The sequence below is a fragment of the Orbicella franksi genome, chromosome 15 (assembly GCF_964199315.1).
Source record: "Orbicella franksi chromosome 15, jaOrbFran1.1, whole genome shotgun sequence".
Lineage (NCBI taxonomy): Eukaryota > Metazoa > Cnidaria > Anthozoa > Scleractinia > Merulinidae > Orbicella > Orbicella franksi.
This window is the reverse complement of record NC_138159.1, coordinates 15,226,631-15,298,719: the sequence shown is the minus strand read 5'-3', so window position 1 is coordinate 15,298,719 and position 72,089 is coordinate 15,226,631. Positions and strand designations below refer to the sequence as shown.

At 37.5% G+C, this 72,089-nt stretch overlaps 4 protein-coding genes across 12 annotated transcripts in view; 1 reads left to right on the top strand and 3 right to left on the bottom strand.

Annotated features, from left to right (window-relative positions):
- Positions 1–16,796, bottom strand: part of LOC145469851 (uncharacterized) — a 29,485-nt gene extending 12,689 nt beyond the window's left edge. Inside the window, exons 1-20 of the mRNA XM_081453658.1 lie at positions 16,675–16,796; positions 16,432–16,492; positions 13,883–13,968; positions 13,139–13,255; positions 12,127–12,180; positions 11,618–11,674; positions 11,338–11,394; positions 11,057–11,113; positions 10,778–10,833; positions 10,500–10,557; positions 10,223–10,279; positions 8,755–8,853; positions 6,189–6,236; positions 4,740–4,799; positions 4,133–4,180; positions 3,647–3,694; positions 3,139–3,192; positions 2,202–2,304; positions 1,186–1,247; positions 431–523 (exon numbers count right to left, since the gene is read on the bottom strand). Coding sequence (XP_081309784.1) covers positions 431–523; positions 1,186–1,247; positions 2,202–2,304; positions 3,139–3,192; positions 3,647–3,694; positions 4,133–4,180; positions 4,740–4,799; positions 6,189–6,236; positions 8,755–8,853; positions 10,223–10,279; positions 10,500–10,557; positions 10,778–10,833; positions 11,057–11,113; positions 11,338–11,394; positions 11,618–11,674; positions 12,127–12,180; positions 13,139–13,255; positions 13,883–13,968; positions 16,432–16,492; positions 16,675–16,779 — 1,380 coding nt within the window. The 5' untranslated portion in view covers positions 16,780–16,796. The remainder of the gene's footprint in view (positions 1–430; positions 524–1,185; positions 1,248–2,201; positions 2,305–3,138; positions 3,193–3,646; positions 3,695–4,132; positions 4,181–4,739; positions 4,800–6,188; positions 6,237–8,754; positions 8,854–10,222; positions 10,280–10,499; positions 10,558–10,777; positions 10,834–11,056; positions 11,114–11,337; positions 11,395–11,617; positions 11,675–12,126; positions 12,181–13,138; positions 13,256–13,882; positions 13,969–16,431; positions 16,493–16,674) is intronic.
- The window catches only part of LOC145469856 (dnaJ homolog subfamily C member 4-like), a 49,854-nt gene extending 24,507 nt beyond the window's left edge, over positions 1–25,347 (top strand). The window contains exons 1-9 of one of the 4 annotated variants that reach the window (XM_081453665.1): positions 16,903–17,002; positions 18,819–18,906; positions 19,311–19,407; positions 19,881–19,934; positions 20,171–20,301; positions 21,537–21,590; positions 23,178–23,312; positions 24,424–24,510; positions 24,930–25,347. In XM_081453665.1, the coding sequence (XP_081309791.1) occupies positions 18,824–18,906; positions 19,311–19,407; positions 19,881–19,934; positions 20,171–20,301; positions 21,537–21,590; positions 23,178–23,312; positions 24,424–24,510; positions 24,930–25,041 (753 nt within the window). In that variant the 5' untranslated portion in view covers positions 16,903–17,002; positions 18,819–18,823 and the 3' untranslated portion in view covers positions 25,042–25,347. Of the gene's footprint in view, positions 1–16,902; positions 17,003–18,815; positions 18,907–19,310; positions 19,408–19,880; positions 19,935–20,170; positions 20,302–21,536; positions 21,591–23,177; positions 23,313–24,423; positions 24,511–24,929 lie in introns of those variants that run through there. The other 3 variants (XM_081453663.1, XM_081453664.1, XM_081453666.1) reach the window with 3 other exon arrangements.
- A 3,225-nt stretch (positions 25,348–28,572) lies between these two features.
- Positions 28,573–68,729, bottom strand: LOC145470627 (SPARC-related modular calcium-binding protein 2-like). 6 transcript variants are annotated; one of them, XM_081454435.1, is made up of 11 exons: positions 61,730–68,729; positions 59,032–59,287; positions 37,158–37,326; positions 36,555–36,827; positions 35,995–36,060; positions 35,557–35,670; positions 34,896–35,123; positions 31,525–31,746; positions 30,833–30,868; positions 30,254–30,355; positions 28,573–29,776 (listed from the first exon to the last, which is right to left on the bottom strand). In XM_081454435.1, exons 2-11 carry the CDS (start codon positions 59,107–59,109, stop codon positions 29,469–29,471), a joined length of 1,596 nt encoding a protein of 531 aa, XP_081310561.1. In that variant the 5' UTR covers positions 59,110–59,287; positions 61,730–68,729; the 3' UTR covers positions 28,573–29,468. The 6 variants fall into 6 exon arrangements, with proteins under 6 accessions (XP_081310561.1, XP_081310559.1, XP_081310557.1 ...); XM_081454433.1 differs by having other exon boundaries at positions 63,276–68,729; XM_081454431.1 differs by having other exon boundaries at positions 59,032–63,431; positions 65,018–68,729.
- Positions 37,778–43,820, bottom strand: LOC145470628 (uncharacterized). Its single transcript, XM_081454437.1, has one exon. It carries the CDS (start codon positions 41,304–41,306, stop codon positions 40,617–40,619), a length of 690 nt encoding a protein of 229 aa, XP_081310563.1. The 5' UTR covers positions 41,307–43,820; the 3' UTR covers positions 37,778–40,616.
- Positions 68,730–72,089: the final 3,360 nt, after the last annotated feature.

The following is a 72,089-nucleotide window of genomic DNA, read 5'->3' as shown; positions in this document are numbered from 1 at the left end:
CATTGACTACTGGATAACAACTGTTGATAGTGTGTGCAACAAAAAAGTGTGTGAGTGTGTGAGTACAAAAATGACAAGTCTCTTAAGTGCAAGAAGCTCATAGCTCTTGCACGAAAGACACTGGTCCATTGCAGGTTAATTTCAAGCATTCTGTCAAGTTGCCCCAAGTAGTCACCAGTACCCACTTATACACCTGGAGGGAGGAAGTCACTGTGAGAGTAAAGTGTCTTGCCCAAGGACACAACACAATGTCCCTGGCCAGAGCCCAGACCACATGATCCAGGGTCAAGCCATAGTACCTCTCACAGCACCGGGTAAGAATACAGCACCTAGTATTGCACAAAATGTGAATATCAACAATATAGCATAATTTATTGTGCTAATATCAAATTGTTTCACGCAAGACGAATGGCTACAGATGTCGATGTACCTGTATCCTAAGTAAATCTCTCCATTGGCAGGCAGATACAATGAGCCATACAATCCCATAGAACACATACAGCAGTGACATACAACCATAAAACTAAAATGGAAACAAACAAATGATAAAATATTGTATGAGGACAATCTCATTCATTCAAAGGAGATTTCCAAAATTAAAATTGTTTTTGTGAGATGCAGAATTATCACAGTTAATTTGTTTTCGGTGCAAAATTTTCTCTATCCAGTTTGTATCTGATTGCTCTATGTATCATTATCATACAAGGACAAAAAAGAAAATGCAAATCAGATTGGTTTATACAAATTTAACCCACAAGAATTTGCAGTTAATGAAATCTTGTTAGTAGTGTCAGATTACAACATATGCACTAGAGCAACTTTTCCCATTTTTTACGTAATTTCTGCCTTCAGTTTTCTCTACTCCAAGATGGACTTAGAAAGTCAATGCTCCGATGTGAAAATATGTCATGCAACATGGATTTCTACATCAAGTGAGTCATGGATGAATAGGAACTGGTGCAGGGCTCTTCAAAATATTCATGCTGTATAACATAAAACAATAGTACAAAATTAATGTGATCTCATTAAAGTTAAATAGCCTTCATGTTGTGTGGTTGTACAGTTTGCTCACTGTGCATTGATTGATGTGGTTTTTTCAGCTGTCTACATAGTGGACAGCACCCAGAATCATTCTGACTTGTCTCTCAAGCTTATGCATCTCACAGTGAGTTCTATTATTATTACCGGATAAAGGGGCCAGTCAGATGCTGAGAGGTATCCATGATGTCCTTTCATTTCAACATTCACTATAACATAACAAAGTATTATTAATAAAATATACAATAATTTTCTTTATTATGACTTGCGTTTGTAGCCGATATAACGTGCGTTCTGGGTGGCTAATATTAGGGTATTATTCTCCTGTAATGCCCACTGCTGATTATGGGCCTACAAAAACCAAGCAAAAAGCCATATAATAAACTACAGTGTACTTATTGACCTCGAACGTTTGGTCTTTATGGGAAAATCTCAAACTGCGGCCTTGCCGTATTGACCTTGCTACTGCTCGGTCAATATGGCAAGGTCTTGGTCTGAGATTTTCCTGTAACGACCTCACTCTTGGTTAATAAGTAGTTAGTGATCAGAGCACAATAATTTTTTTTAAAAAATGGACTATTTCATGCGACTCAACCGAACTTCATCAGCCACTCAGTTGAACAAAACTAAAATATTAATATTTACAGTTATTAATAACAAGAACATTAAATGAAATAACTGTAAACAGTTTAATACCATATCAGAAAATGAAAAAAATGAATGTGCTATATACAAACAGAAATGACACCTTATTGAACCTCACTAGTGCAGAACTCTATATGCTTCCATGGCATATTGGAGGAGTATGGTTGAGCCACAGTTTGTATTTTGGTGAGATGCACTCAAGCAAAAATATCCATGGCATCACCAACTGAGCTTGATATGCTGCTGAAGAATACCGATAAGTTATGAGTGGTAACCAAATTCAGCCAGAGATCTGGTGACATCTAGCCAATGACTTGATATCAGAGGAAACCAGAACTGAGACAACCTTAGGGGCAGTTTTTTTTTCCAAATTATGTTTGACGTTCCAGATATTTCCCGGGAAAAAACTTCTATCAGCTTCCAGTACATTTTGTATATTGTTGGTAAATCCCGGGCAAAAATTTGCTGACCTACTAACCACTGTTTTTTTTTTTTCATGTTGTATACATTCCACTTACAAGTCAGCTTAAAATCTTTGTCTTTTTCTTCGTCATGTGGCTCAGCCTTCACAATCAACAAGAAGACTCCATCACGCAAGGTAAGACAGACTCGATTATTGTCCTAGGTGAGAAAAAATCAACCACAATTATTAGCCACAAGTTCACCAGATTTACTACACGTGCTTCACTCTGCCTGTTAAATTAAGAACTCACAGTACTTTACTCGCTTTGGATTCAACTTTGCATTCATTTTCAGACTCTGCTAGATACAAAGTCAGGAAGTTTCCTTTGATAGTAGAATGGATTTAAATAATGACATAGCGACTGCCTAAAGTACTAGAAGCAGCTTTCCCACAGGTCTCCTTCATAATTATACGTCTGAATGAATACAAAGTAGGTCCACGTATATTTTATTTATTTATTTACTTATTCATTTATTTATTTAATATTTATTTATGTATGTATTTATGTACATATGTACATATACATTTCTTTATTTCTTTATTTCTTTATTTATCGTGCAAAACAGACACAGTCACTATAAAAAAATAACACAAGTACACTAAAAATAAGATAAATAATTAACACACACACAAAAAAAATAGAAAGCTTACACTTCTTGCGACATGCTACCTAGCGTACAGTAGAATTACAACATTACAATGCATGTAGATGTAATTCTATTAAAATGTCTACTTAGTGATTTCTCATTGGCTCAGTCTGTGTGTTCATTTGGACTGCTTGCTCTCACCAGAAAATGAAACTGAGAAGTCAAAATAATATATTTTATTTGTATCTCACACAGTTTTTATCATCTGATGAAGGTTGTTTCTTCAACCCTGAATTGGATGTCTGGTATGAGAGGGAAGTACATGCAGCCAAATATTAGTGGAAATGAGTTACATAGTTGATCTTATGTAGTTTTCTACATATAGTAGCAAGGAGTTCTGCTTACATTTATAGCCTCAGGTGTGGTCTTTTTTTGTGGTTTCTCTAATGGTTTGGATGCCTGGTATAAGAAGAAGGAACTAATTAAAATAACTTCACTAAAGAATTCAACTCAATATCCAATTTGTTCTCTGCTTTATATTTAAATTTATATAAATTTATATAAATAATATAAATTTATTTATTTACTTATTTATTTATTTATTTATTTATCATGCAAAACAGACACAGTCACTATAGAAAATAACACAAGTACACTAAAAATCAGATAAATAATTAACACCCCCCCCCCAAAAAAAAAACAAACAATAGAAAGCTTACACTTCTTGCGACATGCTACCTAGAGTACAGTACAATTACAATAATTATTACAATGCATGTAGATGTAATTCTATTAAAATGTTTACTTAGTGATTTCTCGTTGGCTCAGTCTGTGTGTTCATTTGGACTGCTTGCTCCCACCAGAAAATGAAACTGAGAAGTCAAAATAATATATTTTATTTGTATCTGCTTACTTTTTTATCATCTGATGATGGCTTTTTCTTCGACACTGAATTGGATGCCTGGTATAAGAAGAAGGAACTAATTAAAATAACTTTACTAAAGAATTCAACTCAATATCCAATTTGTTCTCTGCTTTATATTTAAATTTATATAAATTTATATAAATAATATAAATTTATTTATTTATTTATTTATTTATCATGCAAAACAGACACAGTCACTATAGAAAATAACACAAGTACACTAAAAATAGGATAAATAATTAACACGCATCCCCCTCAAAAAAAACAATAGAAAGTTTACACTTCTTGCGACATGCTACCTAGAGTACAGTACAATTACAATAATTATTACAATGCATGTAGATGTAATTCTATTAAAATGTTTACTTAGTGATTTCTCGTTGGCTCAGTCTGTGTGTTCATTTGGACTGCTTGCTCCCACCAGAAAATGAAACTGAGAAGTCAAAATAATATATTTTATTTGTATCTGCTTACTTTTTTATCATCTGATGATGGCTTTTTCTTCGACACTGAATTGGATGCCTGGTATAAGAAGAAGGAACTAATTAAAATAACTTTACAAAAGAATTCAACTCATCTCCAATTTGTTCTCTGCTTTTAATGGTGCTGAATTAATTAGCATTTAATGAGTTAGACATTTGATCTCACATAGTTTTTTTTCACAGACTGTGTAGCTTTCTACTATTAAAGGAGAGTCAGGGGCAGATCCAGGACTTTTCTTAGGAGGGGTGCACCACTAAGGAATGGCATAACTGATTGGTATGGTAAACACATTTTAAAAGCGAATATGAAGAAGAAGGCCTTATCTTGTGGGGGGGGGGGGGGAGGGAGGGGGGAGGGTGCACCCCTGCACCCTCCCCCTAGAGGGTGGTGGGTTTTAAGGAAAGTGGTACTTTTTTAAGGACAGTACGATGTTTTGAGGAAAATGGTAATTTGATAAACATATAAATATGGTATATGGCTGTTTTCATTGTTACTCCAGCTCATAAAGGAAATCTGAACGTACACAACATAACATATAAATAATACTCAGTCTGATAATTTATGTTTCTTTTTTCAAAAAGTAACCGTCTTCCTTCACCTTCCTAGTTGACGTTGCTGTGTCTTTTTCTTCTTTTTCATTGGTGGTAGTTGGGTCTGTCTTTGGAAAACCAAAACAACAGAATTTAAAAAATTCAATAAACGCTTTTATTAAACATACGTAGCACCAACTTCTGTACCATTATCCACTTGTTGTGACTGTGTTTAAAGTCCCAAAGAGTGGGTTACATGTACTTTGAAAATAAAATATATCTAGGAATTTGCATTGTCGCATCCCACGGAGGGCTTGTTCATCCACTGTTCCAAGATCAAACTGGAATTTTCAAGTGATTGTTTTTGTAGAGGGAGGAAAAGTAGAGAACCCATAGAAAAATCCTCAGGGCAAGGCTTGAACTGACCACAAATCCACTCATGACACCAGGTATAGGATTCGAACCTGGGCCACATTAGTGTGTAGTGACTGTTCTAACTACTGCACGACCCTGCTCCCCTCAGAGCATTATTCATCACCTATACATTCATCTTAATTATACATTCATCTTAATTATACACCCGCTTTTTCTACATCTGTACTGTTGAATTATTGGCTTGAGTTACATTTCTTTCAAATCTGAAAAATTTGGGATAAACTGGGATAAACATCCCTTACTAATTAACATAAGGATACTTTATAAGAGACCTTTTTTTCCATGTCACACTTTTCCAATTTTTTTTTTATTTTTTCAAACAAAAAAGTAATAATAACCCTCACTTCAGCTCAACTTCAAGTTGAGATTTCATTGTTTTGTACCAGACACTAGATTGGCTGGATTTGAAAATGTTGGAATGTATTGTTTGAGTCCTGCTAGGTGGCCCCGGTTTCAGTAAACGCACTGTAAGATGTGTGATAATGGTTACTGGTCACCTCGCCACCAGGAAGTCTCGCCACCAACAAACTTGCCACCAAGCGAAGTCTCCTTGCCACCAAATTACTAACGATCTAATAACACTGAACTGAAATTTGCTCTACTTTGTTTAGTTGCATAACTTACACAGCCCATGTAAGGTTGAAGTTGTTTGATAGTTTAGCTGAAGCAACGCTCACGTAAGCTTAAATGCAAACGCAACAGCGAAGCAACTGAGCAATAACAGCACAGTCAGTTCTCAAAGATATATACAGCACATGTAGTTGAATTCTAGAAAGGCATGGTTTCTCACTAGACAACGGAGCACATCTTGTATCACGTCACCAACAATATGTTGACACTGAAATTTGCAAACAGACAAGCTAACAAACTTACAAGTCGGTTGATATTGTACTCGCTCGACTACCTAATGTACGTCGATTAGTTTACTCTACATGTAGTTTAACTTTCTCTTGGTGTTTGGTGGCAAGGAGACTTCTCTTGGTGGTGAGTTTGTTGGTGGCAAAATTCCCTGGTGGTGAGGTGACCAGATACTGTCAGTGATAGTTATTTAGAATTCTATGCAGTGCCTTACATGTACGTACTTCATTAAGAATATCCTTTACTTCAGGATCTGTAGTACCGTTCTCATCCTTAACACAGAAACATCACATCAGTAACATGAAAAACTCTGCACCTGATTTGATTAACTACAATTTTTTATGACACCTGTAAAAATTAATGTAATTTGTGATAATCCCAAATTAGCATAAATTACTATTTTACCAGCATGGAGCAGAGGGTTGGGGGCCAGTTTGAGGTGTGCAGTGTTTAGCAGGATTAGAGTTTGAAATAATTAGTTCCTGTTAGCAGAGTGAGACATTCTACAGTCAGCCTTCACCGTGTACAGTTGTAAAGTAAGTTTTCTTTGTCATACACAGAAGTTACTTTCCGATTGTTTATATTTCTTTAATGCTGTCATTTACAGTCAAACCAAGTGAAGCGTACCCCTTAAGATTACATCGATGAATTGATTATTTGAATACTGAACTCACTAGTCGTTTCAAGAATGCAATTTTGAACTGATTATTGGAAAATTGAACTCAGTAGTCATCCCAAGAATATGGCTAACGGGTTTAATGTGCCAAAAAAAATCAATTAAATATTGATTTTTTAAATGACTAGCAAGTTCAATATTCAAATAATCAATTCATTATTGCATTCTTGAAATGACTAGCAGGTTCAATATTCAAATAATCAATTCATTAATGTAATCTTGAGGGGTACGCTTCACTTGGTTTGACTGTAATCACATCGCCATAATTTACTATATTTGTGTACACTACATTTTATTGGGATACCATAAAACACGAAGGGTGGCACCACTGCCTTGGTCAGGGGCACATGTTCCCCTATTTTTTTCACCTGCTGGTCTTTAGGGGTTTTCATGTCTGGCTTTGGTGAATTTAGTTTTTGAATCTTTGTAACATCTGTTGACATTAAATAAATGACACAGTGGCATGGTTGTCCATGGATCCAACACATCTAATTTAATCACAACCTGTGTCTGGATGAGTAGTGGATGCAAAATAGGTATGTGTGCATGTATGTAGCACATTCGAGTCAACCATCTGTACTGCTTGGTTGAGTAAAGGGGATGGGGAGGGGGGGGGGAGAGGGTTCCAGAGCCATTGAACTGCTCATTATTAAGATGGTGTCCACTAAACATTTGAGCAATAAAGGCAAAAATAAACTTAACCAAAAAACCTCATACATGTAGCATGGTAACGGTTTGAATACAGTTAAGAACAACTTATTGACATTTTGCATCAGTTTAAAGCAAAATGACACAGTAATCAGTGTTTCAGCCAGAAAATTTTACTTGAGGGCTAAAGTGGCCCCTGAAGATCTTTTTAGGGGCCAATTTTTCAGGAAAGGGGCCACTAAATTGATAGCTAGAGAAAGAAAAAATGCATCAGGGTACCAATGAAAATAACGCAGTTTATTAGGATCTATGATAAAATTTAATAGTAAGTGCTTTTTGAAGGGTTTCTACTTAATAAAGTTTCTTTTGAATCAGATACTAGTATAAAGGATCTGTGCATTACAAGAGAACAATCCTTAGGCCTACATGACGTAGTCAATGATCAAGGGTTTACAATGCATTATAGGGTGATTTCAAACACAGTCAGCCATTTGGAAGTTTTCCGATATGAGAGAATTACTATGAGAGAATCAATAAAGCAAAGCAAAAGGACAGATTGACTTCTTTTCTTATGTTGAATGTTTTAGAAGCAAAGATCTTTCAATATGATTTTTCTAGAAGGACACAATGTGTGACAAAATAACCGTTATTGATCGTCAACACAGAGAAATGTAGTCACTATTATGCCGTATTATGGCGACTAAACCAGAATTTTTGGTCACCAAGGATGAAATGCTTGTTGCATTGGTGACCGTATCGATCACAAATTCGAGCCCTGGGATGGCTTTTAAAATATTATGCCTGTGTCAAGCCTGCAGTCTTGTAAAAGGAAAGAGCCAAATTGGCCCTTTTTTCGTTTTTCTGGGGCCATCTCTGATTGTAACGCGGGATTCCCGCAATGGCGTGCTCTGGCGCAAACACTGGTAATGCTTTAAGTGTTTTTACAAGGTTTAATATTAACTTTCTTGAGAATGCTTGAGAATTTAATCACAGGGTGACTTAGGGAAAACCTCAGAACATGGTAACAGTTTGAATACAGTTGAGAACAATGTATTGAGACTTAAGCCCTCAAGCTGACCCTGTGAGAGAAAACTGAATTTGAAAACTGAATTTAAACTGAATTTGAATATTTGTACTGATGTTTTGCATCAGTTTAAAGCAAAATGACACAGTAATGCTTTAAGCATTTTTATGAGGTTTAACTTTAACTTTCTTGCGAATGCCTGAGAATTTAATTGCAGGGTGACTTAAGGAAATGAATTAAAGTTAGATGTTCAAAATAGTAATAAAAATGAACTTTACAAATGAAACAAGTACATTTTTAGTAAACAATTTTGCACTAATTGCTCAAACTTTGAGCAGAATCCCTCTTAACCTTTTGCTTGGACTCATTCCTGCTGCTGTTCTGGTTTACTTAAACTCCCCATTAGCAAGAGTCCACCATAAACTATAAAGCTACAACTTACATTGATGTCATTTTCGTCATTACTTGCTCTCCTCCTCCTTCTTTGGTCTTGTTCTGATTCATGTACTTCGTTCTCATCTCCCTTGTCACTTAACTCAGGCTAGCAAAATGGAGTAAATAATCACACAAACAAGATACAAAATAAATAAAATTACATAATTAAAGTACAGCTTGTACGAGATCTTTGCCTCTGAAATTCAGTGGAAAGTTAATAAAACGGCAATTTTCTGTTTGGTTTGGTTGAATATTGGCCAGAAATTAGCAATTATGTGCAACATGCCTATAATTATATTCTCTGATCTAGGTTTTCGTACATGTACATGCTCTGTAATTAAACAAATCTTGTAGCTCAAATATTATTAATAACTGTTGATCTGAAATTTAGCAGACATTGACTCTGCATTATTGAAAAAAAAAAAGAAAAAAAATTTGTCTTTAGATTGAATTACACTTAATTATAGCTGGGTTTTCATGTTTTTTAATATCTCTACATGTACACTCAACTAAGGTAAGGTAAAGTCTGCATGCGAGCCAAGTGGCCCATCAGGCCGGAGCTTATACCGGTTTCTGTAGCATGAAGCGACTAGGAGTATTTCTACTCCCCCCTGGAGGGGATGCTAGTCCATCGCAGGGTTACCCCCAGCATTAAGTTCGCCGGTACCCATTTATACACCTGGGTGGAGAGAGGCACGTGAGAATAAAGTGTCTTGCCCAAGAACACAACACAATGTCCCCAGCCAGGGGTCGAACCCGGACCGCTCGATCCGGAGACGAGCGCACTAACCATGAGGCCACCGTGCCTCCCAATGTACACTCAAACAGTAAATAACTGCATCATGTATTTCTGTGAAGCTCTATCCACAGCTCGCCAGTTTTGGCCAGTGGATCAATTCCAGTACATCGATAAATAAATAAATAAAAAATAATAAATAAATAAATAAATAAATAAAAAAATAAAAAATAAAAATAAATAAATAAATAAATAAATAAATGAATAATTAAATAAACATACATTTATAATAAATCAATCAATCAGTTGGAACTGGCAGTGGCACATTCCACAGAAAGGTGCTTCACTTACTGTTTCCAAATCAAATTAGAATTTGGAAGGTTAGTTTTTGTGGAGGGCTCTCTGGGAAAACCAGAGAATCTGGAGAAAAATCCTCAGAACAAAGTAACTGTTTTAATTGCCGTTTCTTTTGCAGATGTTTTTTCCTCCCCTTCTTTTATCTCAGGTTTGAATTCCTGATATACGAAGACATTTGGTGAATGTAAATAAATTTGACTACAGTGTACTTGAGAACGAGAATGAAAATAATGATGACATAAGCAACGAGAATTTACATAGTTTTTTTTTACTGTTTCCACATCAAATTGGAATTTGGAAGGTTAGCTTTTGTGGAGGGCTCTCTGGGAAAACCAGAGAATCTGGAGAAAAATCCTCAGAACAAAGTAACTGTTTTAATTACCGTTTCTTTTCCTTCTGGAGTTTTTTCCTTCCCTTCTTTTTTCTCAGGTTTGGTTTCCTGATATAAGAAGACATTTGGTGAATGTAAATAAATTTGACTACAGTGTACTTGAGAACGAGAATGAAAATAATAATGACATATGCAATGAGAATTTACATAGTTTCTTTTACTGTTTCCACATCAAATTGGAATTTGGAAGGTTAGTTATTGTGGGTTCTCCAGGAAAACCAGAGAATCTGGAGAAAAATCCTCAGAACAAAGTAACTGTTTTAATTACCGTTTCTTTTCCTTCTGGAGTTTTTTCCTTCCCTTCTTTTTTCTCAGGTTTGGTTTCCAGATATAAGAAGACATTTGGTGAATGTAAATAAATTTGACTACAGTGTACTTGAGAACGAGAATGAAAATAATAATGACATACGCAACGAGAATTTACATAGTTTCTTTTAGTGTCTCCACATCAAATTGGAATTTGGAAGGTTAGTTATTGTGGGCTCTCTGGGAAAACCAGAGAATCTGGAGAAAAATCCTCAGAACAAAGTAACTGTTTTAATGACCGTTTCTTTTCCTTCTGGAGTTTTTTCCTTCCCTTCTTTTTTCTCAGGTTTGGTTTCCTGATATAAGAAGACATTTGGTGAATGTAAATAAATTTGACTACAGTGTACTTGAGAACGAGAATGAAAATAATGATGACATGAGCAACGAGAATTTACTTAGTTTTTTTTACTGTTTCCACATCAAATTGGAATTTGGAAGGTTAGCTTTTGTGGAGGGCTCTCTGGGAAAACCAGAGAATCTGGAGAAAAATCCTCAGAACAAAGTAACTGTTTTAATTACCATTTCTTTTCCTTCTGGAGTTTTTTCCTTCCCTTCTTTTTTCTCAGGTTTGGATTCCTGATATAAGAAGACATTTGGTAAATGTAAATAAATTTGACTACAGTGTACTTGAGAACGAGAATGAAAATAATGATGACATATGCAACGAGAATATACATAGTTTTTTTTTACTGTTTCCACATCAAATTGGAATTTGGAAGGTTAGTTTTTGTGGAGGGCTCTCTGGGAAAACCAGAGAATCTGGAGAAAAATCCTCAGAACAAAGTAACTGTTTTAATTACCGTTTCTTTTCCTTCTGGAGTTTTTTCCTTCCCTTCTTTTTTCTCAGGTTTGGTTTCCTGATATAAGAAGACATTTGGTAAATGTAAATAAATTTGACTACAGTGTACTTGAGAACGAGAATGAAAATAATGATGACATAAGCAACGAGAATTTACATAGTTTGTTTTACTGTTTCCACATCAAATTGGAATTTGGAAGGATTGTTTTTGTGGAGGGCTCTCTGGGAAAACCAGAGAATCTGGAAAAAAATCCTCAGAACAAAGTAACTGTTTTAATTACCGTTTCTTTTCCTTCTGGAGTTTTTGCCTTCCCTTCTTCTTTCTCAGGTTTGGATTCCTGATATAAGAAGACATTTGGTATTAAATGTAAATAAATTTGACTACAGTGTACTTGAGAACGAGAATGAAAATATTGATGACAAAAGAACCGAGAATTTACATACATGTAGTTTATTTTACAGTGGAGTTTCCTTCATCTCTAGTTTCTTTTTTGTGCAGTGTTTACACTTGTGAGGGTTTGGAAGAACTTGCAAAAGTTGTGGAAGCAACTTCAGCTACTGCTCTTGCTGTAGCAGTATTTCTCATTCTCCCAAACCTTCACTGAAACATGGGGAAATATTTTCTACAGTTCACGTATTTCTGAAAAATGATTGATACCATTTCCCCCAAGCTCAATAGTGTTTTGCAAAATCTAAATTTACACTAGAGGAATAACAAAACTTTTATCATCATCTTCTGTGTTACACCAGGAGGTCGCTGCTCATTGATCTTTATAAAGAAACCACTTACAGTAGGTTTTTCAGTCGGGATGGGTATGAGCTCTTCAGCTATACCAGTTAAGTCCTACAAAAACAAACATTAAGCAAAAACTTACTAACAAAATAACAGCAGAGATGTCTCAAGGAATGGTTACGAGGAACAAAGAAAAAAACATCAGTCTGCCATATTGACTTTTTTTCTCATTTCCTGTCGAAGGCAAGTCAAAATTGGGCAGTTCCAGAAAATATACATACTCCTCCAACAGAAGGGATGTGTAGATATATTGTTTGGAACTACACATTCAAGCAAAACTTGTAACAATGTAATAATGCTGTGACAGAAATTGGCATGACGCCAGTTGTTTTTATTTGGTTAGGCACTAAGTAGCATTCTGATTAGCCTTACTAATGATTCAGTTCCCAAACTTAAGGAAAAAAAACACAAGGACTCTGATTTCAACACGAGTCCACTAGATTGGAAAGAGAGAAACATACCACTGTATAACGATGTGGAGAAAGAGAAAGTGACTTGGGAAGGAACTTAGTCTTGTAAACCCACCAATGGATAAACAGACAAATACTATGGACACTGACTTAGTGCGGCTGCATGGTGTAAAAATTTGGACCACAAGAGGAACTTGTTATGGCCATGGCCTATCTTCTGCTAAATATCGGGGCAAAATCTGAGGAGCCACCTACATACAGTGTAAATCTTATTGATTTGGCACTCCTGGGCCAGGTTGTTCAACGCCCAATTATGTTCACCCAGGATTTGTGAGAATTTGATTTGTAACTTTTTGGTGACGTTTTCTTTTCACATTTCTTGTCCTTCGGTTTAGAGCTTGTCTGAGTAATCTTAAAATACACAAAACATAAGAAGTCAAAAACATTTTTATTCAAGAAAAATTAATCCTTTGGTCAACTTTCAATCCTGGGTTAGCGTTAAACTGCTTTCGAACAACCCTGCCCTAGTGTTTACTGTCTTGACTTATACCTTGTTATTGTATTTAATTTAAAAAGATAAAAAAGTAGCACATGCATACCGGCAGGTGAATCCTGGGATTGCAGTTCACTTCATCCTGCTTCCCAGTTAGTGAATAAGCTGAAAACTCCTTATGAGGATCCTTCCACAGATATTGTAAGTAATCCTGATCACTGGCCTAAATATAAAAGAAACAAGTAAACATACCATAGATTAAACCCTCTTAGGCCTCAGGGCTGTGGTCTAGCAGAGCCCGGGTGCCTCAGGCGACTAAGCTTTGCCTTTGGGCGACTTGTTTAACTTCATTCTTGTGAAAGTTTGTAAGAACTGGGCACCCAAGATTTCCTACATAAGAACCCTTGGGAACCTTTAAATTTTGCTTAGAGCACAGGCTTGACCCTATTCAGCCAAGGATGAAGTGGGGTGGGGTGGGGTGAGGTGGGGAGGTGACAGAAAGAGCTCATTCTAACTTTCAACAAAAAAGTATTGTGATTACAAATCAAGGGAAAGTAAGCACTACATGTAAGAGCCAATGTTTCAGTCCATTGTGATGCAATCACTAAGAAATAAGTGAGTGGTGATAAACTTTCGTAAGTGTTTACGAAAGAAAAGAGTTGAACTCCCCCAGGATTGGTCTGGTACACCAGCATGGCCACTGTTTCATTGTTTTGGAACACCAATATGGCTGCCATAACGTCATGTGCATACACGTACGTTCCTTATGTTCACATAATTGTAGAAGGGCTTATATTAACTACCATGTACACGACGACTATGTATGGTGAGAATAAAATCAAAGATTCACCTTCAGAGATGAAAACCTCTCTGCACACTGTGAAACATATAAGCGCCAGTATATATTGATCTTTTTAACAGTGCCATTGCAACTCCCTAAGAGTGGAAAGATATTGGAGTTAGGTATCAACTTGAATGTGGTATGTGTTTTGTAAAAGTTACTATTTTTAGCCTGATTGATACTAGTTAACCTGATTAATACTACACATTACTCTGGTAATTTTAAACTTTCATAATCTTGTGGATAATGATGGTAACAATATAATTATATTTATGCAGCTACATGTAGTACAGCTGTATAATTTATGCCATCTATGTATATGCATAGATCAGATTCTAAATTGGTATAATATAGTTGCAGGTTCTTCCTTATGATGTAATGTCAAGGCTTTGCTTAGAAATTCAGAAATCTCTAACCGTAACGTATATGTACAATACAATTCAAACTCAAACTTGAAATTCTAATTCGAACTCCAAATGAAATTTAGACTCATGAAAATTGGAATCTTATGGAAATCTCTGAATTTTATTCTACTACAAAACTCAGTTTACTTACAAGCATGCCAAATTCGCTTTGAAATCAACCTAAATCAATATGAAAGGACATTCTACACTTGTATGCATTCTCCTGCATAACCAGGAGATTTGAAGATTTGTCTGCATGAGTGGGAGATTGAACAGACAGACAGACAAATAGACAGAGAGGAAACCTTTTTTTAAGCATGATTAAAATTAAAGCTCAGTGACTTAGGGGTTGTGCAAAAATATAACAAAATTAAAATAAAATTAAAGTCTGTACAAAGTATACACAATTCGTTGCAAAGGTTAAACTAAGAGTGGATTAATTAACTAATTTAATGCTATTAAGCTATGCACACATCTCTTAACACTTTAATAAATCTTATACTAAAGTTCTCTACATATAACTAGTAATAGTTCTCACTAAATTTGCCCCCACTTTCTTTTATTTCTGCTGATTGAAAACAATAATATTGAACATTATTGTATGAACTAAAAATTCCATTTTTTTTTTTGTAAACTATATCACTCACACTGTTCCAGTAACTTAGGCATCTTACTGTGAATATGATCCTAACAATTACCTAAGTTAACTAAGCCAACACATTCTGTTTAACTCATTCTATCACATGATATTCTTACATAGTACTTTCACGAAGCATTTACAGCAGAGCAGTTTACAATATCTCATCAGAAAGGATGCAAAAAGTACTTTCTGGAAGAAAAATAGGTTGCCTCCATGGAAACTAATATTTCTTTTACAAAATTAATTTCACTCAGTAGAATGTTATAGGAAAAAAGAAAAGGTTAAAGAATTATAGCAAAACAAAAAATTAAGTCAAACTACTCTGCTGTTCCATTTTGATGTTGAAACAAACCATTTGTCTTGATATACAGTATGAGCAAGCATAATTATCTTGAAAGCACAATGGAAGTCACAATTTTTTTTTTGCCGAGATGTAAACAGAGGTATCACGTTACAGTCACCATATATGCAAATTAGAGTTAAGCTTTTTGACCTCAACAAAAACGCTGCGAAACATTTATCTCTGCAAAGTCACCCAGAATACAAATAAGCCATCTGAATAAACAAGGAGCCAAAGGTAAAACTGCTGATCCCAAGGCCATTTAGCTATTTAGTTGCAATCTAACCACACTGGCCTCTAATTTCTAGCATACTTCAGAATTTCTTACAATACCATCTGAGTTGTTTTTCTCCCAAAATCCATCTTCAGGATCTTTGAAATCGTTTTCAATTTGTCCTAGATGAGAATTTCGCCCATTTCGATGCAAATTTATTTGATCGTGCTAAAATCGTGGCCATATTGTAACTGGTGGGTATTTTTGACCTTGAAATGCTGCTTAAAGATGGCGAAATGCGAACTTGTGGTTGGGAGACCTTGAAATGCTGCTAGAAGATGGTGAAACGCGAACTTGTGGTTGCAAGAACCTTGAAGTCAAGAATTTCATGTTCCCGACACTCATGCTGTTTTGTGAGCCCCCATTACCCTACATTACCCGAGACCACTGCGCGTGTCTAGTTTCATCAAATCAAGAATGCTTCGCATACTACCAACACATTTCTTACTTTTCTGAAATTCCTTGTATGTATACACGCAGGGAATCCTAGGGTGCCTTCTCAGGTTTTGGCCTTTGGGCCAAAACCCTGCGGGGGCAATTAAGATCTAAAGATCTAAAATTGGACAGATGACTGGGGAGACTCCCACATTACTGAGCTGGCTGGCATGTGATATTGAACTTTTCTTCTGGGGATACCTTGATGAAAACTACATGTATGCATAGAGCTCAGTATTCTACAAGTACATTGTCATATTGTTTTTGATTTTTCATGTTTCCCAAAGAATTATAGGAGGAATCGTTGATTTTAAAAGCCACGTTCTTTAGAAAATGCTTCAACTAACATCGCTAATTCACAATAAAAAAGAAGCTACTGAAAAAAAAAAGGAAAAAACTAAACTTATTTTCCCATATTAATCTAACAGAATTTAATAGCTTAAGTTTTATTTGCAATTAGCAAACCTTTTATTGCGACACTGTAGTTTTTGTTCATTGTTTTGGCAAAGATATCAAACGTCTGGTTCTGTAAACAAACATTACAATGTTACCTCAAATCTATTTTCAAGACAAACGCATAGACAAAACGGGATCCACATGCAAAAAGAAACAGGAGCTAAACAGGAGTGAATCTCCAGCATAATTTACAGACAAGAAAATACAGTATTCAGCAACCGAATTTCAGTACCTAAAACAAATATTACTAACCTCCTTGAAATGCAAGTCTTTTTTGCCCGGTTCTGGGAGACAACAAACTGAAACCAGGAAAAAAATCAAGAGCGAAATAACGAAATATCGCTTGCCCGCCGCCATCTTCCTTCGAACGAAACTTTGTCTTCAGCATCAGTCATGCGCAAAAGAAGTTGATGACGTTTCCCGGATGACGTTTCGGATCGTCACGGGTAGGGAGGGGATGTTTTTTGTATTCATAATTCAAGATGGCGGACTGTTGAAGGCAAAGGTGACAACAGTTGTCCCCTGCAAGAACTTTATACAGAAGCAATTATTCGAGCCGCGGGCTGGAGATAACATTGAGGTATTTCTTACCATAATGTTGAAGGGTTGAGAGAAAAACAGGGGAAAATGCCAGCGAGGAGTAGGTTTTCTCAAGAAACTCCGAAAGATCAGATTTTTGGTTATGCAACTGTCTCTTGAACTTTCATCAGGCCATCTTTTGATATCTTTTCAGTATCAGTATCATATTTGCTCTCCAGACCGGACAACTATTTATTTTACCGAACTATGGGAAAACTAAATGGGTTTGAATGGGGCTGACTGATCTTAAGCACGTGTATATTTCAGTGTAGCACTGTTTTGGAAGCGTTAACGTATTGAGAAGTAAACAGACAAGTAAATTGTTTACTTTTGGAAACAAAAGCAAACTTTATAAGACATTTATAGGATGCATATATACCAATGTAGTGCTGAGTAAATAAATATGGCAGCCGAAAATTATAACCATAAAATTTTATAAAGTCAGTTCCGTAATAAAAACAGATACAATAACATAAACACAACACACGTAAAGAGTAGATATACCTATAAATTCAGTTGAAATAAGGGGAAAACATATACAAGATTCGCACTAAACTTATTGTGTATCTATCCTGTGTATAATGAATTAGGATCTATAGAAACTACAGTGGTTGACAGTTACTCGAGTTAGCGGCGGTTGAAACAAACCATGGAACCATATCATCAGCATTTTAACTCTTTCAAGTGACTTTTTGTTGGAGACCAGACCAGGTTTTTAGCCAGGATTTAAAAAGTGGCCGTCCAAAATGTGCTTAATAGGACCTGCACATATAAACAGTTTATATGATAATTACATACATGTATGAAAAATAAAATGATTTTCTTTACTAAGTGGCCGACCACAGGATGCCTGGACACCAATCTGGCTAAAAGCCTAGACCAGACCTTCAAAGTTAATTCCAAAATTACAGTGTACATACCTTTTACTTATCTAATAAAGTATCTATATACATATTTACATTGATTCAAAATAACTTTGAAATTTTCAGGGGTTTCATTACATCCGCTTTCAGTGTTACATGCATAGGCGACATCTTTCGACCATCTCTCGACATCCCATTTTTCGACATGCTTCGTAAATGGCTGAAATACCGTTTACCTGTGAAACAAGCAATTTTTCTGGTTATTAGCGGAACAAATGACAAGTACACCTGTATATGATAATTACTGACCTCAAATGAATGAAGAAGATTGTGGACTCCATTTACAGGATAATTCAAACGATTTTAGTGTAGACGATCGACTCTCAGTAGTGACTTCTGGTCGAATTGGGCCACTACCGCTCAGTTAATATTCGAAAGATGTAAACATTCAAAGCAGTCAATTTATCCCTCAGAGAATGTTTTCTTGATGCTCCTAGCCTTAGTTTGATGTCAAATAAATCCATCTTTCATGACTAAAAGTCAAGTTCGACCATAAAGAAGCCACTTGTGCTTACATTTTGACGTAGGCCAGCTTACATAGCATGTTGAAAGATGGCATGTCGAGAGATAGTTGCTATGCACATAACACTGAAAGTGAGCGTAAGGACTGGGCACCGGTCAGATTGAACGGCTGCACATGAGGATGATTGTGCCTGTCTGGTTCGACCATATAGAGGAAAGTTCTTATAAAGAAGTTCAGTTCAAAACATTTTCCCCCTCTTTTGAAATAAATGTGGCAACCAAAAATTACCATAAATTACAAAGTCAGGTACTTAATAAAAGCAGCTGCCATATTTATTTCAGTTGCCCTCCCACTGAAAATATAAATGTTAATGAAACCCCTGAGTTTTGTCAGTCTAGTCTTGTTCACTTTGCTTTGTATACCACTAGAAGACGCCATGTTCATGTATGGAAAAGGGCAAGATCGTCACCCATTTTTGGTTTGCTTTAGCTGTCCTTATTCTACTGCCACTCAATCAAGGTATTTCACTGTTTATATTATCATTCCCTAACTCTCTCCTTCACAGAAACTCCTTAGGGGAAGAGGAAGTGAATTGGAGTGGGAAGGTGCACAGAGGACGATGGGAAGAGGGAAAGTGTGAATCTCTCTCCTGAGTGACGTAGGCCTCTCTTTTGCTGCCTTGACCATGTAGGCTGGTAGTTTAGAGGCTGGGTAGAGGAAATAACAAAAGTGCACAAGGAATGCCAGGAGAGCGAAGGAGAGAAGAGAGGCTCCTGCCCTTTCCATCGTCCTGTTGTCCCTGCGTGCTTTCCCAATCCCAATTCACTTTCTCCTCACCTATAGAGACTCTACAGAGGAGGGCGTTCATTGCAAAACAGTGCTTAAAATCCATTTTAATGATTTAATCATTTGTTTCTTGTAAGGACATCAAGAAAACCAACATTATATGAGGTCCTTGATGTATCAGAAAAAGCCACTCTTGGAGAAATCAGGGATGCTTTTCTCACAAAATCCAAAGAGGTGACCTCTCATTTTGTTTGTAATACTATTTAAAGCACCATTAAACTTGGGGGGAACTCTGTAAATCTTTGGGTGGGGGTGTACCACTGGGACTCTGAAACCCTTACCCTATAGCCTGCAGTGCCGACGTATTGCGTGTGTTCACGAGTTACGTGTATTGGTATTACTTCACGATCAAGTAGATTTGCTGCCATTTTTTTCGTCTTTCCCTGTCTTATACTAGACCATGATCATCTGATTTTGCAACCTTGTCCTAGATTAGGCACCAAATTTAAACCCCTACCCTATTCCAGACTAGCTATTTCAGTGGTGCAGAAAAGGTTTATTACTAGGCTAGGATGGGGAGAAAGGCTTTTGCCAAGATTGTAAGGGAGCAACACGTGCAAAAATTCTTGACCTCAGTGAGAGAGCTGTACAATGTTAATTTAAATATAACTGTTAATAAATTATTGTGATTACTTTTTTCAACACAGTTACATCCAGACATGAATCCACATAAACCAGAACTCCATGAAAGTTTTGTGCAGGTAAACATTGTTCTTTCTTTTATATTGTCAGACATGAAAATAAAAGCTTGCCTATTTCTTGTTCATAGCACTTAGAAGACATGTATATTTCTTCTTTATTTACTAATAACTGTCTGTATTCATAATCTTGTTTGGCATTTGATGTTCATAATAGACAAATGCCTGTGTGGACAGGGTCTTCAAGGTTTTTACAGCTTAGAAAGTTCTAACTTGTTCTCACTGGCCTGTTTTTGCAGATTAATAATGCCTATAGTGTATTAAGCAATGCCACCCAACGACTTGAATATGATTTAAAACTCAGAGAGAAACCCATACATGTAACTCAATCCTCAGGAGGAAGTCCCTTTGGTTCAGTACCACAACACCGGTGAGAGGCCATTATGTTTTTAAACTAGTGCGAGGTCCTTTGGGGAAACATTGGGTCTGCTTTATATAGTTTTTGTAGTTTCAGGGCTTGAATACTAAACCTCTATTTTCTGCTTGTCCTTTGGACAAGCAGCTCTCAAATTTAGCTTTCCCTCGGGTAGTGTTAATTTGCTTTTCTTGATTTAGTTGGCAGATGACTTGCTTGGGCCCTTTCCCATTGGGCAAGTGAGAATTAAAAGTTACTTGCCTGACAGGAAATTCTACTTGTCCTACATGTAGATGACTGAATACCACTTTTTTCAAGCCCTGAATTTTGAAGGGTAATATTGATCCCAATTTGGTAATTAGAATTCACAGAATTTCTAATGGTCTGTTGATAAATTATCAGCCATACAGTGGAATTTTTTTTCCTCCCTCTGTTGGCTCTAAAGTGGTATTACTGACAGGTATCATTTTCCCATGGGGGTACTCTTAGAAAATTTGGATGGGGATGTGAGGCCCACTTCCCAAAACCCTTACCCTATTTATGATCAAAATCTGTGATTTTCCCTACCCTATGTATATTTATGACCTGATGGTCCAAAAATTTGATACCTTATTTATGACAGCACCTGATCCTTTAATCAAATTACCCTGTTTCAGACCTGCCATATAATTAGTTATTTAGTTCAGACTGTCGTTGAAGGCGTTGTGAAGGGCTTTTTTTTAATGGTCTTATCGATAATGATGAAAAAGTAGCCTCTTCTAGAAAGAAAAAACATCTATCCAATTCAAGACTAGAGTGCAAAAACCATACCCTATTTATGACCAAAACAGCCAATATCAATACCTTATTTATGACCCAAATGGCTGAAAAACCATACCCTGTGGGGCCACACACACTTATATAATCCATATAAGTTACCCCCCCCCCCCCCCATTTTGGTGGAAATTTTGTGATGTGATAATCTGAGATTGAACTTGGTCAGTTGCAACTTGCTCAAACATATTTGAATTGTTTTCCTTTGTACATACGGTCAATCAATAGCTCAAAACTTGCATAGAGTATATTCCTGAGATACAGTACATGTAATTTTTTTGCCAGTTTGCTTCTTCATTTTCCAGTTACCATTGACCTGTGATGTTGCTTCTTTGGTATTTTGTATGGTGAAACTTGTGTTTTATGATTCCGTAAGAGAGTTCTATTTGTGTCAGTGACTAAAATAAATTGAATGTGTGAATTTTTGTTATTAACAGGCAATCCCCCAAAAGTTACTATTATGAGAAGGCCACGAATAACTCAAACTACAGGTAAATTAAATTTATTTCTTTGAAAATGAATTGAACACAGCCGTTTATCATGCAATTTTGCAGGGAGTAATTGTAATATTGCTTTCCCTCCAGGATGGGATATGTTAATCACTATTTTATTACATAATTTAGAAAGTTACTTAAATACCGTAAATCCTCGAATAAGCGCCTCCCCTCAAGCACCCCTTTGAATAAGTGCCCCTTCTATCAGCCAAAATGTAAAATAAACACCTCCCCTGGAATACATGTAAGCACCCTGTCCCCTTCCCCTGTTCTATGGAAGAGTACTCAGACAACAAAGGATATGTACATGTATTTATTGATCACGGGTTGTGTAATCTTGTCCCTGGGGTGTTATGTCATTGTGACACATTGTCACAATGCTTCATTAGGAGGATGTTAATTTACGTTGGTATATATATCATGTTTTCTTCAATATTGTATTCATTTGAGTCATACAGCCGCTTTTCCGCCCTCTAAAATACCCATGACTAAGGCCGACCAGTGTTTTTGAGTATCGGTCTACCTTGTTGTAAACTTTATTCAGTTAAGTTATTACTCAGTATGTATTTTCAGTTTTTGTTATTATGTGCAGGCCAGTATTGTTTCTTTAAGTCATTATTATGTAATTTTGATTGAAAGGACATAATAAAGAGGGTCATACAAGGCTTGTGTCGACACTCCCCGGAGGTGGTTGTTTAATACATGATTAATGTTTTTATACTCAGTTGAGCAGGGCAAATTAGAATATAAGTATTGTTTTGGTCATGCTCAATCACAAGCAAGTGATCATCGACTCATTCAAACACTGTACAATGCATGTCAGACCATCGCAAGTACGGATGACAGTGAAGATCTGCTAAATTCATTGCTTATTAAGCCCAACCACAGCAAGCCTGGACCAGCTAAAGGGATTGTATTACGTAGTTCTTCAAAAGAGCCAGAGTCCTTCTGATACTTCTGGGGGACTGACACATGCATTATATATTATAAAAAACCCAATGAGAACTGACCACGTTTTGGGAAAAATTAAATAAGCGCCCCCCTTGATTAAGTGCCTCCCTCAAAAAAGCACCCTTCCCCCCCCCCCCCCCCCCCTCCCTCCGGTTTCCAAAGTTTGAAATAAGTGCTCCAGGTGCTAATTTGAGGATTTATGGTATTGGAACCAGAGGAGGATTACCTGGGAGGATTACAGATGCTATTTAGATTAAAGATTAAATTCAATTACGGTAGACTACAAGTAGCCCCTCTTTCACTTACTTACTTACTTACACTTCTAAGTCCATCATGCGTGACGTGAAAGAAAACCGCATGAAAAAATTTCCATCTGAAATCTTGGGGGCAATTTTTCCTTGCAATTTATGCATGCTCAATGGTCATGCTCAATGGCCTAAGCAAAAGAGGGACTACTTGTAGTCTACAATAAATTTATTATCATAATGGAAATACCATATCTTACAGTTTTGATTTAAAGTACTTTAAATTTATCTTATCCAGCAATTTCAGCTTCAGTTGTTATTTGAAACTTCATTATACTGCATTTTCCTAACTTATTCAGACTTTCCTTTGAAAAAAAACTTATTACAGACAAACAAGGCCCAACGATTTTGCAACAGGGTCAGTTGTAAATTCTGCCCAACGACAGAAATCCAACAAAATGATTATGATGGGTGCAATTGCCTTTATGCTGATTGGAGCCACGGTACAATATTTCTTTATAAGGTAAGTGTTTGTGTCTTATAACAACAATAGGTCTTTTGTAGCAGTCAGTTACACATGACCAATAATTTCTTAAAGGAGCTCTGTCTTGGTTTGCGCATATTGAAAAAGTCTAGCCTCAATTTTTCAAATTCGTCGACTACAATCCGTGTTAATCTTCTCCATCCTTAGCCATCCTTGTTCCTTTATGGTTGATCATTATGTCTCTGGTATTTTTCTCTCTTATTAAACTGTTATTTTCAGGTTTCCTACCATTTAAGGGCAATTTTGTATGTGGCCAAAATAACTCAAAATACCGTGACTGAACTCCTTTAACTGTATGGCATATTTGTAGACGCTGTTAATCCATTTCTGATGACATTCCATGTATGTATGTGTAATATACTACTGGTGACTAAATCAGTGTGTTCTTTAAAAGTATGTCACATGACCAACTGTTGCAAAAGGCCTATTATAATTATATTAACAGTTATTATTATTTCAAGGCATATAAATTTTCTTTTGAAAATTTCGCAGAGATCTTTTGTATGTTATATGACTGCCATGTATGCACTAAGTACTCTACTGTATTGTTTGCGAACCAACCTTATGCAAGCAGATAACTTGTGTGTTTGTCCACAATAAATCCTTTCACCCAATTAATAAATTTTACATGCACGGATGTAGCACACTAAATTTGACATTTTCTGTTTAAAAATGTTGATTATTGTCTGTTAAATTTGGAAAATTGTACACAAATATTTGTAGCCTGTGATTAAGCAAAGTTAAATTTTGTATACGGCTTCAGTAGCATGAGGCGAATACAATTACTGTAGTTACTGCAGTGGTATTTCTACTCCCACCTGGATGGGATGCTAGTTTATCACAGGGTTACCCCCAGCATTAAATTTGCCGGCACCTGGGTGGAGAGAGGTACTGTGAGAGTAAAGAGTCTTGACTAAGAACACAACACAATGTCCCCGGCCAGGGCTTGAACCTGGACTGCTCAATCTGAGGTTGAGCACCCTAACTATGAGGCCACAGTGCCTTGGCAACAAGATATGAAGACAACACTACATGTAACTCTGTATTGCAAGATGTCTGTGATGTGATTGTGGACTCCCTTTTCCATCAGATCACGTCATAATGTATACAGGGCCAAGGCTGATGAATCAAGCAGAAAAGCCCATCAAGTGTATGCTGAGGTCAGGGAAAGAGCAAGGTATGCACAGTACAAAACAAAATGTGGTTGAAGGGGCACTGATTTCAATAATTCAAAACATTAAAGACATAATATTATTTTCATTGGTGGAAAACTTAATATAACAGTCATGTTTTGTAGAAAATTACTACTGAACAGTAACTTTATTAGGGTACTGAAGCTACAAAATGTGTCAAAAGACTGATTCAATGGTTTCAATGCAATTATTGTGCTATGATACAGTGCAGATATTTTTTGTTTTGTTTTTTTCATTTAAAGGTTTAAATTTCATATGTTGCATACATTGTAATTGTACAAACGTACCCTTTGATTCAGTTGAATAACATTACCCTTTTCAAAGCTGTAGCACACTAATAAGTCTGAAAATGCTAGATGATCAGTGGTGAATCTAATAACAGCAAAATTCATTCTTGTTTCAGAGCAAATGGCCTTAAGAAGCAACTTGAACTTTTCGTGTCTCAACATAGCGGACTTGAAAAAATAGTTGCGGCAAAAGCACTGAAGCAGTTTTTTGGTGACAACAAGAAGTAATGTCAGGAAATGATAATATTATTTATTGATTCTCATCATCAATGTGGAACTGGTATGTGTTTAACCTTGTGCTAGATAATCACACATTTCCCCAACATCATTAACCGGATGGACAGACTTTAAAGGTTAATAAATACATATGTATATATAGTAAATGTTTGACTGGTTTATCCAACGTGATGTTTGTTACAAGACTTAAATTAGCGGTGGCTCTGTTAGGGTAAAATTCTTGTTTGGGACATGGTGTTGGAACAGTGACATTATAGAGGCTGATAAAATGACAATGATGCCTCTAACAAGGGGGGGGGGGGGGGGAGAAGGTTATACTGATGATGAAGAGGGATTTTTGAAGAAGAATTTAATCACAAACTTATAACAAACAAAATGCATAGACCACTTGCTGACTAACCAAAATACCGGCATGTATGTGCGCATAAATTTAGTTTCATTGGATATCACCTAAGGAAGGTAACATTCACAAAACATATTTGGCGCCTGAAGGCTGTGTTGAATCAAGCTCAACAAATTTTTATCGTCAAGAATACTGTCTTAACATAAGATAATAATTATTACAATATTCTACAGTCTTGTCTGTTATGGTAAAGAACTTTATAGAAAAAAAGTAATTGTTTTTACTGGCATCTTATTTGTAAAATTATTCAGCAAAAAATAATGTACATGTAAGTTGGATGAGTTTTATCTCATTTTGTTTTTTTCAACAAGAATAAATAGTTGTAAAGATTAACTAGTCAGGGTGGATTGAATTAAAAACTATTATTTTATTTTTCCCCAGATTTATGTAAACCATTTTTAATTCTTTTCTGTAAATAGTCTGTCACTTATGTCAAATCTCTTGAGATGATTTTGACATAATTGTACTTACAGTACCACTACATACTTTGTACAAGTTAACAGAAATTGCTATCTTGCAAGATTTAAATTAAAAAAATATCTATATAAAATGTAACAAACCATATTTATTGTTGTATTTTTCTCAACTGGGGGTTGTCACCTTAAAATCTATTTTGGTTGTCTACATATACATGTAAGACCAGTATGCTTGCAGTTGATGACTTGCAGTTCTTTTGCCTCTCTGCTTGCATGACACAAGTTCACATAAAAACTTTTTTTAAGTTATTCCAAAGTCAACCACACCATTGGGTCAGTTAATTGAAGATATGATTCTTGACTGACTTTTAAAATAATGTCTGGATGAAACCCTGCTGTGTGGCTATGAGTAGTACTTCTGTGTGATACTGTAAGTTGATTGCCTGTGGATAAAACCCTAGTGTGTGACCATTCAAATGAAAGCTATTGAGCAGTACTTTCATGTGATACTGTTTATTATGCTATACAAGGTGGTTCTAACTTTTAAGTCTGTGGATGAAACCCTAGTGTGTGACCATTCAAATGAAAGCTATTGAGCAGTACTTTTATGTGGTACTGTTTATTATGCTATACAAGGTGGTTCTAACTTTTAAGTCTGTGGATGAAACCCTAGTGTGTGACCATTCAAATGAAAGCTATTGAGCAGTACTTTTATGTGGTACTGTTTATTATGCTATACAAGGTGGTTCTAACTTTTAAGTTTGTGGATGAAAGTGTGCATGAACTGCAGTTCTTTTGAGAGTGTAGGGAGTACATATGTAGGTGTCATGACACTGAAAATAATAAGACTTAAAATCATGAAACAAAGTTTGATTTATTAAGTCATTACCATTAATATTAATAATGATAAAATGTTATTTGCCATAATAATATTATATTTCATTCATACGAACAGCTGACTATCCTCTACTGTTAAATTCTGTTCTAATTCTATTAGAAGTGCAAATCCATGCAAGTTCTCTTTAAATAGTTTCGATAAAAATATAACAATAATATTGCAATAATTACTTGGATGAGAAACGAGCTCAAGTCTGCCTAGGATTGTTAAACTTTTAAGTTTGTGGATGAAAGTGTGCATGAACTGCAGTTCTTTTGAGAGTGTAGGGAGTACATATGTAGGTGTCATGACACTGAAAATAATAAGACTTAAAATCATGAAACAAAGTTTGATTTATTAAGTCATTACCATTAATATTAATAATGATAAAATGTTATTTGCCATAATAATATTATATTTCATTCATACGAACAGCTGACTATCCTCTACTGTTAAATTCTGTTCTAATTCTATTAGAAGTGCAAATCCATGCAAGTTCTCTTTAAATAGTTTCGATAAAAATATAACAATAATATTGCAATAATTACTTGGATGAGAAACGAGCTCAAGTCTGCCTAGGATTGTTAAACATTATTAATAATAATATTTTACATGTAATTTTTTCTCATGATCATAAAACTGTGAAGAGTGAATGAAAGCCATGTACTTTAAAGCCTTGGAAACTAATGATAAATTGCTGTTATTGGCATCGCTGGTGGTAGATCATCATTATCATCATCATCATCACCATTATCATCCATTTATCCTTGCTGCACCATGCGGCACATCAGGCCTTGGATTAAAGATCGTGTTGCTTTGTGCTCACTCTACACAGTTACTATTTAAGAGAAAAATACATTTCTGCTTGCTGTAGATGGACATAATTTATGTCCACTTTTTTCTTGCTGTGTACACTAATTAAATTAACCCATTACCCACAGTACTGATAACCTAAACTTTCTCCTCACTGGTTTTCACACATTCCTTGAGACATCAGTATGGAGAATTAAACTGTAAGTATAGAACGACTTAGTGATCAATTGTCTCACTCTTGTGATCTACCTACCTACCTACCTACCTGACTGTACTGTGGTAGTATTAAAAGAGAAAATAAGCAAATGTATGACATATAGATGATCCATATTAACTGAATGTACAGGAACAGAAGATGCTGTTTATTGATTAATTACTTTCTGTGAAAAAATGCTAGTGCTGTAATTAATTTTGTGTCTCTATTATAATATACATAGCGACACTCGTCAACAATTATTATTGGCAAAAACTCTGATCAATCCCACTTTTTGAGTTGAAATTTTCAGGCCACCAGACTGAATAATTGAGTTTCCATTATATGATCATCAGGGTGCTTGTTGAGGAAGTGATCCAGAACACTAAGCCTTAGGATGAACTTTCCTGACGTTGAGATAAACAAGCATCAATAAGTTTAATACAGCTGTGAAGATCAAAGCAACAGCTCTGGTGGCTTAGAACTTTACAGCCGTGATGATGACAAATTCTTTTAGTGCTGAGATGAGGACAAAGCTACTCTGGGATTATGGGGTGGGTCATACAAAGAATTCTTCCTCTCCCTGTTTTCCACTTACTAAAATTCAAAATGACAACTTTACAATCAACACTGACAGCCTGACAGTTAATTCCATAGACAAAATAAGAGTGACTTCACAGTCCAAGAATACAAATTGTACATAATGTGGACTACGTTTTATTACTAACAGAACTAGTTGATCATTGTGCCAAATGATTGCTACGTGGAAAGTTCGTTTAAGTTTCCAAAACACCATAATTGTCCTTTTTTTATCACTGGACAATGCTTTGATTGACCAAACAACAAGAGCATTACATGTACACAAGCAAAACCTTTCTAGGTATCATCTAAAGCAGTTAAATCTAAGGCTAATTTAATGTTGTATCTTTTTGAACTGTTCTGAACAAGCACCAAAATCGTTCATAAATTATAACATTAACCGCAGTTATGTTGCCTCCAATGTGATGCTTGGCCAGTATATTTTTTAATACATAATGTATTATGTCTCTTGTATTTGCCTCTTGGACTACTGTCAGTTGGTACTGATTATTAAGTGCAGTGTCTGATATTTTAGCCACACTAAAACACACTAAGTCCTTAAAGCCACCCTTGTTTGATATCACATTAAATATTTTAGTAGGAACTTAAGCCATAAGCGTGATTGTCCAATACTAAACTGACTACGAATTTGACTGTTTTTGTGATTGTCAACTCCATAGGAGTGTCTATTTCTTGACACATGTATTGAGAACTTACATTTTGGCCACTTGCAAGCTTTGTATAAGTTAAGTTTGTGGGAGATCTGACTAGTGATCTAGTGATCAATAACATGGAAAGTGTAGTGTCTACTAAAACACTTCATGCTATTTCGTTTCTCTGCATGAGTGGTGTTTTTTTGTAGAAAATGTTATCTTACAAGTTGTCTGTTGTGAAAATGTTAAATACAAGGCACCCCTGAAAAAAAACATGGCATTTTAATTTTGCCTTAGTTTGTTCATCGAAGTACAGTTGTACATTCATGTCTATTTGCAATGTTTGTGGTCTCTTTGGAACAAAAAGTATAGGAACACCAGTCGACAGGTCTAGGTATGGCCTGCTTTGTTCCACCCAGTGCTACTTCCCGCATTCTAGGGTCTTGACTTTCCATTTGAGCTCCTGTTGTTGAATGAAGATATTTTACTGCAGAGGCATTCGCCCATTGCTTATTGTTAAACAGAGTTTCCACTCTGTCATGGATAATCCTCTGTCTTTGTCAAGATCACAATCATTTAACAGCTTTTTGCCACATTTTCTTCCTCGTTTGATGTTGCCAAGAATTTTTTTCATAGAAGCTGTCAGAAATTCACTAGATACAAGCAGTTTGTCCCTATTGCTATCCAGTCGATTAAACTTCCAGATAAAAACTTGCTTGTCAGTTAGTAATGAACCGACATAATGTAGGTCCCCTGATCTGGCACTCCTGCGCTGATTTCTTATCAGGGTTTCTATATTATTAAAAAAGACAGAAAGAAAGAAAGAAAGAAAACAGTCAAATTAAAATGACAGAAACAAGACAAGTTATTGATTGTTAACGTTGTTGAAAACCAAGTTTTGCTTTTGTTATAATGCAGAAAGGTTGTTACAACTTACAATATTTTGCCTCTGTTACAGAGTCATAGTCATTTAGTTAGATCAAAACGTGGATGGCTAATATATGTGTTTTTTTTTTTCTGCTTTGTTCTCATTAGCATATTGAAGATTTGAGGTTTGGAATTGCTCTAATAATGAATTTTATCTTCAGTTATTAGATGGCAAAAAGCCATGTAATACTTGGGTTGGATTGGATAAAAAAAAATTGATGTGAGTTTTTTAAGCCAGTTGTGCAGAGTAGTAAGTGCAAAACCAATTCCTTTTCGTCAATCTTGCTGCTCTATCAAGAAGAATTAACTAAGTCAAATCATGATCCTCCACTACAGGTGTACCTGAGTGACTCTTATCACCAGTGAGATAATCCTCCTCCAGATCCTTCCTAAATAATCTCAGCATATTTCTTTTGAATGAGGTCCACAGGTCTTGTGCACATTCTAAATTGAAGATGAGAATGAACAATTGTAAGTAAGAAATGGAGAACATTTTCTTTGTTTACACTGAGTTGCAGAAACAGAAACGGAAGTTTATGAGAATGAGAAAATTAATGCTTTTGGAACACAGCCACATGCAAGTATTTTCACTGCTTTTTGGAGCTCTCTGAAATTTCCACTTGTGTTCTATTTAACAATTAGATTATGAGCTTGAGATTTCTATTGGGCGATAGCTGATGGGGGCACAGCCCAAGTCAACTATAACTCATAGAAATTGAGAGCGAATAACCTAATTGTTTTAGCATAAATCTAGTAGTCGTCCAAAATTTTATCAAATCCACTTTACAGATACATGTACTTTGAAAATGCAAAGAATTGTAAATTTACTGAACTGCTTTTAGTGTTCACACTCTTAGCTCGTGGTGATATGGTCACACTCAGGTGATGTAAGAGCTGAGCCACAATAACTTACTCACTCACCTTTTTTCACTAGACTTGTTGAATTGTCTTTGGCCACTAAATTCAAGAACAAACACAAACATGTGTAAATAGTTATATAATTTCATTTTAATTGGTACACCAAGTATTGGTTAGGAGTGTCAGAGAGGAAAATCTCGGATTATTATTTGTAATCAATATTAATTATTTCGTGATTTTTAATCATCATTATTACAGGCCTTTATCACTAGCAGTGTATGTTTATACTGGTATACTGTAGACCTATACGCTACTAGACTATCTATCTTTGCACACGAATTGCAGACCTCTATAGGCAGACAATTGATTATACACTCACATCAACCTTTACTCAGAAGCAAGAAATGCTTAACATTTTTGCCGCTGCTCATTACCTGTTTGATTCCAATCAGTACATGCTGGGTTTGTTTTTCATGCTGCATATTATTAGGAATTAGCACACAATTGCCATGAATAAAGTGAAATGCAACTCCATCAAAGTCCACTGACTCTGGAGAGTCAGGCTTGAGACCTATGGTAGCCAATAATTATGCAGGCTAAAAAAATTTCAGATGTGGCTTGAAGGTTTACTTTGTAGTTTACTAGCCTCTGGCTAATGAAATACATGTACAACTATTTCAACAATACTTGATTAGAACTGAACTCAATATAGTCATCATTTTCAATTACAATAAGAAGTCGACCACATTACTTACTATACTTCCAGCAATCGAGAGACGTAGACTTCCTTGTTGTGCCAGGTATTGGTTTGCCTGTGTCAACATCAACACACCAGCAGTAACCAATAGAGTAATGACACTGCGTGGGAGAGTATGACCCATCACTAGCACAACGTGGCAAGTACTGCTGGTTTGCACCTGAAGAATGCTTGTTTGATTTCAGTGCTGCTAAATATTCTCCAGTGCACTTCTTTATTTCTGATGAGCAATCAGAGGAACATAATAAATCAAGAGTATAATGATTATTGGATGATACATGTACTTAAAAATAGGTACATAACGTGTATCTGTGTCTCTTGCTCTACTCGAGATTTTGTTAAGTCTCAATCACTGACAGCTTTCTCTCCTATATTGAATGCATTTGCTACAAAATTTGTGATAATAACGATTCTTTAATTTATACATTGTCTTCAACTGCTTTTTTCAAGTTGAGAGTAATGTCCACATTCACTTTCAAATTTAGCAAGTCTCTTTCACCATTTTATGATTTACTGTATTCAACAGGCCTCCTGCCTTAGTTCCCATCATATATTTATAATAATGTATAATATATATATATGCATATATATATATGTATATGTATATCTATCTATCTATCTATCTATCTATCTATCTATCTATCTATCTATCTATCTATCTATCTATCTATCTATCTATCTATCTATCTATATGTATAACCAAAAAATGGAGTGAAATTCTCATCTACTACAAAGTGCTCAATAGCTGAACTAGAGCGGGAATAACAGTAAAAACTCAAGAGCTAGGTTATATGGTCATTTAATCGCTACTCCGAGTTTCATGCCTCATGTGAGGCAATCATCAGGCAACTGCCAGAAAAAACGGTTACATTCAAAGATATTTGAAAATACAGAACAATACAATTACATGCTAGATGTGTTGCGTGTCACATGTCGCGTCACGCGGGATCTTAATCGCTAATTAGATGATAACATTTTTCAGCAAGAATTTCCTAGCATGTCTGCAACACGATGCAAGCTCATTTCTGCTGTTCAGAGTTGACATTTCCGGTTTACATAAGATGAAAAACTTCTCCCACAAACACAAATTACATCTCTTGGTAACATTCGAATAAGACCTAGCCTGTTTAACTATGCGCCACTTGATGTCATACTTAATGTTCTGATCTTTCAGGCTCCATATGTATTTACTTAGTTCAGTAGCGTGTTTGTACCGCTCATTTTGAAAAGAACATACGTGATTACGATATCTTAATTTGAATGCAGTGTCACAGAGTCCAATGTATGTCTCTTTCATGATTGGTGTGATGACTTCGGCCTGGTAAATTACGCTTTCCATGCTACAATTTCCATCCATGGGACACGTGGTAGATTTCCGGCAGTTGCAATTTTTCGTTTGGTCATTAGTACGTGTGGATTTGTTAATTTCAGCTTTGTTATGGTTAGATATGATTGTTTTGATGTTACCCATGCAGCTGTAGCTTAATTTGAGTGTGTTACGGTTAAAAATTTTATGAAGTGGGTTAGATTTGGGGAAGTGCTTATCAATAAGTGAAAGGAAGCATTTACCGATGTTTGTTTCCACGTTCTTGCTGTATGGTGGATTGAACCACAGGATGTTTCGTTGTCTGTTTATTCGTGGGCGAGGTGTCTGGTTCGGTGTGGCATTGAATGATAGGTTGTAGTTGTATCTGCTTTTGTTAAGCGCTTCTTGATAGACGCCCTTAGCGTTATCGAAGCATTCTTTATCAGAGGATATTTCGGAGAGCCTCTTGTTTATGGATTCGGGGATATTTTTCAGGATGGATGGTGGGTGGTTGGATTTTCTGTGCACATATAGAGGGACGTTGCCTTCTTTTGTGTAAGGATAGTGTTTTCCACTTTGGAGGTCAAGTCTGACGTCTAGGAAATTGACCTTGGTGGTATTTGCTTCGACTGTGATCTTTAAGTCGTGGTCACGGAAAACCTTGCGCATGCCCTTTTTAATCCTCTCCACTTCCTGTGGATTCCCCTTGAGGGCTGCCAATCCATCGTCGCGGTATGAGCCGATGTTTTGGCCATACTTCTTTGTAAGGAGGGACAAAAGGTAGCATCCAACCAATTCACATGTTTCTGCCCCGTCGAAGGACCCCATGGTGACATCGAAAAGGTTGTTTGTAGATCTCTTCTCCCATGGACAATTTTCGTTGAATAGCAGAGATCTTTTTGCTTGCAGAATAATTTCACGTTCATGACCGGTGATTCAACGGTACTTAGTGGCAAAGTCGAGCGCATTGGAAAGCAACTTCTCAGTTATAGAGGGGTAGAACTCACAAACGTCAAAACATATGAACGATAGTGAGTTCTTGTTTTCCAAACTGTTAAACCACTTAAGAATGCTGGAGGTGTTTTTCCACTGGTTTATTTTTGTGCCGTTGATGATAGAGGTGTTAATTTCATCCAGAATGTGTTTGCCTATTACACCGATTTCAGACTTCGATGGGTTTATTAGACGGCACGTTGGATGGTCTTGAAAATTGGGCTTGTGATCCTTCAACGTGATAAATGCTTCTTTCTTAGCTAAGTTTTCAATGCGATAACTTGAGTCGTTCGGCTATGCGGGCAGACTGTGCGTCTATTTCTCTTACAAGTTCATCGTTCGATCTTCTGTAGGTCTTAGTGACGTTCTCTTTAATCAGTTTGTCGTACGAGGAAGGGTTCATTGCATAGAAGTTTGTGGTCTTGTCTGCTGGAATGAGGAGGGTGTCTGGCCTCTTGATCTTGTTCTTGATATCGCTGTTTAATTTGCGTTGGAAACTGCATTTAGTGTCATTGAACTTGATGTTCTGGATAAGATTGATCATGTTGTCTTCAAGAGGTATCAATTCGTTGATTTGCGGCGGTGATTTTCTCGATTTGAAGCCATATGACTCGTTTGCTATTGGTTCTGTTTTGTTTAAGAAATGATAAGCTTTCCATTGCACTCGACGTATAAAATTTTCTGTCTTCTCAATAAATGTCTTCAAGTACTTGTTCTTCCTTGGCAGCGGAATGTTCTTGGTGGAATAGTCCAAATTAACCTTCTCCATAGCGATAGGAGATGAGTCAGACAGAGTGCTCGACAAGAAGGAGCTCAATATAACAGTCACCTGATGATTGCCTCGCATGAGGCATGAAACTCAGAGTAGCGATTAAATGACCATATAACCTAGCTCTTGAGTTTTTACTGTTATGTGTATATATATATATATATATATATATATATATATATATATATATATATATATATATATGATGTTAATGTTTTTGGATACTCAAGATGCCCCCAAGGATATATAATACACATTTGTACCGAAAGTCCAAAATAATGACAACTGAGGTATTCCTTACCTTTTACTCCAAAACACGTATACCACTCATTGAGCGATATCTTGTGGTCTCCGTCCCTGTCGCAGTAGGCCACAAAAGTACGGCTGCATTTTTTGGGATGAATAGACTTTTTTGTTATCTTGAGGAAACTATGTAACTCTCTCATCTCCAGCATGTAATCAGCATTTTCATCAAGGTGCGTGAATTTCCAGAGTAAAAGATGAACTTTACCCATGCTGTCAGACTGACCTAAAATAGCAACAAACATCAATATGTCAGCCTTTCTCATCATTTTCTAACATTTTAAATACTACCTTTATCAACTGGAAGTCAATAATCAAACAAGTGAAAAAAAATATTAGGACTTTTAATTATTATGATGCGAAATCTTTCTGGGGAGTCAGTTTTGGTTAAATTTTTTTTATTTTAACCCTTTACCCCTGAAGCGTATGAGAGTTTCTCTGAAATCAGTGAATAAAGGACCTTGCCAGTGGGCAATTTAACTGGATTTACTTGTAACCATACTCTGAAAGATTTCTGCTACAGAGCACTGCACATGCATGGCATGCCTATAATTTCTAATAATGCCCCAGCGTCCACTGTGCCTCCCACTTATAAGCTCCAATAATATCATATGATAATGACATCTAGTAAATTAATTAACAATCAAAATTCATGTTACCTTGAACTTTCTCTGCAGAAGCTAGAGACGACCTTTGAACATATTGCATGAATTCTTCAGACAAGAACTTCACAAGCTTTTCATTAAAAGCTGCACGGATGTCTTCTGAACAACCTGAAACAAAACAAAATTTTGACAGAATTTAGATCAGGCCAAAATAATCAATGAATAAAAAAACCAAGCATGGTGCGCTTGAACTGATCGATTATTTTTCTCTCTTAATCATATGCATTGAGACCTTCACACGTCCATTCACTATATGATGAATTCACATAATGTATTTTATTTGAATTTGAGAATGATGGTATGGAGCTGTCAAAACGTCATTCTTTAATATCATTGCTTTTTATTCTTAATTGTTTCTGGAAAACCTTAGTTATTATTTTCGTGTTTTGAATTAATTCACTCATTTATAGTCATGATATGGTTTTCTCATACCTTTGCAATTAGTGCATGGTTTTACTGGCTTCCATCCTTTTGCTATTGGTTTCTCTGATGGCTGAGCTAAAAGAGCGGAGAAAACTTAACTAAAAAATATGCAAATTATCGTAAATTATTCAGGAGTCTTAGTTGAGAACCATACAGCTTAACAGTGAGAGAAAAGTGTCTTCCCTAGTCAATAACAATTCCCAGGGCTATAGCAAGGAGTGTTAAATACAGATCTACATATATTACATGCAAACTTTGACACCCAACATTTCTGACAAACATGTTTTGAAGTGGTATCAAAATTTCCTTCCAGACCAGACTTGAATGGGATCCTGAATTTTTGAACCCTTAATAAGACAATTTTTCAAACCTCTGTATTATTCAAAACAGGCTTTTGCTCTCTTGGCAGAAAAGTTAGGAGAAATTTATCCTTCATCTTTTTTTAACAATTTCCATTTCTCTAGTTGACAAATTGGGATTCAACTGATAAACTAGCCTCTAACTTTTCATCTTTCGGATCAGAAAACAATTCTTAAGGACTGGTGTTATTAAATGATATGGAAACTCACTATGTGCAATTGTTGGACAATTTGGTTGTCGAAGACGCACTCTAGTCCCTTGGATTTCTTTCCCATCGCTGTCCACGCACCAACAATAACGTGATGTATTTAAGCACTGCACTCGGCAATAACTACCATCTGCCTCGCACTTTGGAACAAAGACAGCCAGCATGATGAGGTCTTTTGATAAGGCATTTGTTAATACTTGCTGTCTGTCACGGAGGCACTTTGATGTTACCGGTGATACCAAGTTGTCATCTTGTAGTGGAAATGGCTTAGTATCTGCAATTTAATACATAAAAAGTGTTTACTCCAAAAGCATCCTCAGGAAAAAAAGGAATTTATTATTATGGAAAAGGCCAGGTTATGTATGAAAACCCAATATTAATAAATTTTATTGCCTCAGTACCATAGGTCTGCAATGCTTACAAAGAGCTGCAGCTTCAAATGCTTAGCCTGTGCACTTATTCCATGCCAAAAATGTTTGGTAGAGTTTTCCTAACATTAGGAAAATATAAATTAAAATATAAATTGTTATAATAATATTTAACATTGTATCACAGTTCTTGTGTCATTTCTGCCTGTTCAAGCAAGAAGGTAAACTGTTCTGACCTTTGCATTTTCCTTTATGAACCATCTTAACTTTATGACCACGACACTTTGCAAACTGTAGAAGGCATCGACTGCTGTATGTTCTTCCATCGCTGCCACAAACCGGATTGGTCCCAGGCTCGTCAATTGGACACGTAATTTTAGATTTGCACATATTGCCTCCAACTTCCTGAAAAAAAAAAATCAACGCGTAAGTCAACTCAAGTATATTAACTTAACTTATTAACTCTGAACATACTGTTGCTTGCATAATGTTTATTTATAATAATTTAACAAAATCAGTTAGTAAGAACCTTTTACCGGTCAGAGTCTTATCAATGCATCAAAGAATCACTGTTAAAATTAATTAGAACCTGTAAATTCACCAGTGATATACAACACCCTGCAACTCTATAAGTATATTCATATGTTTTTCTTCAAGGGGTGAAAAAGTTTTGAAGAAGCGCACAGGGCATTTTACTGAAAATATTTTTTTGACTATATTGAGAAATAGCAAATACAATACAATGAAAAAATAATATTGGGGGAAAAATACAAGATGCTGGTTTTCTTAGCCCAAATTTGATAACTGATAATTACAAGTAAATAATTCCTTACTTCGAGCTTTCTTATGTAGAGCACAGGTAGGGTTGAGGAGAGGGGAAGACTACCCCACCTGCTTCCATCTGGAAAATCTAAATTTACTTATGCTGTCAGAATTCAGATAGCATTGTCCTAACTTGTTGTGTCTGTGGCTATTGAGCTCATCGCAAGTTTTGGTATCTGTCCCTAGAAGGCTAGCCAAATTAAAATCCTTTTAGGTTAATTAGAACATTGTTATCTTTCCAAATCGCTGCTGTCCCTGAGGTCAGTTTGGTTAAGTGATTATAACAGCTTGAATTTTATTTGTCTGAACAACTTTGACACCTTGGTCTGGTGGCAAGTTTATAATTGTCTAGTTTTGTTGTGCAGTGCAGCCAGAGGCAAATATAAAAATATTCTATGCCCACTTGTAATCAAAAGACAGCTGGAGTGTGTGGGTTGAAATTGGCCCAGGTCCTGGTCAGCCTGCAGGCTTTATTGAAATCAGGCGATCAAAAGGTGTTAATCTCAGCTGAAAAATTCCCACCAGCTAAACCCTTAAGATTGGTCTGACAGCGGTAGTCTCAGTATAATAGATACAGAGACACAGGTGCCTCCCTTCTTTAAGCACAGTAAGGTTCTTTATATTTTATGAACATTAAAGCTCTCTTAGAGCCCTTCCCAGGTGCCATTAGTCCCAGCCTGAGTGTTGAAGCTGTGTTCCACTTCTTTGTGTTCTATGCACTTGGTTTTTTTAACTCATTGCTTTGCACCAAGCTCGGCTCTTGGAGCTCAGGTTTTGGGGAAATTTATTATACACCCCGTCATTCCAAAACCACACAAGTTCAAACCTGAAAAAAAATATTCTTGAGTAATATTTTTTTTTGATGAAAACAACAGAAAAATAGTACTGCATAAAAGTAGTATTCAATTGCTTTCATGTAAGCAGTGTTCACACATAGATTTCTTTCGTGAAAGTGGAAGTTAGCTTAAATTTGCTAACTTAATGAGATGTTTTGTTCAATGCTGTCGATTTTCCTCAGGCTAGTTAAAAAATACTTCACTCAGGAAAACTTTGATCACAAAATTGAAAATTTCAGAACCTCGAATATCGCTACATTTGCAAGTAAAGAAAAGTAACATTTGAGGTGACTTTGTAACTTTATTTCAACATTTGTTCACTTCACTTTTGAGGTGCTCACACTGGGCATAACATTTCTCAGCTAGATGTCTGCTGTCAGGTTATTTAAGTACAATGTTGATGTTAATATCATTACAAACAAGACATAACCAAGTTATCTCAGAGTAACTTATTATTGTAGCGGTAGAGGACTGATATATGTACAGTTTTTTTCATCACCATGATTAAGAAAAAAACACTGAAGATTCATTAAAATATGCCAAGACTAGTGGAAAGTTTCACAAGTTTAATTCTACTCAGCTTGTTTACTTGGTTATTTCAAATTGTCGTGATGTGCTGTCGCACCATGAATGTGTGAGTTTCAGTGATGTGTTATGGTAGAGTAAACATTGAACTAAAGCTGCAACTATTTTATTGGAAGTTCTCCAAGAGACAACCATCTTAGTGTGGTATCAGATTTTTGATTTGAACAAACCACATAACATAGTTATTTCTACTACATGTAACAAACAGGCCAAGTTATGTTCAAAACACTAAAAGCCCATTTAAAACTTTCCTTGTTGAGTCTATGACAATCAAATTTTAAAGTAGCTACGTATAATTTACTATTATTTTTCTGGCAGATTCCAATCTATTCCTTAGAACTGGAGATTGAGGGAAAAATTTCACAACTCTTTGCTTGAGTGATGAAATACAATGCTGCAGTATCAACAAAGCATAATTGTGTGATATTTAAAGCATCTAATTTCACAAGACAACAGGACTCTGTCTCCCCAATTTCAGATATATTTTAAGTGACAATAGAAGTTCCCAGAGTGTTGAAGTTATGTACACTGTAAATTATAAAGACAACAGTTTTCTGTGCATGAAATTCAAAGGCCACACTTCGTCACAGCTGTTTTTCATCTAAAAATGTTGAACAATAAACTCAAAGCTTACATATCAACAGTTCTCTCAGAATAACTTTTCTTTGCCTGTATATTTTTTTTAATGAGCTTTAGCTTTCATAAACTGCATATTTGATACACAGTGATGTCTTAAACACTTGTGTTATTTCACAAAAAATAGCAGACCGACTGTTTAAGTATCTCTTCGAGAAAATGCAAATTATTCGGAGTGTAAAGCATTTCCCAAGTGCTAAGCTTTGTCCTCTCCTTTTCAGACAAGTAAACTTGCGTCCTATATCAAAGTGGTGTCCATCTTATATATTGACGGTTTCTGGGAAGCTAATATTTTCAGCTACGCACGTGCCTCTATCAGGTTGTCTGCCCGAAATGTACACGGACATTTTCGCCATCACGCGATCTGCGACTGCACGAGACCACTGCGTGAGTAGACAGTTTCGAAATTCATTTCGAGTCACTGAAAAATGCGTAACATTTGTCGGACCTTACCAGATATTTCTCTTAACACAACTGAACCAGCGTAAAATATTACATTTGATAGGAGGTGGGCACATCAGAGGTTGTAATCGGATAGCGAAATCGCCAACCATGACTGCGAACACATAATAATATATTCAACTCGGCGGGAAGGTAGTAGAGGCGTTGGACGTGTTGCGTCACACACCCTGCTCGCGAACTAAACATGTACAATTGAACGTATTATAATACTTGTCTGTCGTGAAAGACTCCACGAAAGTATTACGAAGTCAAACGATACAATCGTTCGACTGTTAATCAATTTAAGTCAATTCTTTTAGCCTGGTGGAATGCGAACGACGTACAAAATATAGTCTTATTTCTGTTGAGGTCAATTCAATCTTTGTTGCTGGCATTCTTTAATCTTTCGATGGTTTTGAGCAATCGAGCGTTCTCTTCGCGTAAAACTTCGTTTTCAACCTTCACACGGTAGTTCTCGTCCTCCAGATATTCAGCGCGTATCTGAGTTTCAAGTTCTCGTACGCGCCTCGCGTCCCTGGAGCGCTTAGCGGAAGCATTATTCCGTTGTCTTTTCTCCCAATATCTTTGATCTTTTCCAACTCCTTCGCTTAAGTTACCATTCTTCAAATCTCCTCGTCTGCCACGAGATTTACCTGACGGGAAAGCGAGATGTGAATGTCCAGAAGGCGCGACTGTATCTTCGCTAGATGAGCTGGAGCGCTCTTTACGAGGTAATTCTTCACTCGAGTCAGACTGGCAATCTGACTCTCCTTTGGCCATCTTGTGGCTATCACGTTCGCCTTCGTTCAATAACGACAAGCGGGGATTCGAAAACGACTGAAGAGAAACCACTTTCAAGATATCGTTGATCGAATTCTCGCCGAAATAAGGGATTCGTCGAGCATAAACAGCTGGATCTTCGCTCAACTTGCGCGAGCCATTGCAAAATCCGTTCGTTGTTTTTTCTTTAGATCTTTCCGAATTCGACGAGGTTGAGTCATCCGAACTTACGCTCCGCGAACGTTTCCGCGAACGCCTCAGGCCCCGCGAACCCTCCTCTTCCATTAGAACTATTCCACGTTGCTTGCTTGTAATAACGAGTTCTAAACCTTCGAGATTTCCTTCAGACTAAACGAAGCGATGTTCAGTCGTCCTTTGAAAGTGCACACAAGACGGAATGCATTGAACTTAAACCTTTGACACGCGATTATGTCATTCAGAAAAACAAGCCATTGAGCGTGCGCAAAGCGATTTTAACAATACCATGATTGACAGAATGCGAAGGACAACAGGCAAAATGTTATATAACTAATGTCAATTATCATGCTAAGTTTCTGATCGGCCGAGCCTATTGGAACACGCGATAGATCGTTATGCAACTCCACGACCGAAATACTTCCGAAATCTGCACACACGGGAGATACAGCCAATTTTCCTTATGCAGATTGTGATCGTGTTTGTTTTCATGCGGAATTCGCAAACTCGTCAGGTTTTCTGTTCGGTTTCTGTCTAAGTTTCTTTGTCTGTCGAAAACTCAAGGCGAATTGGGCTAAAATGTTTATACCCAGCAGATTTTAAGAGTTTGAGTGAAAGGTAACCCTTGATTAAGTAAACAATAAACTATATTATAAATTATATGTTCCGGAGAGACAATTGCCCAATTCTATGGCTCAGTTCGTTTGCTTGCTTAATACTGATATCAGACTAAAAATTCAAGTGGAGATCGGAATTGAAAAACAGTTTGACTTCCTGCGTCTTTAGTGAGCCTTTCCTCAACCATTTAACCTTTATTTCTATATATAAACCTCGAGATCTGAATTTCTGGTTGACTTGGTACGGACAAAACATAAAACCTGCAGGGTGATCTAAATGGAATTATAAATCAATGCACAGGACAGCTGTTTTGTTCGCCAAGCACGTACGCTACATGAATAATTAATTAGATTTCACAGCACAGTGAGTGCACGTGTTTCTTCAGCACGCGCAAGACCGATTGCTAAGAGGAAAAAAAATAAACAACATGGCGGCTTTGACTTTTACAAACCGAAGCGCTTTCGGTTCCAACCGTGGAAGCAATAAATAAAGCGTACTCTTTTGTTACTCGGCAAAGTTGTCGCGTATTTTTTTCGTAAACAGATTACAGTAAAAGGGATGTACAAAGGGCTACTCTCTTTAAAAGCTAAATTGGAATGTGCCAAAATTTTTAAGCTGTTTTTGGTAGGTCTAAAAAAGGCATACATTTTTTTCACTATTTTGGTCTGAAATAGGGTACGAGTTTTACACTCTGGCCTGGAATTAGGTATGATGTTTAATTAAACCGGCAATTTGTTTTCCTCATTTCATCGAGAAATTTACGGCCCTTCACAAAGGTTTAAGTTCTTCCTCTGGTTAGCCGAAGATAAACATTCTCCATTTCAAAAAACTACCCTCACATCCCCACATAAAATATCGGTGAGTACCCCCGGGTATGAGCAGTCCATGAATAGTCGAGCGGATGAGACAAATAAACAAACAAGTTCTCTCGTTAATTTTTTCCTTCCTTTCAATCTATATCTACAAGGGCTGGTAACAGATCGGGTTTCCTTTTTGTAAGCCAGAACGTATTAAACCCTGGGGAAAATCGATGGGGTGTGAGAACAGATTCGTACAATCACACAGTATATTCTCATAACAAGTGTGTTTCTTTTTGTTTAAGTATTCTATAGAGAAATGAGATTCCGATCAATAGTAGCGCTAAAAGGAAAATGGAGTCCCGGCGGTTCACCGTCTTGATTTTTATTTCTTCATCTCTTTGCATGGGTCAAGAATATAAAGTGCGGAGGACAGTTAATCCATGAATCCTCGTTGGATACGAGGTGTGATAAATAACAAACGAGGGGAGTTTGCCATAATCATCTCTGTTAAAGGAGCCACATCACGCTTTGCCGATCTTGAAAAGTCAGGTTGGTCGTTTGCAATCCATGTTAATCTTCTCCATCCTCCACCATCCCTCTTTCTTTATGGTTTATTATTAACTCTTTGGTGTTTTTCGATCTTAGGTAACTGCTATTTTCAAATTTCCTTCAGTTTGAAGGCAATTTTGTGAGTGGCCAAAATAACTCAAATACCGTGAGTGGGCTTCTTTAAATTCTTCAGTCGACTGTATGATGTGGAGACTTCAGTTTGATGTAAATGAAGTGATGGTTGGAAAAGACGGGAAAATTTCTGGCGCGGCGTTCACTTTTTGAGTTGAATGAAACAAGTTTAACAAGTGTGGAAAGCGAGCGAGACAGTTTTCGTTTGAAATATTCCTTGCGGGGTACTAAAACACCTCTATAAAAGTCGTTTATATTCCGTTTATATTCTGGAAAATTATGACAAACGAGAAAGGTCTACAGGAAGATCCAAGGTAGTACCTAGCGTTGCTGAAAATTATATGCCTTGTGCAAGTCAAGTAAAGCATTTTGTAAACGAGATTGTCGGTCATCATCAAACAACAACTGCGTTGGTCAGAATCGATAAAGTTCACTGAAATATCACAGGGCAAGACCCAAATGAAAGGTAACAGACTAAATTGAAGTGCTAAGCTTATTTAATGCTAAGAATCTGTTTTCACTTTCGAAACAAATTGTGCCAGCTTTTAGGTCTTACCGGCGTGGAATTTTGCTGCTTATGTACTTTATTCAGTCGCTTTTAATGCATATTTGAGCCTTTTGAAATGCGTAGTTGCTGCGTAGCGAGCGAGCATCAACATAATCAGGATTTAAGAAGAATACATAGAAGGGGGTACGAATTTTCGAATTCATCACTTTTGACCAGAATGCATTGCATATAACCAGAGTGCACTGCGCCAATTTTTACCAGAGTGCAATGCACCACAAACAACACTGGGATGTCACACTGGTCGAGCCGTCGTCCTTTTCAGTGAGAAAGGTTGCTCTGATTTACCTGTAAAGCGATGTGAAGGAGATCGTGCTTGACTTTGACAACTCTTCCTTTTGTTCCTAATGCAGTAGGTGAAAGTTTGTAAATCTGGACGATTAATTGCGACATGTTAATCATAAACTTAGTATGTCATTTCTTGCAGTCTTGCCTCCTTGGTCGAATTCTTAAATGAAGAGAAATCGTCGTTACTGAAGCCTGTAGAATAATTAAAACAAACAAAAACCGTAGATCACGCTAATTTCATATATGTCGCCATCTATTCCTTTTCATCCAAACATGAATTTAAGCTTAAGCTTTAGCATTTTCACACATCGCGATGGACACGTCCTCGACACAGTCTGTCAACATTCTACAGAATTTATGAGTTAAATTTCTGCTCCAACAATTTCCACATCTTTCGATTTTCGCGATCTGGTAAAGGGGAGGTTGATGTGTATCGTTTTATGTCCAAACATAGTTCAGATCACTATGTGCTTTTTTGTCTCGATCCCTTGTCACGCGTACCTCGCCGTCGATGGTCATCATGCATGAAGTTGATGCATTCAAAAACATTTTAAGTTACACACCACGATTTGACACTACTTTAAGAAATAAAGGTTAATTTAAGTCTTGGAACGCGCACAAAGATGAATCACTGCGTTAAATATGCCACGATCAACAGAATGTGCCACAGCATTACTATCTTTTAGATACCACAGTTTAGTTTATAATTGTGACATTCTGTGTTTTTTTTATACTTTAATTCTGAGATGGCATTTCCCATTTATACTTTTTTTGAATTTCAACTGAAGAAAGCTCAAATCTGCTTTTTTTCAGCCATTTCTTTCAACCCCTCCACGCACTTCCATATTTATCTTACTCTTATCGTGCAAATATCTCTAAAATGTTACATACTAAGTTATCTAAGTGATGCCTGACAGCAATAAAACATGATTAGTAAAAGAGGCGTGACCGTTTCCACTCTCCGTCTGTAGGAGAGGCAGATGCACACTCATTCAAAGGTGTGAAAAGAGGAAGAACAAGTTTAATTAACCCCATATCTCAATATAAAATTAGTTTGACACATTCGTTTCTTTCATCTGATCGTTAGAAGTAACTATCTGTGCGGCGATTTCTCGTGAGCGTGCAATATCGGTTGCCAATGCATGGTCCGAAGTCTATACGGGGGCGTGGGGAGTACTCGCGGGTTAATTAATCCGCGAGACGCACGAGTGTTTGATAACTCAGTCTGGACTTGTTACTGGCGATAATTAAATTGAGATATATAATTAAAATAAATAATTAGTGTCATCCATAATTCAAGAGAAAAAAGTCTTTCACTGGTATGGTAAACAATGAGACTTTGCCAAAGTTCGCATTTTAATTAAACAAGGGCACTTTCTAAAACCACGCACGACATGGCGGCCAGAGGTCTCATTAAAGTTACATATTGCGGTAATGTTAAAATCTACCTGTCATTTTCAACGAAAAATGGGAAATAAAGGAAAAAGTATTCTCGAAAAAGGGCGACGTATGAAATAGCTCATGCAACAGGCGTCGCATTTTGGCAATTCTCATACCCGGTGTGCGCGTACTGTCATGTTCGTTTAAGCCTTTCTTAGATTGAAATACGTGCGCATTTTAGATAGAAAGATCTGCTAATACCTAAGGCTGTCATCGCTATCCGCCACAAAAAAAGACCCCTCAAACAATCAAGAATAGTGATGGTAGCCCTTAAATAGCGAACGACAGCTACAAGGACTCTAAGATCGCCGATAAAGGAGCAAGACTAGGCGAGGAGCACACAAGCTTAACCTTGTTTATTCGTCTCGACCTAACTCAGCCAAAACCAAACACAATTTTTTTTTCTCCTGATCAAGATTATCCGTGGACATTGTCTTATTTTTTTGAGTCATAATCGGCTTCAGTTGTTTTGCGTTTGTTTTGCGGCGTTAGTAAAATGGGATGGTAAACCTTGCTTGCGTCGTCGCGAACAAACTCAGCCGTAAGTGTTTAAGTTTATCTATGGAAACCCAGACCTGATCAGTAAACCGGAACTGCTGTGATATGCACACAACAACCTTAACTGCAATGTTCAGTAGACATTTTTACATTTTTGTTTTATAAAGGATTAAGTCTGTACCAAGTCTGAAGTGGCCCACATCGTGCGAGTTTATCTCGGTTTTTATTGAACACACAGAGACCAGGATTTTTGCCTCGTCTTTTGTCTCCTGTGGACGTGATGTTAGGTCATTACTAGTTTACTCCAGCCAGCAGCTTTCTCAGCTGGTCTGTAAATTCACTTTTGGAGAGAGAGACTTGTTTAAGTTAAGGCGGGGGGTTAACCTCAAATTCTGTAAAAAAAATTCGAAGTTTTGTTTTTTATCGGAATTTGAATCATACGGTATTGAAGTTTTATTTTTAGAATTTCTGTTACTGTAAGTTCAAAGCTCGCTTTCTCAAAACGAGTTATTTTTGCCTTTGAGAAAAGGTATTTTGAGAAGGTTTTGTCCAATTGAGCTCAAATTTTCAGGATTTGTTGTTCTGAGTAAGTATTGTGTTTTAAGCAAAGAACTTTTCCATCCAGATCATTGTGTCGAAGTTATGCATTGAAACGTATTCTGGATTTTCTGTATCAGATTTAACTGGTCACCATTTCATGCCGGTTTTAAACTTTTCAAAAACTGCTCTGCTTAACAAAGTGAGCTATTTGTTTTCTTTTAAAAAATTTAAAAATTATTCTTTTTGATCGGTTCTTGTAGGAGTTATCTTTTCTCAGAGAAGCCCTGGCATTCCCCAACAGGTACAGGTGGCAGATTTAATCGGCCGGTGTCAGGCTACAATACAGTTCTAGGATCTAAAAATATATATGTTTTCATAATCTTTGTTCTTTAAGCTTTCTAAAAATTTATACTTTGCCATGGTTTGGAATTGAATCTTACCACGAGAAAAGTTTGAAAAAAGGGTGTGTTTTTAGGGTAACCCCCAAGTCCTTCATCGAGGCTAGGCTCGATCCAGGCCTCTGCAAATCGCCGCGCCTGCCTTTATTAGTCTATCTAGAACCTGTTAAAGTTAGCAGAAACTAAGAAGGATTCCCGGCATTCGGTTTCGACAAAAAAAAAAGAAAACCATCTGTTAGTACTGTATGGTAAATCACAACAAAGAAATCGTGTAAATTTAATTATCAAACATACACTGTGATGCTTTCTCAATGTGTCTCGATTTTTCCTGGCTTCTAAATTCACCGCAGTTTGGGGAACTTGGATCGAAAATCTCTAGTTAGCTGTAAGTCTAAGTTAATTTTGCGAGTGGGACGCAGCACAAAGTAAAATGGCTGCGAAAGAGAAGAAGAAATTGGACTGTGGTGGTGATTTAGCATTATTAATTGAAAGTTGCCCAGATAAATAAAACTGAGGAACCCAGGTTAAAATACCAATACACGACGTGCGCGTGGCGCCTTTTAGTCAACCGCTGGTTAAAAGTATCATGGTTGATGTGTTATAGGAATTAAAAGGAGGAAAAGATTAAAGCCTTAGTTGTAAGAGCTGCTCTGGCCTTGGTTACTTGGGACTTGTGCCATAGCATATGCATGACATAAGCTGTGTAAGCTTGAAACATTTGGGCTGAGTTCCAAATGAAGGAAATCTCATGTTTGCTTTTCAAGAATCCACCTGACAGTGACGAGAGACAAATTAATGGCTAACGAAACATTTATTGGATTTGAGAGTTATAACTAGTGAAACGATTACACGTCTGGAAGGCCGGCTGTGTATTTTGTGTAAACAAACTGGCCAGCAAATAGCCATAAAATGAATAAGAATCTTCCATGGAACAAAGTTCTACTGAAAGCCGAGAACGATACAATTGGTTTAAGTCAACAGCTATTATACCTCTGTGAAATTCCTCTCTCTAAGGTTAAGTCCGTCAATTGTAAAGAATTTGGCCGAGCTAATTTGGGCGTACTCGCTTTTCGAGCACGTCTTGAAAGAAAAGGCTCAGAAGATGGGATATAGAATTTTATTGAACAGTATGAAGTAGTTTTACAGATAACCTTTCGTGCGTATATTTGTATTTTGGTGCAATGCCGGAAGAATTAGGAGGCATTTGGTTTTTAACGGATAATCGGTAAGGCGATGATTTGACAGCCCACAATGTACAATGCCACAAATTAATCCGTCTTTAAATTATCAAGATTTATCGCTTCCGAATTTTTGCGTGCATTTGTCACGTCGAAAACTCCTTATTAGCCGTCTGTAGAAAGGACCAGAAAGCGAAAAGAGAACGACATCTATTTTACCCGTAAATATTAATATAAGGATTTTTTTATTTCTAAGACACTCGCTGCATTTGCATAGAAAAACTCTTAATCCGACCTCCTGCTAGCGCTGTTGAAGAACTCAGAGCGATGTGCACGCAACACTTATGATGATAAATTATAAAGCCCCAAAACTGTTGAATTGAACACTTATGCAATTAGGCATCATTCCAAGACTAACTCAAGCCTTGAATTCATCTCAAATGGCCACTGTGGTTTTAAATCGGCGTTACAAGCTTTTAACTGAAGAAATTCAATGGTCTCTTCTTACCTTCCAAATTCAGTATTAAATAACAAAGGGCAAAGCATTTCTAAAACTGATGACCTGAAATTTGGTTTGACGAGTTGTGTTTCCGTTATATTTACGACTCTCACTTTCCCTAAACTGGTAACCGAATGAATGTACCACGAAATATTTCTTGACGTAAAAATGAGTCTACCGGCCATAATAGCCTCTCCTTGGAGGAGGGATTTAGCAGAAATGGGGAAACTAAAGATTTGGATAAAGAACAAAAGCCTTTCCGGTTTTTGTAGCATGAAACAGCAAGGAGCATTGCTCTCTCCTCCCCCCCACCCCTCCCCCACCCCTGGATGTCATGCTAGTTTATCGTAGGATTATTATATTCCCCTGACGGGCAGTTTCGCCAGATTTCCCCGCCAGTTCTATCGGTCCCGTTGATAGCTTTGTGGGTACTGAAAGAGGAGCTGAGAGAGTGAAGTGTCTTGCCCAACAACACAATATAGCGACTTCGGGCACGGCCTGAATCCTTACCCCTCGATCGTACCTCCCACGGGCTACCAGGACTGATTAACATCTCTAAATATGTTATTCGCGAAGCAATGAAAACAGTCCATTGTAAGATCATGTGCTGTATTGCTCTCAGTTTAGTTACCCGGCCGTGACTACAACTACTAACGAAACAGGGCGAGATCAGTAATCCAGAGATCCAATTAAAGAAAAAAAAAATTGAATTGCTGAATTGCTTACAGCTCATGTCAATAATATTTCATATAGTGTATGCACAAGCAGCTTTCTGACTCTTTTTCCGCGGTTTAACTGAAAACAATGAAAACTGTTTCTTCCGTCGTCAACAACCTGTCTTGTGAGAGAGCCTAACTTATTCAGCATGCTCTCTCTATATAGAAACCAACGCCATGCATTCACTGTCACAAAACGTCAGGAACGTTCGAGAACACCAGAAATTTTTCCAAGTGTTCTCAAATGACCAGCGTGTTTACTAAATTAAACATGCAATTGAGAAATAAAACTTGGTCTACCCAGATTTGCCTTGTTTTATAGTCTAATTAACATAGTTTTAGCCAATCAGGGTACACGTTAAACCAATAAATCTATCACTGAACAAAGCTAACTCAAGATGGACTTTGGCAGTCTCGATTTCAATGTCGGGGCGGAGGGAATGGCTAAGCAGGATCAAAAAAAGAAAAAAAAATACGTCAACCACACATGGCGTTTAGAGAGAACAGATCTGTAGACCGACGCTATTAAATTTATGTCAGCACAACACAGTTTGTTAATTTACTCCAGAACAGTCTCAATTTAGTCCAAAATCGGAAAGGATCCAGTACTGCTGAAACCTCCGACTAAGAAACTAAATTTAACCGAACTATGAATCACTGTATAAAACGAGTAGTATCTATCAAATTTCAGTAACGCCCGGGTTTTATATAGCGTCGTTGTCTTTCGACCTTAGGAATTTTTCCAAAAGGACATCTATAATTTATTAGAAAGTCTTTCAAATTCAATTTGCGCTAGGCTTGCCCCGAATCAAGATGGCGCCGACAGTTGAGAGGAGAAGGGCTCGAAAGGTCACTACACGATACGCTTGTGAAGAGTGACAGTTTCTCTAGAAGCGGAAATTCGAAACACAACAAAATCAGTTTGAGATTTCAAGGGTCACCGAGCCCCAAAGCCGGACGATGGATGAAAAGGTTTTAAGTGCTAGCAAGTGGACAGACGATTAATCTCTGAGTCGACAAAACGATGGACTAAATCTCGTTAGAAGAAGTATGTAGTTGAAAGAAAAGGTCTTGAATGGATCAAGAGCACCGCATTCCAGACAAAAAATTCAGCAACGCTTTGCCAGCTAAACAGACAACGCGATGCGAGCCTCTTTTCTAGATTTTTTCATCAATGGTGATTAGAAAGAAACTTCGTTTACACACTGTAGGAATAAAAAAGTGAATAGAACGAACGAACGAGCAAATAAGGGCTTCGTGACTTAGCTGGGAACATGCCGTTAAAGTGACGTGTACTAGACATAAACAAAATGCCCACATGACAAAAATTACACAAGGAGAAAGGTGATTAGCTCAATCGGAAGTTTTTATGAACTAATGACACTGAAATTGCGAGAAATAATGAGAGTGATGACAGATAATTTGGCACCTGTGCTGTGAATACGCCATGTGTTAAATCACCCTTTCACACCCGCACAAAAACACACCCAATTATTCTTCTTTTTTAAAAAAAAATGTGGTGATGTCGGCTCTTACTATTCCAATGAAAGCTATTGAGCAGCACAATCTTTGCGCGTGTCTGTCTGTTCTTTTTAATATCTCACAAAGGGGACATTGTTTGCCTGTGAACTTGGAATGGATAAAAGCTAAAGTTCTTCTCGAATAATGAAACAGAACCTAGCGGTCACTGGCCTTCATTTGGCAATCCTCTCGTTGTCTTTGAGCCAGATATAAAACACATATGTCATTGTACTCCCAGCTTTTAATGAAACATTATTAATTTTATCAGCTAACCTTTGTCCTTGGTATACATATCACACACACGCACGCCAATGCCTTTCCTTTTTACGTAATTCCGTTACAAACCATCTTAAGCAACCATCAGAATTTATCCTTTTTCACTGAGTCTCAAAAAACTAGAGGATAGTAGAGTGTGATCTTCTTATTCATGTTTCAAGACTGCGATAAATTTTGATAACGTGAAACTAAACCTCTGATATTAGGGCGATTTAACGAACAAAAAGAGTTTAAATTACGGCACGACCTGCGAAAGCAAATATCAAATTGTGGTCCACCTGATATCGCTATGATAATACGTTGATATCTGCCCTGGTATATTACTCAGAAACTTCATAGGAACAAATTAAGTATTTCAATTTGTAAACAATAAGTTTCCAGTGCCTAACAGTAAGTGAAGAAGTTATTCTAAGACCGTTGATCGTGAGTGATTGATCTTTAAGCATAGAAAAAACAAAGGTGTTTTTTTGTATTTAACTCAGTGATTCAAATCGTTTGCAGTTCAAACTCAACATATCAATTCTCGAAGCTGATATAAACATTCCTTTATGATTTTCTGGTTTTCTCGCTTGCTTAACGTATTGGTAATTCGTGACGAAATTAAAAACTTGTATAAAGCGCTTGGTATTTAAAGGAGTTATAAATGCATTAACAAATGGTATTGCTTTAATGCTTGTGATGGCTTTTTAATAGCAGAAAACAGCACCCTTATAGGTCATTAATCGCTGCTAACAAGAAGCCCATCGAGTAGACAAGGAATTGACTTTCCTTCACGATCACGCCCTTAGTACTCCTGTGAGGCAACTTCCGTTCAACGCAATTTGTCGGCATTAACGCAGCGTCCACACTACGCAGGAGAAATTTTGAAAACGCAGCTTCATTTCTATGGCCTAGGACTAAAAACTCTCCAAACCGGAGGAATTTGAAAACGCCAGCTTTTCGTGTTCGTGTGGACGGAGCTTTTCGAAAACGATGGCATCACGGTAACCATATGATTTATCGGACATAAATCCGAAGTGACCGGTGATTGTTACGTTTTCAAATTAAACGGAAAACATTTGATGCGTTTTTAGAGTGAAACCTCGTCCGTTTTCAAATTTCTCCGGCGTAGTGTTAGGTGGACAAGGCAGTTAAAAATTTCACTTAAACTTTTTTTTTTTCTGAAACGTTTGATTTGTATTGACCACACAACGCATAATTGATCCTCTTGGCACGCTCGTTTTGTTTGTTGTTGGATCTCTTGTATTTTTAAAGGGCACGCGTGCTAGCACTTGAATTTGTAACCGAACCAAACTTATTGCAAGGAAAACGGGCACATTGCAACTAGCAGACGGGGTCAGAGCTTTGCAGTGAAAGAAATCAATGGTTCTTAATTAAAAATTAAAACTCTGTGGGCGTTTCTGTAGTGCCAGCTAGCTTCACCATCAGTTTGTGTTAGCTAATTCAAGAAGAAAATACTAATTCTTAAGCGAAAATTCAAAATGCTAACGAAATGAAAATTAAAATCCTGTGGGCGTTGCCATGTTTTAGTGTCGGCCAGCTTTACAATCAGTTTGTTTTAGATAACAAAGGAAGAAAATTATAATTCTGAAGCGAAAAATTCCAAATGCTAATGAAATGAAAAATTAAACCTTTGTGGGCGATGCCATGCTATAGTGTCGGCTAGCTCTACAATCAGTTTGTTTTAGATAACTAAGGAAGAAAATTATAATTCTGAAGCGAAAAATTCAAAATGCTAATTTGTTATGAAACCAGAAAACTGAACAAGATAGTCGACGATGCCAAATGTTTCCTCAGCGTCAAGTTTCGTCTCACAGAAGAGGACTGAAATGAGATGTTCTCCGGCAGCTGACATGTTCAATCAGCTGTTAATCGCCTAGGGTCGTTTAAGAGTTAAATTTCCGTTGTTTTTAGAGCTGAAGTAGACATGAAAACTTAAAGAAGCACGACCGGAAGGAAATTAAAACAATCATATCACTTGTCTAATCAGGATATCAAGAATACAGCCCTATTTCCTCCCTTCGTTCATTAATAAACCTCCGAATGCAATGTGCAAGGACGTTAAAACGATAAACTATAGATGCTATCGTGCAAAGATCACAAATTGTAATACACTCCTTTGATTTCTAACAGCTGAAAAATCATTTAAACAAAGATTGTAGTTGAACCTCGATAACAATCAGGTAACAAAAAATGCGACACCGGTTATTGGCTTGAACTTAAACAAAAACGTGTCACAAGCAGAGACTAAGCTATAAGGTGAAAAGAAAACAGTACGACATGACAGTACTGCATATTGGCTTCCATTTGAAAGGTCACACACTAGGGCCTCATCACAGACTTGGAAGTTGGAACCACATTGTACAGCATAATAAACAGTACCACATGAAAGTACTGCTCAATAGCTTTCTTTTGAATGGTCACACACTAGGGCTCCATCCACAGAATTAAGAGTAAGAACCACCTTGTACAGCATAATACACGGTACCACATAAAAGTACTGCTCAATAGCTTTCATTTGAATTGGCACACACTAGTGTTTCATCCACAGACTTAAAAGTTAGAACCACCTTGTACAGCGTAAGAAACAGTACGACATGAAAGTACTGCTCAATAGCTTTCATTTGAATGGCCGCACACTAGTGCTTATGCTAACAATCTCTTATTGTATATATCGCTGACTTAAGTTCAAACGTTTTTTCTTTAAATACCCCTAGTTTTTAGTTTTTAATTACTTAGCGATTAGTTAATTGCAAACGACCCCACAAGCTCATGTAGCTTTAATACTCATTGTTTTAAAATAAAGGTTATCTATCTAGTGTTTCATCCACAGACTTAAAAGTTAGAACCACTTTGTACAGCATAAAAAACAGTACCACATGAAAGTACTGCTCAATAGCTTTCATTTGAATGGTCACACACTAGGGTTTCACCCACAGACTTCAAAGTTAGAACCACCTTGTACAGCATATTAAACAGAACCACATGAAAGTACTGCTCAATAGCTTTTACTCAATCTTTCACACACTAGGGTAACCTACGATCATACCCTCCCTCCCTTATATTCAGACACAGGATAACACGAGGGCGAACCCATGATTTCCAAGACAGTTTGCGTTGGAAGTGGAAGAAAATACTCAGGAACAATGACTTTGCCGGCTCTTATTTGAAGCCTAGACAGTCTCAGTATACCCTCGTTCTATCGTCTTGTGGTATCGTCTTGTGGTATCGTCTTGTGGTGTCGATGAAAACAAGATTAAGAAAGGAAACCTTCCCTACCACAGAACAGAGACGGTAGACAGAGAAAATTTCCTTTTAATTTTAATTAATAAATCCTTCGCTTAGACAGGCAGGAAAGACAACTTTTACCCAATTATTAAAATGCGCACTGATAATATTTAATGTCTGTAAAAGAAATGTGTATTCGTTCTATCAATGTTTTCGATCGTGCCTGAAAACCTCGACACATGAGAAACTCGTGCTGTTCAATTTGTTTGGATTATTCTCCTCGAAGGAGCCCAGCCGAAGTTATCCATTTAAAATTTTACTAACTGTCACATTTGAAATCTATGGCATTTACTAAGCTAGAGATGACAGTGTAAACAACTCATGCATTAATGAATATTCTGGAACTTAAGTGTTTGTAAGTTCTTGCGATCGAGTGTTACCAGTCATCGATAATAGTCATTTCAGAGGGTTAAGGTGCTAAAAATTGAAAGTGTACCCTCTGAAAGATAAACATTTCCCAATTCAGAATTTGTTCCTTTGCCATAATACAAGTTGTCTTGGCATAATGAAAATCGAGAATCTTGCTCATGTTAAATCAGAGTGTGCTCTCAGAACTTCACCAGTGTGGCGTTGCCGGCTCAAAACTGAGCTAAAATTAGTTTTACAACTATATAAAAATAGTACTTTGTGTCGGTCAGAGAATTAAAGCACAGCTTAAGCATGTTCCAGAGTCTTAAACAAGTCTAAACACAGAAACAAAAATCTCTTAATTGACTCATATGGCAATCAAAACAGTTTTTAATTCTTGTGGCGCGAGTTCATTGTTGTCTTGTTTAGAAACAAACTTCAACATAACGATCAAATGAAACATTCCATTCGTTCACTGACTTAAACTGCTCGGCTAAGGTAAAGCCATTTTCTCTGAATTCCGTCCAATATTATTTTTAGATTTCCTAAACAACATATTTTCAATAAAGTCAATTAACATTAATGAGAAAATATAACTACCACGCATAAGTCTTTATTGCACATTTCTAATATATTGTATGTTTGGAAGAAAAATGGTTCTTACAATCAATGAATGCAAAAAAATTCTCTGATTTTTGTGAGTTGCATGCTTACTTCCCACAAAAATGTTCCAGGAATTTTTTTTGTGGCTTATTTCAGTCTGCAAACTGGCTTGGGAAAAACATTGTAAAGCTGCTTGGAAATGTGGCCGATTTGCTTTGCAAATATGCAAAAGAAAACAACAGTCAACTTGGGCAGGGATTATATGGTTAATGGCGATTAAGTGGGAGTAAATTATATTTCTAAGATTGCTTGCGTGACCGTACCGGTTTAACCATCTAAGAAATTCCTTACAAAGAAATTAAGTCGAGGTGCGTAACCCAAGTGAGTAGTAAGGGAGATAATTAATCAGATAAACAAAAATGTACGTCTACTTTATCGACGAGCCACAGGGCTAATAGAAACACGAAATAGAGCATAATCAAACTCAATTAGATTTCAAACTGCTCGTAAAAGGCTTGTGGAAAGTCCCACCAAGGAAATTAAATCTCATAAAAGTTTGCCGCACTGTACTATGCAGAGGCGCGAATTTAATTCTCCCAACAGGTTTCTACATATTCTTTAAAAATCCACTATGGAGAATCTAGCAAATACATCGAGAAATTACTTTGATTAGCTGATTAGATGGCCGTCTCCCATATCCCTTAAGCTCTTTATTCATTCATTTGTAATAGATAGCATCTGTTTATCACTTCTTAGTAGAGCAAATTCAACGGAATGTTTTCTTTCTTTCCCACAACAGTTTTCCCGCCATAAGCCCTCGCCCTGGTAAAATATTTATTTTATACTCTCAAAGGCTTAAATTATTCAATCTTGCACTCATTTTTTGTTTTTGTAAACAGCTCGACCTGTATCAAGAATATGTAACGGGACCTTACTCAATTACTATATAGTGTTCTCCAAAACGGTTATCCTGATGACGCTATATAAGGCTTAATGATTTCACGCTTAATTCTACGAAACAATTTCTCGTGCATCGTTTGCATTCGTCATTTTCTGTTTGTCCGTTCGTGGCATCATTAAAATCAGGCTGAGAATTTTAATTACGGTTCATAAGAAATATTTTTTTTTTTAGTAGCCAATACTCATAATTATCTGAAATTAGAAAATTGGAAAACCTAAACCTTGTGATCAATCTGGTTATCAGTTAAGTCCCCAATAAACTTAATTTAATAACTTGTTGTTTCAGTAAGATCTACCAAAGGACACAACGAGGTTGAACTCAATATCTCATTGCATAGTTTTACACTTATACCACCCATCAATATTTATCACACAATCGTAAGCCAGCTATTAAGCATATTTTTAACTACATGACGTAATTTCCTGACAGACAAATCGCACTATGGCCCTACAATCAAGACAGCTGGTGCAGTACTAAAATTAATTCTGCTACAATTAGGGAATTCCATCCGTTAGTTCAGTTCAACAATTAAACCGCAACCACCATATAAGACAAAAAAATCATTTCCCTTTGTGTGTACGTATGTTGCAGTGACCTGAAGGTCTTTTCTCGCTGAGTGATATAGAAAGGGCGGACAAAATGTTATTTTAGTCTAATCCGCTACTTACAAATCCATCTGTTGCAAGCCCTGTGCGTTGTAAATCGCAACGCGTGAAAATATGTATCAAACGAAACGTTCCTTGAAAAAAAGCACAACAGAAAAACCTCGAGACAAACAAAGATGGACTAAATATTTATCATGTGATTAAGAGATCTTTGCAAAGTGTGGTAAATAAATTACTCGCGAGGCTGCACCTTTCATTGGTGTTTTAACACATTTCGCATCTTCAGCCGAAGGCGCCGTCGAATGACCCTGACCGTGTACCAACACCTAGCAAAGGCGCATAAAAACCTAAGTCAATATACACCTCCGTAAACACTTTTCTTCTTGTTTGTGGGCGATCAGCTTATTAAAGAAAACAATTATTTGTCTCCCTTTTTTTATCGGAATTTAACGAAAAGTCGTCTGACCAAGGAATCGCTCAACTGGTCACGTCTTAATTTGCGGTAACGATTTTTAATAACTCAGAGATGACATCGCACACCACGTTTTTGTTAGTTCTCACGGGTTTTGACGAGTTCTGGTTGATTATTGAACGGTTATGACGTTTTTAAATGGGATAACAAACTGCGGAAGGCCCCCTGGATTCGAAAATTGCGGAATAATTGTTCAAACATTACTCTCACTTCTGGAATTGCGTAGGCAAATAAACAAGGCCTCAATCAGGAAAATTCCTCAGATACCATCGGCTATCTGCTGTTTTCCATCAAACTAGATTTAAAGGAATAAAATAATAGCTCAGACCGACTAAAGTATTCATGTTCTCTAACAGCCAGCCCGCCGGTAACATTGCTCTGTGTGTAAATCTCCCGGCCGTGAAGACACGTATGGCTGATGTTGCTGATTCAGTGCGCGCAAGATTGTCTTGAGGGGCCATTGAAAAGCGGCAGTGAGAACGTCGTTTTCTCTGAAACAAATTATCAAGAGCCTTTAGAGAAGTGTTTGTGTGACGTGGGCTGTTTTGCGCGATACATCTAGAGATTGTTTGCGGTTGAGTGTTAAAAGGTTTAAGGGGACATCCAAAGCGAAGCCAAGACTTTGGTTTTCTGTTAATACGATCAACCAGCCTAGTGCTATTTCGAAAAGGTATTATTGGCAAAATAGCTTTATCTCCTATTCTTGGCGTTTTTTAGCGACACGATATTGCGTCAAGGGTTCTAAGTACAATGCTCAGCCTGATGATGTTGTTTTTGTTTCGATAATGGTGACCATGCGTTCTCGTTCCGCTGGGAACTCGAATTTGACGTGTTATATCGAGTGAGAGCTGTTAGACTACAGCTGCCCTTGTGACCTCCTCATACTGCGCAGAACCGCGAGGAGATTTTGTCACAGACTAGAAACCTCCCCAGACTATGGTTTTCCACTTCATTAAAATTACATCACTTCCCACTAAGAAATCTTTAAATATTTCTACTCGCGTGTTTGAAATCATTGTTGGACGCAAAATGTCTCCACCCCAGGGAACATCCCAGTTACAAATCTCCAGTGGCGCGACACGCGAAACTATGCCTTGTGAAGCGGCAAGGGTTCAGTCGATAACATTACATTAAATATGTCTGACAAATGAGGCATTCACAGTGTCATTACCTGTACTGTACGAGAAAATCAAAGCATACGGCAGTGGGGCTTTGTAATCACAACTGAAGGTAAACGTGTTTGTTTATTGTCCCTGAAAGCATCGCAGGGATATTACATAAACTCGTGCGTTTTCAAACACAACACAGCACGTCAGAACGCGCAGCGGGGAAAGGAAAACGCTACAGAAAGACATAGTGACCCGTGTCAGTACAGATAAAAACTATTTTCAACGTTCAATATCAATCTGTCAGTTGCCCATTTATAACCGTGCAAAAGGGGTTTTCTTTGTAAACTTCTCTGGTCCGGAAACATCATGAAATCGACAGAGCTAGAAAAACCACTAATGTTTTCCACTCACCTGGATTCCACTAAGGACACAAAGCATCTGAAGAATCACTAAAGTGGCTACCGCAACCAGTCTCGTCTGTGTTTCCATCACTGAACTTGTACTGTCTGGCGGAATATCTTGGGTTCTCCTACAGCGATCTGCGACCGTCTTACCCGCAGCTCTCTTAAAGGAAGACTGACACACGCTGGTGATCTCGAGGTCCAAGTCTCCGCTCTGGATATTGTGTTACCGCCACGGAACGGACAGACAATTTGAGTAATCGTTTCTAAACAAAAATATCACGGCCCATTACGAGTAATCGAGACTGTTTGTTTAACAATATTCGTTGACGTGTAGCATTTGCTAGCAGGCGACTTGGCGTACAGGAAGCGAATCCGCTTTGTAGTTAATCGGGCAGTCGCGACCGACCGTGCTTGCTTACATGCCGATTTTCGCGTTGGCCAGTGCACGACATTGCGCGAAGCAAATTATATGTTTGGGATCTTTTATCACCGAGCGCATTCCAGCTCCTCTTATCTCTAAAGAGTTCTATGATTGTTTACAGCAGCCGGGAAGTAGAGCACTGCTGCAGAGATAAGAACCAAGTACATATAAAGAGAGAGGTCTTAGGTCTTTTAACGGGACTTCGCGACATTTTACTCGCTTAAATAAACAATCGTAGAGATAAATTAAAAGCACAATTTTCAATGTTGACTGTTGCAATTTCGCATTCGTTGACATGACAAGTGGATGATTGCATAGAAGAAAGGCACCGTTTCAAAATGGAGTTTTAGGTTACCCCGGTGTGAAGGAAATCTTAATTGTCAATCAAAATTCGCTATATCATATGTCAGCGACAATGAAGATTACAAGCACACACGCTTTTTGCTATAATTCCCGATACGAATCGTTTCCCTTCAAATAATCAGCTTTCCTTCAAAAGTCACCTTGAAGTTCAATCGAGGACTGAAGATACTTCGAGAAAACGTCTGTTTGTATAGTGGAAAGTCGCCTTGAATCGGGCGAATTGACCAATCAGGTGTCAGTTCCACATGCAAAAACGACTTATAATGGACACAAAGAATTAGAGAACAATAGGTTCTGCGATCTGTAAAGGTTTTTTCAAAACAAAAATTGTGGATCAGACAGGACCAAAATAGTAAAGCAAAGCTGGTTTAATTCAAAATAATCGCTAATCACTTGTTCCTTTCCCATAAAAACGTGCTTAGCACCTGAAGTGTAAAAAATGCTCGACGAAGTGTCTACAACGGAGGACGCCGCATTTGGGTAGACTGTTTATAATTTCCTAGAGCCCACACAACTCGCTTTTAGTTGTCGTCTTAAGCTTTCATAATTCTTCTTCACTGTAGATAAACAACCAGCGGATTACAATGGCGGGGGATGAAACCGTGCCAAGATTCTTAGACAAAACTAAAAAGTACTCAAATCTGAGAAAGTTCATGGGAAAACGAACTCTTTAGACAGCCAAAGGGAAGGTATTAGGAAGCCTTCCTGCCCAAAGAATGGAACAGTACAATGAAACTTAGTCCGAAAGACCGTCTTGTACGGAAACTGTAATAAGAATTTCCTTTTGACATTAATGTGTACGGAGATCCCAATTCATCTTTTGCATCTGGCATTTGTCATTTTTAGTGACCGCGAATTGTCAACAAAGATTTTGCTCAGAATCTGTCGCAATAACACATCTCTATTTTTACTGAGTTTGCTTGGTCGTTTCTAGAATGAAACAGGAATTGATTGTTCAAATAGCTTTCAGCAAAGCCTTTGTCAACTGCGAAGGCTCTCAATTCTTTCGGTAGCTCCGCTTTCATTGGAAACCAGGGAGTGACAGACTAAGTGCATAAATTCGCTTATCTGGAAATCAAATTTTAAACCCTCAAAACGAATACTACTAGCTTCAATTCCGGAAATTTCATTACGGCCCTGCGAGATTTATACTGATTAAATACTGAGGGCGATTTAATTTTTTTGACTCCAATTTGTCTTCGATTTGTCGCAAGCCTTCTATCGGCCGGAAGGGCACTTTACAAGCACTTTAACGCCTCGCCAGTTCGATTAACCAAACAACTGACCCATCGGTAAAACAATACGAAAATCATCTAACAGTTTATGGACATGATTAATGCTTTTTATTTTTAATAACTGATAACCGCATTTAACAGCTTAAGCTAAGCATTGACACTACATATGGTTTTTTGTTTCCCGCTTACAGAGGTATGTCTTCAGTCACATCGGACATTTTTCTCAATGTAAACTGCTTGATAGAAATTTTTCATTTTTCCCTCCAGCTCTTCGAACTTTACAGAGCTTTACGAGCTGCATGTAGAACATAATTTCTCGCCAATTAGGGTACAGGGCCTCTTGGAAGCTAGACAGTGCATGAAAAAAAAAAAAGATGTTTTCGCTTGTTTTCCTAACATAATCTGGGCTTGCTTTAGAGATGACGTCACCATTTTCACGATAACATGACGAAAGCCTGCTTTGCATATGAGGTTGAATATAGATTGTGGGTACATGCATCTTGTTTTTGAGGAGTCTTAAGTCTCCAAGGCATTTTATTACCCTCTTCTCTGTACGACTAGTACTTATATTGTGCTCATTGCATAAGTATTGTATAGTGGCGACTGTAAACTAATTCGTTTTCGCCATGCAGTCACGCACGAAATACAACTGAACACTATAAGAATTGTTTTGATCTCATACTCACCTCGCCCGGCGATCAATACCGTTTTCCCGTTAGCCGTAATTTTGTGACGATGTAAAAATCGCTTACACAACGACCGCGGCCTGTTCGGTTATCTCTGCTGCTGGGTTAATCTGATCAAAATTTCAGTGTACTTCGGCTTATATCTAATAAGTACGGCAGATTACGTCAATCGTTAAAAGAATGACTGGATTATATAATCTCGATTCTACCCAGCCAGTTCAGCTCAAGAGAAATGACTTATGTCCTGGTGTGGGAAAATTTTTTTGTCAACTTGCTGTATTTTAATGTAAACAGTGCGCTATGTGTCCAGCATGTTTTTTTAGTCCACACCAAGGTCTGTGACCGCACGCTCTTTGGGTTTTGACCACTTAGTGGCGAAGTGAAACAAAACAGTTCCCTGTAGTATGAACTGTGGTTTTTTTTAGTTCAGTAAAGCGCTAGGATGTGCGATGCTGTACGTCACAGAATTGTTTATTGCAATCAAGTAAAATATCGCAGTTTACGTCAGCGCCGAGGAACCCAGAAAACGTCATTCTTCACCTTAAAAACACGAACATTTGCTTTCACTCTCTTCAACTAAAACTAAAATGGATCAAATTACATTGAAAGCTTGAGCTGATCCAATTCTCGCGCGCGCGCGTGTGTTTTCCGGTAAAACTCGAAACTAACTATCCTTCAGCTTTAGAACACGAAGGAAAACACAAAGTCCGTTATGAATAAATTTAATTTCCGCCAAGGTTCAATCAATATCACTTGTTTATATGGCTACAAGGCCTTCTGAACAAGAAGCGAGTGGTTAGGCGCGTCAACAGAGAATACGATTTCGCAAACTATATACCATTTATATAAAATTAATTTAACGGGAAAATTGTACTGTTTTCTCCTCTTTCTTTATTCACTTGCCCGTTGCTTCCTTCTACTGACCCCTTCCCAATATACTCTTCATCTACTTATAAATACTGAATTTTCAAGACCATTTGTTCCTTTCGTTACATCTCAGTAGTTATAGGCAATCAGAGGGTGCTTTGTCAGTGATAGGGGAGGGGAGAGGATCCAATTAGCAGAGACGTGCTCCCCCTGAAAACTCGTACATCTAAGACTGGCGAAAGCGGTGCATTTTGCGAGATTTTAAGACTGCGTAGTCGTTTAATTCTGTTTGTGTTTTGTCGCTGTCTCATTGTGCTGTTTGTCGACACAGGTTGGCAAGCCTAATCCCTGTCCAGCGAGTGTCTCGTTTACCCTGGTAGAGAATATGCCTTCGCTTGCCTTAGATCCTAACCAAATGGTTTTCATGTGCAAGTGCATTTCATCACATCACTTATCTTAGCGCTCGAAATCAAAGTTGACTTTTTAAAAATTTGCGTCAAAAATTTTCTCAGCATCCCGGTCTTGTTTCTATGTTACTTATCCCGACTTTAGAGTTATTACACAACTTGTTGACCAAGAACTGAGGCAGTAAAGCGTGATAAAGCCCCAAACTAAATATGGCGTATCGACACAGAGAAGAAAATAAAGTTTCAAGCATGTAACATCCACTGAAGTTTACCTGTTGTGATGAGTTTTACTAATGACTTGCCGATGAATTATCCACAGCCGCACCGCCGCTAGCTTTTTAATAGACGTAAATGTTCTGCTCTGCTCAGTGACCCTGGACTGAGAATGGCAAATCCAAGCGAAAGTGAATCACGGGCCTTGCTTGCGTCTGAAAAAAAGAGGATTGAAAAATTTCCGTCAACAAAGGTCAATTCCTGAATGAGGCACAGCCCTCTGAAATCGAGAGAACAGAATGCATATCTAGAATTTCTTGCCCACATACTCACGGTTTCGGTTTCACTCTAACAATAAGCGGAAATGTGGGTTAAAAAACAATTAACCTATTTATGGTGTTGCCTTTGTCCGAGCGACTTTTGATATCTTTTTAAGATTCGGCGATTGCGAGTGATAGAGCAAGACAAGCGGCCATTTACTGGGCCATTAGGCTGGATCTTGATTAGAGTTATTCCGAGCTATTTTCCAAGGGCCAGGCAACGCGCCTTCAAGTCGCAAACGGCACTATTAAAGATGAGAATGATTTATGACATAACCGTTTCTATTCCAGTGAACAACAGCAATCACACATTTAATGGATTAAGACCTTGTAAAAACTGTTTCGCTATCAATTAGCCAGCTGCTCAAGTAGAAAAAACTACGTCTTCTTTTTGTGGGGCGCACATGACAGTAGCTGGCAGTATCACGAGTTTGATACAACGGTTTAGAGTTAACCTCAAGCTAAAACACGAGGTTAATTGCAGTCAATTGTTTCTTTGAAATGACTTTATATTGTAAACTAATTTAAAGTTCTCAAAATCTTGTTTGCATGCGAACTCATGTGGAATATTGGTTAACTATGCGGGTGATATGAGTAAAACAATAAAATCGTATTAGTTAAGATAAAAACAACAGATTTGCTTGGGTGCTAAGGCGATAAGTCTAATCAGGCTGTTTTCATTACAATCTACGTTACTTTTATTGTCATATTAGTTTACGGTTGTGTTTCCGTTCATTTCAACTGGGCTTAACATGGCTCCCGAATGCCGACAAAACGACAAGACTACCACTCGTTGGTTTAATCCTCTAACTACAAACATTCGACTTGCGATGACAGCCTGATGATGAATCATTACGTTCACAAGCCTTGACTAATATTACAAGGCTTCTCCGAGAAAAGTGCTGTTTTTATACGCAAGGGTTTGTTGAGTTCTTTATTGCTGACTTCTGCATGTCTCGGCCAGTAAATTAATCCTGAATGGGCCAAAAAAAGTTGCAAGATTCATAGTATAAAAACTGATCGGATTAGCCTTTAAGCACGTAATTTTGTTAAAGAGGCTAAATCTGCGTTTAAGTCAGTGCACTGGCGTCGCAAAGTGGATCAATACCGAAGCTCCCACAGCGAACATCCGTTTGGAAGACATTTTGGCGCGCATAGCTACAACAAAGAGTTGACCTGCTGGGGAGGCCGTATCACCATATGGAGATAATATTTGAAAGTAAGGGGAAAATACTGAATTTAACTCCTGGAAAAAAAAAATAAGAAGCTACAGTTAACCGTCTGGGATTGATATGGTAAAAGTTTTCATAGTCAAACCCGTTTGGCCATATTATACACTCGGGTAAAGCTCGAGCATATACTGGAATCGAACTGGCTTTGGCGCGTGGAACAATTTTTAAAACCGTGTCGAGTCACTGTCTACGCAATTTATAGCTCAATTGAAACTACAGAACACACAGAACGTTGTGCCACATACATACCTGAGCGGAACAGCACTCTGCAATGTAAATAAGCTAATTGCAAATGGTAAATAAAACTAATTGAAGTGTGATTTGTGGCCAATGTGTGAGGCATTACCAGTCACTATCAACAGACGTTAGTTGCTATACAGTAAACAAGCCTTCTGTTACTTCCATTTCAAAGTGGTTATGCTAACAGGGAATGTCACATTAATTAAATTACGGTTTTCATCTGGAATAAATTAAAATGAACGCTCATAAAACGACAAACATGTGAACTGATCATTCTATGATTCATCACGCGTCGAAAAATACGACGACAAACTACTTAAAATGAGGCACAGTGAAACAATCTGACAACTACTTACTGAGAACTTCGCCAACGCAATTCCATTGACCTGGTGCCCTCGTTTTTCCTCTTTATACCTTCTGTTAAACGTTGCGGTTAGACACACTGACTTTCCCAACTCGTTTTAAATATTACTAAGAGTCGGTATACAAAGTAATATCTTTAAGTGAATATCGTCCTTGCTTCTCGCACAAAGTTCGTCAGTCAAGGTTGCAATATGGTCTATTATACCGACGGATGTTTGTGCGGAAGTTGCTAGGGAGATGAAGAGCAGTTCTCAGCTCATCACAAACACCATTTCCTGACCACAGTCTTCCCCCAATGCACGCGCAAATATTTACTTCGAGTGCTGTACGGAGGCTTAAAAAACATACCGAGCACTTAAGTTATTCAGTTAAGAACTCAGGCACTCTTATCAACAGATTGCAAATGCTAGTGCGATAAGAAGCAATGTCAACAACATGTAAAGTGGTAGTAACTCTAATTTAAACAAGAAATAAAGCACAGCTAATAAGGCACACGCTTCAGTTTCGTGCGGTTTCTATTTTTAAAAGAAATTCCGTGATCGGACATCAAACACATTGAGAGAATTGGAGCATCTACATTTCACTATCCTCTTTCTTATTGAAACACCGGCCTGCTTTCACGAACAGACAACACGAACACTAAATGTGATATTACAACTTTAATACACTGGTATACTATAATGATTCCTTGTAAACATAATTTGTTTGTGTGAATACAAACAACTTCACTCTTTAGCGGCATCTGAGTCTAAAAATCTCCCCTCCCATGATGTAGACTACTTGGTTTAAAACATGCAAACCTGCTTACGTTTTCTATTTATTACTACCATATCCTGAGTGAAATATTTAATTAAATTAGATAATTATATAGTCGTTAGCGACCACTGTCTGTTTCAATGTGGACTCAAAAAAAGCACGTCACGAGAAGAGTGAGTTTTCAGCGACAAAATTCCAGAGTGCCAGACTAGGTAGGATAATGCTATTTCGGGGTGTAACCACTGCTCTGTATCATACAAACGTTCATTGAATGAAAATGTTTACGTGCTAGCTAAATTTAATGGCGATTTCTCGGTATTCGCAATAAGAAACCTTTCCTAGCAGGGGTGAGTGCGGTTGAGAAGAGGGGGATTTTAGCTCCATCAGTCTTATCCTGTGGATGGAAACTCACCCTTGGTCCAAACTATCTATAAATGGAACGGAGCCTGCCAGAAATTTTAAGAAGTTAACCTTTCCAGGGCAGGTGACTCGCTAAGATCACACAGAACTATCGAAATAATGGTTCTATATTGGCTCGATCTTTTGTAATGGTATTGATCTTTATAAAGAATAAGACACGCTGTTTGTTATGCAGTTAATGGCTTAACTATTTTTTTTCCTCCGGAAGAGAGGTATTAAGTTAATCTTCTACAATGTTTGAGTTATCAATTTTTCACGTTTTTCTATCATAGCTGCGGCGAAATTCTCCACTTCCTTAGCAGATAATTATTTTGAGGTATCCAGCGAGTAGTAAGTGACTTTTTACTTTTAAACATTGCCTCACGTTCAGCCCATGTAAAAAGAATTTTATGGTAAGGATGGTTGGTTAGTGGCTTCTATCATTGAAATTCAATGTGAATTCAGGATAGCTAAAGAAGCCACTATTCTCCAGCTAATTTTTGTAGGGGTATAGAAATTATCAAAATGCTAAGCTAGGCTGATATGTTTCTTGTTTGAAATGAAATGATTGGTACCACATTACCTACAGCTGTCACAATCGAGTCACAGAGTCACGAGGGGAACTTCTGCTGAAGGCACACGAACTGATGTTAAAAAAAAAAAACAAAAAAAAACAAAAAAAAAAACAAATGCATATTTCCTTAACCATGATATGACATCTGCTGACAGCAGAGAATCCTATTTAGATTGAAACCTATCTGCAATGGCAGGGACCAGGGTGGTTGTAGAGAAGTTCAACACCTCGGGGGCGCGGGGGGTGGGGGTATACTCCCAGAAAAAAATTGGGTGTGATGTGCGGCTCACTTCCCAAAACCCTTGCTCTCTTTAAGATACCCTACTTAGGCCCGTTCCACGAAAGCTCCGGAAACTTTTCGGACCCGTAAAGCCGTAGCAAAATCTCGAACCTTACGATTACAGAGCTGTTTTGTTCACATATTCTTAATATGAAGAAAAGCTCCCTTCACACAAGAAGTTTCAGGCGTATACACTTCTCTGTTTTTAGATACAGATGGACTAAAAATGGCTTTACGGGCCCGAAAAGGTTCCGGGGCTTTCGAGAAACGGGTCCCTGACCCTTAAATCAATACTCTGTTTCACTGTGAAGTGCTTTTGTTGATAGTGTTATCGATAATGATGAAAAAGTAGCTTCTTCTAAAAAAAACGTACCCAATTCAAGGCTAAAGTGCAAAGCCCATACCCTATTTAAGACCAAAATAAGCAAATGTCTGAACAAAACGGCTAAAAGGCCATACTCTTTGAAGCCCGCACATACCTATATAGCCCAAGTAGGGGAATACCCCCGGGGGAAGTGCAACTCGACGTCGTATCTAATGGTAAACATGGATTAACGAGCGAACAGCTGCTTTCAACTGAACAGAAAACGATCTTAAGTTAATCGAAAACAACCTTCTTGTTTACTTAAAGAAATTGCCGGATATGTGCTCATCGAGCAGCTTCGATCTCGCACCCACAGTGTGTTCAAGCAATCAGTCATCACTAACTCGGTCAGTTTTATCCCGTACAGACCTCCCGCCCGGTTTATAAGAGTCATGGTGACGCGTCAAGAATCAGTACCTCAAAACTAGAAAAAGATTTTACCTCTCAAAATTATAAAAAGGAATGGTAGTCGTTGCTGCCTACTCGCCTTTCAATTTCCCAAACGTTTGCCTGCTCAGTTCATATACCAAGTCAAACCTGCTGAAACTGAGAAGAGGAGAACATAGAAGAATGTGAAAACGTGACTTCATATATTTCCCATCAAATCTTGCGGCCTGACTATAGATATATCGTGTCAACATATCATCACGTGGTACAATTGTCTGTGCCACAGATCGACTGTTTTGTTGCGACTTTGTAAAGTTGGTCGCGACTTTTCGACATTGGGGGTACCTCACTGTTATTTCACCAAGAACAAAAGAAAGATTTTTCTGATTGCAAACAAAATCTATTTTCTTCCTTTGAGCTGGTTAGTTGTAATTAACAGTGGCTCTAAAATTAGATAGTAGTTTAATAGAGTAATTTAAAAGGTCGGTGACACAATACCACAACTGGATTTACATTTGAAAGTCGGTAAAGTACTTTTGACATTGGATATCAAAAAGCTATCGATTGCCGAATTGAAAGCACGTAGCACATTTAAGTCGATATTCTTAGTACTCTTTGAGAGTAGACTTTAATGAGCCGCACGTAGCAAGAGATTTAGATGGCCTAATGTGAGAATACGTTTTGCCTCTGTGGGTGGACTGAAATACTGAAAAATAAATACATATTTCTTAAATCGATTACACGTAAATCGATTACACACTTGAAAGAAGCAAACAAGTATTGTAAACTGAACACAGACGGCAGCAGCCATACTTTGAGGCACCATGGCGAGAATGCTAGGTATTTTTTGATAGGGCGTCGCTTGGTAGAGAAAACCTACTTCTTCTGATTGCATGTTTTACATGTAAAAGTTTAACCCTGGGAACCACTAACAAACGGAAACTAAAAGCCAAAGCATACCAACATGTATAAAACTTAAGTTCTTACTATCTAAGCATGGGAGAATCTTGACCGAGGTCGTGAGTACAGAACGAACCCAGTGGGGTCTGTACTCACGACCGAGGTCAAGATTCTCCCATACAGACCGACTAAGCTCGATTAATAAGATGTTTGTTATAAGCCAAACAAAAGAAAAAATTCTTTTATTGAAACTGGTTTGCACTAGCTGACATTTTGCTTGCGAACGGCGATGAGCTGAACTCAAATATGCCAAAGTTTGCTCGTACTCTTTACTTTTTTTCTCATCACTCTTTTGACACTTCCTCTAATATCTTTAGAGGGAAATAGTCAATATTTTTGTATTTTTAGTTTGCAACTTTTTCATCGCAAAATATAATCGGTCTAGATGCCGGTCTAGATGGGAAAATCTAGACCGCGTTCATTATCGATTTCAGCCAATCAAATTCGTGAATTCGATCGGTAGTTCCCAGTCCTTGTGCGACACAGCCATATAATAAATACTAGTTATGCGACGTTTTCGAGTGGTATACTATAGAATATCCCATCAGACACTTGTACGTATTTTCTTGTTATAGACTCGAGCCTTTTATTAGGCGAGTGTGTATACCAAGAAAATACGTACAAGTGGCAAGTGGGATGTTCCATGGTATACCACGACAGAGCGTTGTATAACTCTTTTATACCATGCTGTAGTGGCCAACATAATCAATGCGACATACGCGCGGCGCATGATGAGAAGGTTGGGTGTAATACCAGCAAGTAAATAACGGGCAAACGGCTTTCCTGAATTCTAATTGGCTCAATTTTCTACGACATGGTATAAAGGCAAATAACTACTTGTCAAGTGAATAATATCACAAGAAAGGTACACGCAAAAAAATAGATGATGAAATCATAACTCCAGGTTTCTCGAAGGTCTGCATCCAGGGGGGAGCCCCTCCCCCCCGGGATGGGGTGCTCGTCAGAAATTTTACGGAAAAGAACTCCTAAGAGGTACTAAGATCCTGTTTTGTGGGCGTGGCTTGAAATTTTTTTCTCCCCTGAGAGGTACCAATTCTTACATAACATAATCTCCTGTCATACTTTTTTTCGGCTCAATACCCTAAAAAGTACCGGAAAAGCTCTCGCTGTGGACCTTTTGAGGCTAAATCCCCTAAGAGGTACCAAACCCTTTTTTTAACCCCTTAAAGGTACGACGAGCAACCCCCGTCCTTTTCATACGGGATTCACCTCCCCCCGGGGGGGGGGGGGTTCTGCATAAGCCAAGGCCAAGGACAAGGTAGCTTAATAGAGACCACTCAGACAAATGAGAGACGAAACTAAGAACTGGGACAAGAAACACTTGAACTAACGCAACAACTCGGTTTTGGACGACCTTGGATCACAGGCAAGGTCGATTGACAAAATGCAAGCTAAGTTCGATAGTAAAATAATGTAAAAACTTAGCTTTTTGTATAATAACACTTTCAGTGTTCACCAAGTCAAACGTAGTTTTGAATCAGGACAGGTTTTGAAACAAAGGTAAATAACCAGGCTATTAGAAGTAAATCAATGGATAAAATTTTATCCCAGCTTAGCCAATTAAACAAGAAGAACTCCACTGCATTGTAAGAGGCTTGTTAAAAGATAACTTTTTTCAAATTATTCGGACGTTTTTATGGTATTACTAAACTGATACTCAGTCGTATCTCTTTCAAAGAGCTCATGTGTTTCCAATAATTTGCGTTGGCAAAAAAAGTATCATTCACTCGTTCGTCCGCGCTCGTGCGTGCGTCTGTTTACTGGGCATTCCTTCCCACGGGCGTTTACTCGTTTTCGCACGCGTCCGTGCGTACTTTCGTTCATTCGTTCGTCGTGTACATGACTTGTTGGTGCACTCGTAGAGAACTAAATAGTTTATGCAGGGGAGCACCCCCAGGGGGGACTCCATATGAAAGGGACGGGGATACTCGTCGCCTCGCTAAGGGCTGGATAGAAATCATGAACTTTGGTCCAACCTTTTAAGGTGACGAAACTCCAAACCTTTCAGCTGTCAAGGCTTCTTAAAGGATTGCACGCTGTTTTTTTTGGTCTAAATAAAATAGAAAAGAAAGCAGTCATATCCCTACAGCTATCATTTGACAGTCATTGGTATCTTTTAGGTGTCAAATAAAGCTCGAACCACTCCTAGATTGGTCTCCGGCTTTCGGAACATTTTTGCGTACTATAAATGTTTAACACAGTGGTTAAACCGCCAAGCTGAATCTGCGGACAGCCTTGTTAGAGAAAATCCTTGAATATCTCCACGGAATGAAACTAATGAAACAGGAAAATGCCGTAGTACAATAACCGCTTATCAGAATGATTCAATTAACCTCCTCGTCTTATTTTCTGGGTTTGGAAAAAGACGATAAAGCCAATAAAGGAAATAGTATTAAGTAATTCCAGTCATACCAGTGTGTCACCGATTTTCCGCGGAGAATACCATGGAAGACGCAACATGTTTTTCGCCGTTTAACGTCGTGTGTCGAACTCTTTTAACATTCATTTTGCCACACGGGCAGGATTTGAATTATTTTTACCTTGCCACAATAAGAGTAATTATGACCAGGTGCTTCACATCTGTTGTACAGTTGTTTGATCATCCCGTTTCAGAATAAGCTACTTGGCAAATCTTTTCTTAGACTTGCATTAAGCCGAGTGATTGTCAGCTTGTCAGCTCCACAACTACATTGATCTACTGACGAAGCGTATGATTCGGTTGGTAGATAATAACAAAAACCGTTATGCTATTAGATCAAAATGTTTGCTGTGAGAAGTCGCAAAGTAAATAATACTTAAAAGCAAATTGCTTTTAAATTAAGAAGGGATTTATCAGTATAAAGATACAAATGCTAAAAAGGATGTCGCCACTGTCTCATTACAAGATTTATTAAACGAAGATAATACCAAAGAAAATGTAGCTAAGCCGGTAGTTTTGATCATGAGCGCTGCAAAAATGTAACAAGTTTTTACTTAA

What these genes read in the sequence shown, in the direction of transcription:
- LOC145470628 (XM_081454437.1), bottom strand. Translation starts at nt 41,306, where the DNA reads ATGGAAGAGGAGGGTTCGCGGGGCCTGAGGCGTTCGCGGAAACGTTCG.
- LOC145470627 (XM_081454435.1), bottom strand. Translation starts at nt 59,109, where the DNA reads ATGGAAACACAGACGAGACTGGTTGCGGTAGCCACTTTAGTGATTCTT. An exon ending in TACGTGTTTTGGAGTAAAAG is followed by an intron (nt 31,747 to 34,895) that starts GTAAGGAATACC and finishes ATTGCTCATCAG; the next exon opens with AAATAAAGAAGTGCACTGGA. An exon ending in TGGTGATAAGAGTCACTCAG is followed by an intron (nt 29,777 to 30,253) that starts GTACACCTGTAG and finishes TTAATAATATAG; the next exon opens with AAACCCTGATAAGAAATCAG.